The 72,089-nt window shown below is 32.9% G+C and overlaps 2 protein-coding genes and 3 long non-coding RNA genes across 5 annotated transcripts; 3 read left to right on the forward strand and 2 right to left on the reverse strand.

Annotated features, from left to right (window-relative positions):
• Positions 1 to 8,131: 8,131 nt before the first annotated feature.
• LOC120354945 lies at positions 8,132 to 10,399 on the reverse strand. Its single transcript, XR_005573325.1, has 3 exons — positions 10,241 to 10,399; positions 8,303 to 8,410; positions 8,132 to 8,201 (listed from the first exon to the last, which is right to left on the reverse strand). It is a non-coding gene; the product is annotated as an uncharacterized LOC120354945 (long non-coding RNA).
• On the forward strand, positions 8,482 to 10,879 carry LOC120354939. Its single transcript, XM_039443116.1, has 2 exons — positions 8,482 to 8,914; positions 10,358 to 10,879. The coding sequence occupies exons 1-2, from the start codon at positions 8,540 to 8,542 to the stop codon at positions 10,463 to 10,465; spliced, it is 483 nt and encodes a 160-aa protein (XP_039299050.1). The 5' UTR covers positions 8,482 to 8,539; the 3' UTR covers positions 10,466 to 10,879.
• A 27,635-nt stretch (positions 10,880 to 38,514) lies between these two features.
• Positions 38,515 to 40,401, forward strand: LOC111051750 (piggyBac transposable element-derived protein 3-like). Its single transcript, XM_022338305.2, has one exon. It carries the CDS (start codon positions 38,515 to 38,517, stop codon positions 40,399 to 40,401), a length of 1,887 nt encoding a protein of 628 aa, XP_022193997.2.
• Positions 40,402 to 40,822: 421 nt separating this feature from the next.
• LOC120354943 lies at positions 40,823 to 44,737 on the reverse strand. The gene is made up of 4 exons (XR_005573323.1): positions 44,604 to 44,737; positions 43,863 to 43,976; positions 41,809 to 41,942; positions 40,823 to 41,023 (listed from the first exon to the last, which is right to left on the reverse strand). It is a non-coding gene; the product is annotated as an uncharacterized LOC120354943 (long non-coding RNA).
• Positions 44,738 to 47,809: 3,072 nt separating this feature from the next.
• Positions 47,810 to 50,768, forward strand: LOC120354940. Its single transcript, XR_005573320.1, has 3 exons — positions 47,810 to 47,906; positions 48,534 to 48,647; positions 50,555 to 50,768. It is a non-coding gene; the product is annotated as an uncharacterized LOC120354940 (long non-coding RNA).
• Positions 50,769 to 72,089: the final 21,321 nt, after the last annotated feature.

Here is a 72,089-nt window from a genome sequence, read left to right on the forward strand (position 1 = left end):
TATTAAGATAGTTTCTGTCCAAGACCTCCAAATTCTTAATTTTATCTGATATGGCTTTCAATTTATCGTCTAAATAAGCTTTATCAACTTTATTCTTGTTAATACTAAGCAACTGGGTTGAAAAGCTATCTGATAAATTTTTCACTTCTCCTAGTGCGGTCTCTAAAGTTTGAGTTCTCTGTGAGATAACTTTATCAATATTCGCACTAAAATTTTGTAATGAACTAAGAATATGTTCTCTTTCAATTATGCTCACACTGATATTCTTTGTATTTTCTGAAACAAGTTTGGTTATTTGTGAATCTAAATAAATTTTCACAGCTTTGCTGATTCCCTGTTGATTTATCGAATCAATTATTTTCCGTGTTATCGAGTCAATATTGCACGAAAGATTACCACTACCGCTAGTAGTAGTAGCTGTATCAATCCGACCGAATCGATGCAAGGTCATCGTGACACTAAATAATTAGTTTTGCTTCTTTTAGCTCTTCAATTATAGATGCAATCTCAACATCATGACCAGTGTTGCCAGAAGCTTTTGAGGAATAGAGTAAATTTAATCTTTCCACTAATTCATCAAAATTATCAAAGTATTGGTAATTTCTATCATGAGAAATATTTTTTGCAAAATTCAACAAACCTCGTCCCTTCTTTTTACTAAATTTTTTACTGGGAAATAATTTCTGAATCAATTGCGATTTAATTCCCTGATTACGTTTAACATAGCCTCTTTGATCTAAATGTATGCCTGTAAGTGTTAAGATTCTTTTGTACTTACCCAGGTCTTTCTCATTATAAAGATTCGAGTTTGGTCTCGCACTGAATAATAACTCCAGTAAACCGTGAGTTATTCGAAATCTGTCTTTACCAATATCTATATATCCATTATCAAATATTACCTGTTGATCACCGATTTGATACACATCACCTTCATAAGTGTATGAAATTCCATAACTGATTGAATTATTCAATTTTTCGTCATGAAACGCTTTTAGGTATTGGTTCAACAACTCATCGTTCCTGCTAGTACCAAGTAAACTGTTTTCAAATTTAGTTGGGCTTTAAAAATTCTCTGATGAACTCTCATAACTCTGCTCATCATCTTCTTCATCCTTCTCCTCTTCCTCATCTTCCTCATCATCCTCCTCATTATCATCAATTTCCATACTCTCTTGTTCCTCTTTTACTTCTTCCTTTTTAGGTGTAAAATCATGATTAGAGTGCAAACTAGATTTGGTTTTTCCCAATTCAATTATAGGTTCTATTAATGGCGATAGAGTTTTCCTATTGTATTCCTCCGATCGTTTTTCAAAATTAAGCAGGCTTCTATGCTTGTCACTGATTACTTTTCTCAATTTCTTAATCTTTTCGATTAAACTCTCCTTCTTGTTATTTACTATGTTCCTTCCTCTGCTCCTCCTCCTATGTGTTTTAGACAACATGACTGTACAAAGAATTAATCTCTACTGAACGGAAAGAATCGTGTTCAGTGAATCCCGATATTTTCCTTCATTCATATCACATTCTTTCAAAATTGTAACAAAATTATGCGGTTTATGATTCCAAACTGTATGACAAAGTTTACTGAAATCTTTATAAGAAATATCTCCTCCAACATGATCTCTGTGAATTAATTTGAGACTCAATAAATCCATCTTGAAAATTATAATCATATTTGCATTGTCTCTAGTGAAATGTTTCTGTGTAGCTCCATAACTCTGAATTAAATATGCTGTGTCAATATTTCGATGACGTCCCATAGTAAAATATTCTCTTATCTGTGGCACATTGCTCAGTTGTAAGTCATCAAAAATTACTAAGCTATATTTGGGGATACAGTTTGGATGTGGAATTTGGCTCACATCCTCTTTCATGTGAAATCCGATATTTTTCAAACCTGCAAATACCTTCTTGAGAAAAACATATTTTGGTTGATATAAGCTCTTGCTAAATAAGTGAATGTGCTTAAATCTTAAGCCATTTTCAGCAAATACTAAATTAAATAAGAGATTTGTTTTTCCTCCAGCACTGGGAGAAATAATTAACATTCTTGCATTATGAGGAAGTAAGTCTCCATTTTTACAAAATGCAGGCTTTTCTTTATCTGTAATTAATTTATCAAAGTTAACAATTGGTATTTGACTCATGATTACAAACATACAGAACGTGATCTGATAAGCTACTGAAAATTTTTACAAAAGTTAGATCAGTGCCGCTATGAATGAGAGCAATGACCGAGCACATATGCATTAGCATAGAGGGGTGTATCAGTCGACAGATTGGAATGTAGACACCACTCCCCACCTCCTGTCATCATCATCAGACAGAGGATGGATGTATCTACCTTCTCTGTTCCTCACCCTCTTTTCTGCTTATCAGCTATTGAGTGTGCAAAGATTCTTATATTACGAAATGAAACTATGGATTGAAATGAGAACCAATGTTTGATAATAATACTTCTATTATATTTTCAACGAATGTACATCTTGATATTTACAATAGATTATTTACAATAAATGTACATGATATTTACAATAGATTACAAAAGATTATTTTTCATCTAATAATTGATCTTTACTAATATAACTAGGTGTTGAAAATCCAATCCATTTCACTAACAATCCTTTTTTATCACGTTTTAATATTTTTTCAATCAAATACACTTGTCTCTCCGATTCGTTTAATTGTGTTTTTTTAATTTCTTTTGCATAAAACCGACCACTAATTACTTCACCGTTTAGATCTCTCAGTGAGTAGGTTATAGGTTTAGAAGGAAATATAGAGTGAATCACAAAATACTCTGCGCTCCAGTTTATGTAATAAGATTTATCGAAAAATAATCGTTTCTTCGAGATCCGCACAATATCACCTAGCTTAAATTTTGGTTTTGAATTTTTCAATTCATATTGTCTATTGAATGCAGAATTCAATGACATTAAAACATGAGTACGATTTTTCTTACCAACATCCTTAGGTTTCATTCTAATGGATAAATGCGTTGTTGCATTATAATTTCGAACTAAACTGTCTAGATTGCTTATCCAGTTTTTGGTTCCATGTTCAGTTAAATATCTATAAATTTTTGCTTTAAGTGTTCTATTCAGCCTTTCAACTATAGATGCTTTTTTATCACTAAAAACATGGTAATGTTTAATACTATATCTATCTAATAACGCTTTAACTTTTGAATTAAAGAATTCTGTTCCCTGATCTGTTTGGAACAGCTTAACTCCCTTATTTTTAGAAAAAATTGGTTCGAGAGCGTTAAATACAGATTGGCTTGTCTTGTCTTTTAATAGTACACAATATGCAAATTTTGAAAAACAATTAATAACAACTAAGATATATTTATAACCCTTATTAAAACGCGATAAACTTGTCATCTCAATAAGGTCGGCTTGAAGCAGGTCTTTTTCACTTTTCAGTTCATATTTGCAAGTGACATAGTTCACACGCAGCATGCTATGAAGCTCTAAAGCTAGCTTAGATCTAATAATATTCATGATATTTACAACAGACAAATCAAAATTAGTGGTGTTGGATGATTGTCACGGAACATACTGAGCAATCAGTTAGAGTGTTGTGGGCACTCTATAATGTCCAAAAGGGAGAGTGTCTATCCCATTCTCCGCAATGTATCTCTTATTGTCATAAGGACTCAAACAGATTTTTGCACATTCAACCTGATACATACTATGATTATAGGATCTTAACATACTAAATTTTTCTACATGTTCACTATGTTCAAACAATGATTTCCTATACAAATTAAAATTAAGTTTTCTACATTTAACCGCGGTCTTTACTCCTTTTGCTACACACTTATTTACAGGTTCGTCATCATTCTCATTACATACTAAAAAGGAGTAAAGTTTCGATCTTAGGCCTATAAATTTACTGATAGGTTGTGAGGATGTCTCGTCCTTGAACTTTCCTACAACTTTATTTCTCTCCATGGAAAAGCAAGGGTGGCAAGGTAGATAGTTAGAAGTATCGAATAGGTTCAAATTATCTTTAATCAACTGATACACATCCTCTACTTTTACATTTAAAAAAAAAAAAGTCGGTATCGGTCATACAGAGTTCTACGCGGTGCCAGGGTACGATTTTTTGCAACTTGCAATAAAAAAAATTGTACGGAAAGTAACTCCAGTACGGAAAACCCGGAATAGACAGGCTTGTTCATTTTAAGTTCCAATTTACGAGAGAAAACAGCAATCATGTTTGGACTAATTATTTGCCAGCGTTTGCATAACGGATTTGAAATGTACTTGTCTAATCGTTTTTCGTCTGTAATAATTTTAACATTGATTTGTTTCCAGACTGATTGAATAGTCTTGCCAAAAATAAGATTACAACACGCCTTGAAAAAAGATACTTCGAATTTATTTTTCGCGGCCTGTCTATTTCTGATATTGAAGTTGATGTAGCTTTTCAGCCAGGGAGATTGGGAAAAGCTTATTACGCGATGTACTTCCATTAATTTCAAACTGAGCTGAAGGTAGAGTTATAAATTGAGGTAGTGTACAATGTACTTTTCATGGTGAAAAAGTGTGTTCATGAGTTTTCTGGTTCCAGTTTGACCGTTCTCATTTGTTTGATACTTGGACAGCAATTCCCGTGGCGGTGTTAAGTGGTGAGGGGCGAGGGGGAAGCTGGCATGCTTATCGTGTAAATCTTTCGGGTACTCGAGATCACATTCAATTACGTAACCAGTTCCTGAATTGCTGTCCAAATTTGTGAAATCAAGCTTGGAAATTTCTTCCTCTGTGAGGAATTTGAAATTCCCAAGAGGCAAAGATCTGCTCATCGCATCCGAATAAAGACTGTTCGCGTCAATATGAAGGAGATAATTAGACGGTTTTGAGGGATCGTATGTCTCGGGCAGATGTTTGTTATTCGCCTCACAATAACGTTTACCGATAAATGAGACCCCGCCTCTCATTCCCGCTTCAAACATGAGATGCATGTCCGGGTCTGTAATTAATTCCAGTTCGACTTTGGTGTATTTCAACATGCAATTCCAGGTGAAGTGCGCGAGAGGAACAAAATGAGTCACATCAAGGCCGTATGAGCTAAAAAGCGTTGACCTCATTGACTCAAAAACTACTGCTAATAGTATTACATCCAAACATAAATAAAAATCATGATATTCACCCAGATTTTTCAGTTTGAATGTTGAGAACACTCTTTGTGCATGTTGATATTCTTCGCGAGTCAGAGGTGTGTCTGTTAAATCATTATGAAAACATTCGATGGGGGGAAGTGACGTTTCCGCAAATTTTTCGGGACAGCTCATGTACGAGTAAGGATATACTCCTTTTTTCAACAAGAGCTGTCTGTGTTCGCGAGGTGGATCATGAAACACCGAAAATAATTGCTCGAACTTCTTTTCCATGTCTGTACTTTCTACCAAATTATGCACCAATACTTCCAAGGATTCGTTCATAAACTTGTAGGAATCTAGAAATTTAATTTTGTCTACCGAAAGTGTCAAAAATCTCTCTGACGTATTCACGATGCAGGAAATTTCTTTTTTACATTTACTTTTTTATATGAGCGATTTCAGAATGAAATGCGAATCAAAACCGGAGAAATTATGAAAATAACACGAAATGTACTCCGGAGTACGAGCTGTTAATTTGCAAGAAATGTGTGCCGCACACAAGTAATTACCGGTTTCATGCACGTGGTGACGACATTTAATATCGGTATCTGAGAACGGTTCAGCACAAAGCCCGCAGTTTACTGAATTTTGAAATTCGCGCTCTTCACTTTCGGACAAATGTTGCATCGGAATTTCACGTTTCATATCCTCATACAAAATTTCGCCAACATCTGTAATTTCCTGAAGAAATTTCTCCATGATTTTTTCGTCTAAACTACTCGATCTATGGAGTACAGGTCCATATGCGATTTCTCCGTTAACATCTATAACAACGAAACAATACCCGCAAGGAATATGCCGCGCCATTTTCTTTGTGTAACTACGAGTAATATCATCAGAATTGGAATCGGATTCGTCATCATCAAGCTTCACAACGTAAGTTTCTAAATCCGCGTAAATTGTATACTTTTTCTTCAACGTCGCGCCTAGTTTCTTAAATTTAATTGTGTCTCCGCGTTTAGGATATGAAATGCGCTGAGATTCAAACTCGGAACAAAGTTCCACATGTTTCAACAAATTTGCTTCACGTCGGTATTCTTAGTTTTGTTTGATGTGAACCGGTGAAAACAGAAATTACATACATGCACTTGACCGTTGCGTTTTGAAAGGTGAGAGAAAAGACGCGATAATCCGTTTTTTCCGTTAGCGGTGTTGATTAAACAAAAATGTGTTTTTCCTGCATCGGCTTTCAACATTAAAAGATTAATTTGGTGTTTACGCGTGCGGAAAATGCTTGTACGGAAGGGGAAAAACTTTTTGTTCTCGTACGCGATCACGTGAATTGCAATATCCGGATTGAGTATATCAAATTTCTTAATATCGCGTGTCATCACCGGGAAATTTACACCTCGCATATTGAGTGTGTGAGCAAACTTGCTCAAATACTTTACAGTCAACTCCGAGTTATTTGATTTCTGATGGAAATATGCGAGGACCGACCACAAAAAACATTTTTCGTCAGAGAGATTTTTGACATTTATAATACATTTTTTGTTTTTCAAAAACTGGGGTGTTTGAATGAAACTGGATGTGTATATAGGATTAAATTTAATCACGTTCACATCCAGTGATTCAATTTTCTTTAGCACCCATCCACTCCCATGTCTTACGAAATTTTTGAAAGATGAGAGGATTTTTTTCACAGCCAAGAAAAAATGCTCATTAAAGTCATCATAGTTCTCAAGGACACTTAGCCCTATGTTGGAGTAACTATGTAGATTTATGAGAGTCGAGACAGTCTCACCAACCTGCTTGTCATCCAATACCACTAATTTATACAATAAAACATTTAATACTATGAACCACTTTACATTCCCATCATACCGTGCCACATGTTCCCTAATTATGTCGAAAACTCGACGTTTCGACCTCTCAAGCACGTTGGTGATGTCGATATCCTCAGGCTTGTCATCGAGGGTGATGCGATGGCAGACTGCGCTTGAATTCACGCCATGTGGTCTGCGTTCCCTCAGCATGATTCTGAAAAACAAAAGAATAATAATCAGGATGGCATAGGCGATAGTGTGTGAAGGAGTACAACTACAAGTTTTTAAATCAGTTGTGAATTAGCATTGGTAGGAAAATGTTATCTCAAGGTCAGATAATGTTGCATGAAAGATTGAGATTATTAACTTTTGATAAAAGATGGACAAAATCTTCTCAGCATTTGTCAGCAGAAAATATGGCGAAAGAAGGCTTTATATTCGTGTGTGCACCGGACATTGTCCGATGTGTATTTTGTTCAATTTATTTAGGTGATTGGGAAGAAGACGACATAGTGGCAATAGAACATGCAAAGTTCAGTCCGAATTGTGCATTGAGAAGGAAAGGAAATATAACAATTGAAGAGGAGAATTTCGATAATAATATTCTACGAGAAAGATATTCATCATTTAGCAATATAGAAGAAGATTTATCTGTTCAAGGAGAGTATTTTCAAAAACTTCCTCATCATCTACATTGTTACATTTGCAAATCATTAACTGATAGAGCAGACTATTTTGTGAGAAATGGTTATTTCTTACATAAATATCACTATCTGCAATGTGTATTTTGTAAATATATTATCGTTGAACCATTTGAAAAAGTAATGCATTTACCGTTTTGTTTATATGATGAGTGTAAGAAAGAAGGAGGAGAAGAAGCTCATCATACGGATGAGGTAAAAAAAATCACAAGTATGCAGTATGTTGTAGAAGGTCAATTTTGTCCTTGGAGGACAATTTTGTCCTCAGATGACAATTTTTTTGTCCTCGGAGGAGAAAAATTGTCCTCTGAGGACAAAAAAATTGTCCTCGAAGGATAAAATTAAAGTAAAAATGAACTTACATGCGTTGATTTGACGAAATGACAGCTATCTCCTCGGCTATGCTTCTCTCAGCTCAGGTAGCTCCTCGACTGTGGTTGTCTCAGCTCAGGTATCGTCTCAGCTTAGCTAGCTCCTCGGCTATGCTTCTCTCGATACAGGTATGTTTCCCTCACAAGAGCACAACTGCTTATGAGACCGGAAACCGAGTTGTGAGGTGAGAAAATGCTGTGAAAAACAATGAAATATTTAATAACTGCAACCAAATATTAGAAATCAATAAGTAAGTGTTATTTCAAAAATATCAGAATGTAACGGATTATACTTACTTACAATCAAATGTCAGCGTTGTGCTGCTGGTAAACCTCTGGGGAGTTGAGTACAGCACGCTCCAATTGCACACGCCCCCTTGTATGCTCTCTCTCACTCGTACAAGCCTGCAACAGACAGAGAAACGACTTGGTATAAAATCAGCTGCCTCAGAGGAAAATCACCATTTATGTTAGAGAAGAGTTAAGTGAACTTATATACCCTACGTGAACTTCTCCCTAATCATCATCTACACAATGGATTCATCATCATCTTCAAGCTTCATCATACCAGACAGCCCACCAACAGAGCAGCAGCTCAACTACTGGCAGCAGCAGCAGCAGCAGAAGCAGCAGCAGAAAGCTCCTCGCAGCTCGGCTGCCACCTCCGCTGCCACGACTGCCGCCCCCGCTGTCTCCGCCACCTCCTCCTCCGCCTCACCCCTGAAGAGACAGGGAATCTTCGTTCAACGAGAGAGGGGTGAGGAGATCGTGATTCCGGACAGTCCTCTGCCACAATCTACACCGGCTACCTGGGCGCCGCGACGAGCGGTGCTGTCAACTCAACCCAGCAAGCAGCCGGTGAAGAGGAGGATAGTTTTCGAGGACGAGGTCGTGCTCACTCAATCAAAGGTTAGCTTGGAGAAATATTATTATTGTATTAACATGTAATGTGCACAAAATCTTTATAAAATGTGAATTAGTTTTTTTAAAACTAATTTCCAATGGATAAAATCTTTTGTGCACATTACAAGTCTATGTTTATTTGAATAAATTGAACTATGAGATTACTGATTCTTATACTGTGAGCGAAGTCAAGACTGAGCTTGACTTCTAATTGTGCTATCAAAACAATCCGAACACAGATAAATTTTCATGATGGTTGCATTGAAATTTGGATAAAAATTCAAAATAAACATGTTTTAGTAATTTCGATAACAAATTCGAATATTTTGCATGAAAGATTATACTGAAACAATTCAATTATCTAGCAATTTGAATTGAGTTATGTTAAAGTAATTGGAGAATTTCCGAGTTATTACTTATATATCATTATTACTTATATATTACTTACTATATCAAATTACTGATTCGAATAATACATTGTTATTTGAATTATGAAAAATCTGATCACATGCATAAACTGTTTATAATATTTCGTGTGAAACAAAATTATTGTTGATAAAAATGAGCATGTAATGAACTGAAATATTGATTCGAATAATACATTGTTATTCGAATTATGAAAAATCTGATCACATGCATAAACTGTTTATAATATTTCGTGTGAAACAAAATTATTGTTGATAAAAATGTGCATGTACTGAACTGAAATATTGATTCGAATAATACATTGTTATTTGAATTATGAAAAATCTGATCACATGCATAAACTGTTTATAATATTTTGTGTAAAACAAAATTATTGTTGATAAAAATGTGCATATAATGAACTGAAATATTGATTCGAATAATACATGTTATTTGAATTATGAAAAATCTGATCACATGCATAAACTGTTTATAATATTTTGTGTAAAACAAAATTATTGTTGATAAAAATGTGCATATAATGAACTGAAATATTGATTCGAATAATACATTGTTATTTGAATTATGAAAAATCCGATCACATGCATAAACTGTTTATAATATTTCGTGTGAAACAAAATTATTGTTGATAAAAATGTGCATGTAATGAACTGAAATATTGATTCAAATAATACATTGTTATTTGAATTATGAAAAATCCGATCACATGCATAGTTGATTGTAATGAACTAAAATATTGATGTTTTCTGCAATAACTTTAATATCAAATTACTGATTCGAATAATGAAAAATCTGATCACATGCATAGTTGATTGTAATGAACTGAAAAATTTTTCGAGTCAATTATCTAGCAATTTGAATTGAGTTATGTTAAAGTAATAGGAGAATTTCTGAGTTATTACTTACTTTCAGTTTTGAGTAGTGAATCTGTTGAGCAAGTTCTCTCTCTCTCTCTCTCTCTCGTATGATTTGATGATGAAAAACCTGAAACAAATAAGAGTCTAATGAAATATTTTTCAACAGAAACGTGTGCCGGAAGAGGAGGAGGACAGCTCAATCGTGCCTCTCTTGAGGAGGAGGGGGAAGTGGAGACAGAGGACGAGGACGAGATGCAATCGGAGAACTTCCTGAGATTGTTGAATAGCCTCGCCGAGAAGCCATGGCCGCCTCTCCGCGAGTTGGAAGAGGGCATGCCATATCCAATATGTGACGTGAGAGAGGCGTCCAACCAGCACGGGCGGCGAATTATGCTCAAAATCTGGGTACCCGGACTACGTACAACAGATGTTTATCTTCCAGAAAGATTTACCCGGATTTTGAGCACAAAAGACATTGAAAATTTTAAATTGAAGTGCAAAACCTTATCTCTGTTTGTAAAGCATGTTAATGCTTTTATGACTGACTTAAAAATTGTTAAATGCTAAATTAGCATTTAGCATTTTTTATGTCACTGACCATCTAGCATTAACATGCTTTACATGTTAATATGTATATATGTATGTGTCAGTAGTGTAGTGTTCAATAAATAGTTTTTTTGTTATTCTATGAAAATTGTTCTCAATTCTCACCTGTTATACACAGTTCACTAGAAGTAGTAGTAAAACACGTACACAACCAGATGTTCAGTCACCACTATGCAGCTTGCACTTTTATTATGAGTGCTGTGAAATCAATGTCTTTTTATAGCTTGTTGTACGCACGCACAAGGGCGAGCGTCAGACACAGCAGGCAGTCGCTCACTCAGTCAAGGCCGACTTCCTTGTTGTGAAAGGTCGGGCATTGCTTCCTCACATCTGTTTTGACACGCGCCCATATCTGTATGGGCGGAACACTTCCTCCTTTCAAATTGTGTTTGCCTTTTCAGATTTGCTATTTGAAAAGAATAATTCTTTTAATGAAAGAAAATTCTTTTCAAATAGCAAATCTGAAAAGGTGAATTCAATTTGAAAGGTGAATTCATTTCTAAATTAATAGAAAATTCAATTTTCTTTCAGATTAAGTTAGTGTAATGATTAATTAATTAACTTTAGTTAATGTTCAACCATTGAGTTGAAAGGTAATGAAAAATGGTATGTAGGAGAAAGCAAACTCCAAGGAAACGAGGCAGAGTTATCTTAAGCTCTGCTGCCAGAGTACTTAAGGAGGCGGCGGGTGCTGCTACAGGTATTACTTCAACTATTTTAAATAAATTGATCGATATTACACCTGTGGAGATCCCAATAGCCCCTGGCTACCAGTATTGTGGCCCTGGCACCAAACTTGAAAAGCGATTAGCAAGAGGTGACCCGGGAATTAACAAACTTGACCAGGCTTGTAAGGCACACGATATAGCATATTCACAAAATAGTGATAATGCAAATCGATCGAAAGCTGACAGAGCACTAGCGAACGCGGCGTGGGAGATTTTTAAAAATCTGAAAACTCCCCTTGCTGAGAGAGGACTCAGCTACCTAGTTACAAATGTGATGAAAGCTAAAAATTACTTTGGTGGTTCTTTGAGAAAGAAGATGAAGAAGAAGAATGTGAAAAGGAAAAGTTATAGTAATGATATTAGGCGCAAAGCTATAGCTCAGTTGAAACAACATATTGCAGGAAAAGGGTATTTTTTGAAACCTTATCCACCAATTAGTGGGGGCAGAATTTTAATTCCACCCCCACCCCCACCATCATATGGTGTGAGTTTATTTCCTCAAAAACAAGTTAAGAAACGTAGAACAACAACAAAGAAGAGTAGGAAGAAGACAAAGAAGAGTAGGAAGAAGTAAAAGACATGAATATTGAAGGAGAATTGAGTAATTATGATTTGATTGATTGGTCGAAATTATTACAGATTTGTTTAAGAGGAATATATATGCTAGATGCATTACCCAAAAAAATTCTAAAAAACGAAAATGGGATCGTGAATTTGGACAGAGAAAGCGAACCGGGGACACATTGGGTAGCATATAAGAAAGTTGGCTCTAATGTTTGGTATTTTGATCCAATTGGAAATTCACAACCGCCATACGAATTGGACAAATATTGGGAAAAAGAAAATGGAGTAAATATATTTTATAATGTTGAGCACATGCAACCATTAAATAGTGATATTTGTGGTCATCTCACATTATTGTTTCTTGCAAATCAGTTGTAATTAAGTGTTTGTGCTGAACACACATTTCAAGATGGTTGTTATTACATTAAGATCAAACACAAGTAACCTCTATGAACATTTACAAGAAATTATAGAATTGGACAAAAATTGTGAATGGGAAATTGGTTTGATTAATTTTTGTAGTTACAATAGCATTGCAAACGTAAACAAAGGAACAAATTCTAGCTTCAAATATGGCGATAGATTAATCGAGTTGGATACCAGTGCATATGAACTTGAAGATATTATAAAATCTCTAAAGAATAAATTGAATATTGATGAGAAGAAGAATAAACTTATTATACGTGCAAATGCAAATACTATGAAGATTGAAATTCATTCTGATAAGCCCATTGATTTAACACGTTCTGATTCGTTTGCTAAGATACTCGGTTTTGATAATGTTGTTTTGCAAGCAAATAAATGGCATTATTCCAAACATTTGGTTAACATAACAAGCGTTGACAGTATTGTAGTTGAGTGTAATTTAGCATGTGGCAGTTACTCTAACGGAAAAGAAAAACATATAATCTACGAATTTTTGCCAAAGGTTCCTAGCGGCTATTTAATAAATGAAGTACCCTCTCCAATTATTTATGTACCTTTGAATACTCATCGAATTCAAACTATTAATGTAAAGATAACAGACAAGAATGGATCGTTTATTGATTTCCGCGGAGATACAATTACAATTAGACTGCACATACGTGAAAAACAAAAGTAAATGTAATGGGTTATCTTATTTTCAACCCGCGCACAAGTAATAATACGTGCATGCACAATCAAGTCATTAGAGAAAGGAACGCGATAGCGTCAATACCTAAAATCAATCGGGCATTATCGCCTAAAAGCGCAAGAATATTGGAAAAGTTGGGTTTTATAGTTGATTGGCGAAATGTCAGGAGGGGGAGGAGCCGCAATTAGTGATATTCTGAACGTACAGACAGAGCTTCAGTTTTATAATGATATAACCAAATTCCAATTTCACACTCATACAGTTTATTCGGGACAAGAAATAAAAAACTCTGATGAAGCTCGGAGAGGAATAAATTCATTGGATGTGTACACTTTACCTTGTTAATCATTTATATTGATTGAGGGAACGGTTAGCTGCACAAAACCGGCAGCGCCTGTAGCTGCAGTAGCGGGGGCAGCGGCTGAGCCGCCTGGCCCGCCCGTTCCAGCAGAGTATAAATTGAGCAGTAACGTAGTGGGTAACCTTTTTGATGAAATACAATACAAATTAGCGGGACAACAAATTTCCAAATCAAGATTGATTGGATTAACATCTACAATTAAAGCTATACTCATGAAGAATGCTTCTGATAAAAACACATATCATTTGGCTGGTTTTGACAGGGCAGGATATGTGCTAACAGATAATAAATTCACTTTCTGTGTACCGTTGAAATTAATCCTTCCATTTTTTTGAAGATTTTCAAAAAATAATTTTAAACTTGAAACAAGAACTTGTATTATTGAGGTCACCATCAGACCTCAATTGCATCGAGTCTGCTACCGGTACGGAGGTTAGTGTGAAAATTACTAAGCTGCAATGGAGAATGCCCTACATTACTTTAGAAGATCATGTGAGATTGAAATTTTTGAGACTGCTTGATGCCGACACTCCACTGAAATTAAGTTTCCGCCATTGGGAAATTTGTGAATTACCAAATTTGCAAAATTCACTTGTTCATTCTTGGTCAGTACGCACGACATCAAATTTTGATACTCCAAAATATATTATAATTGCATTTCAAACTGATCGTAAGAATAAAATTAAAAAATCAATATCTGATTTTGATAGCTGCGATATTTACAATGTAAAAGTATATTTGAATAGTGAGTATTATCCATACGAAAATCTGCTAGGTAAAAAGGAACTAATGTACAGAATGTTTTTAGATTTCGTGCCTTTATATTATAATCATACGATAAATAGCGAACTTGGAACAGAAATCGATTTTAAGACGTTTTGTGATTCGACACCGCTAATTGTCGTGGATTGCTCACACCAAACAAGTCATATGAAATCTTCGACAGATGTTCGTATTGAAATGGAATTTAATAGAGCAGTACCTGCAAATACTTCCGCTTATTGCGTTTTAATTAGCGATCGTGTGATGGAGTACACACCTCTGATGAGCATGGTGAAAGAAGTTCAGTAATTTTGTTGATAGAGTGTATCACTGCATGCAATATTATATATAAGGTGTGTACTGTGCCAAATTTGAGCCATTATCAGTTTCACCTTTGATCAGGCATCATCTAAACAATGTCCTATTCTTTGTGTTCTGATATTTTGGAGAGTAAGAACAAAGCAACTCAAACTCAGTCTGTACTTTGTGATATCGAATCTGATAGTTTCTATTATGAACCAAGGAGAAGCAGCACACCAATCCAGAAGTCGGGAGAGGAGGAGGGGGAGGTGGAGGAGGAGGAACAGAAACGCGAAGAGGAGTTCGGCGGACAGAAAGAAGTGGACAAGCAGGTGCCTACGAAAATTGCTACGGTTGATCTTCACTGGTTTAAACAAGATTGTAATCAAATTATTGTGAAAGAACTTGCCATAATTGATGAGTGTAATAATTATGTCATATTCCATTTCAAATCACCATTTGCAAAGACGGAATTGAGTGCAAAATTGTATAACGATGTAACATGGCTGGAACGTAACTATCATAAAATAAAATGGACTGATGGAGATATGGAATACAATGAGTCAATGATTCGTGATTACCTCGCAGGTTATGAAAAGATTTTTACAAAAGGAACTGAGAAAGCAAAGTTTTTAAGAAGATTGCATACTAACGTACATTGCATACCGGAGGATTTTGTCAAGCCCAATTTCAGCTTTTTCACCACTTTGTGGTGTTATGATGCATGTAACATACATAAATATAGACCCGATGGAAGATGTGCTTTGTGCAGTGCACAACATTATAATTCTTTGCTGTTTAAAAATATGTATCAAACAAATAATTTCTTGTGCGAAAATAATCGTATGAGAAGTATGAAATTGGCACCAATGTACACAAATTCACAGAAAAGAAACTTTGCTCGTTATGGATTCTTCTACAATGGAAAGGATTTACAGTGTGTTTATTGCTTGCATGCACTGAGATTGCATAAAGCACGCATGTGTTGTCTGTCTACAATTATTAATGAAGAAAGACCACTTAATTACTCTATAATAGTACCCGCCTACACATAGTTTTCTTCATTCGCTCAACAACATGGATCCGACAAAGTGGTTAGCTGCCGACAACGAGTTGGAAGTGAGGTTAAAAAACTGTATCGACTGGTATGATGAATGCGAAATTGCTATTAAGAAATCATCTCGTGAAAATTATAGTTTGGCGAAACAATTAAAAGCTATTTTTCTAAGCATGGTTAATTTGAACGATATAAGAGACTATTTGTGTTATTACCATCCTCATAATTTGTCTATAGATAAGTTGATTAAAATTGAAGATGAAGTTATGTATTGTTGTAGTGAAATGTGTAAATAAACTTTTTCTATGTTGAAAACAAATTTTTCATTCAGATATTTCCTTGTGCATTTTGGTTTAGTTTCAGTCTAGACTTGATTGAGCAAGCACGTATCGAAAAAGTTACGCCCATCTCATTTTGCTGTTAGCACGCAAGCTGCAATTAATTTTTTTAGAAGCGAGATACGCCCCCCTCACAGACATCTGTTACAGCTAAGTGCACCTCGTGCCTTATCAATTATAGTTCATAGCAATCAAGGACATGCAGTGTTTTAGCTTTGCAAAATTCAAAAAATTAACTCGGCTCTTGATGTCAATTTCATTTAATGAATTTTATTCAATTGCAAAGAATATTAAATTTTCAACAGGATTCCAAGGCAATGATGTTGATTTAGCGTTAACAAAAACAGAAAATGTACACTTTCCAATTTTATCTGGGATTTTCGAATTACTTGACATACTAGATACAGGACATCTACATTATTGTAGTGCAAATGATTTGTCAACTATTGTTACAAATTCCGACAAACTTTGGAAATGCTTGTATGACATTGCAGATAAAAAATGTAAAAGAACAACTTAGATCATTGACCTCTCTCTGTTGAGATATGTCAGACATCAATAGAGCTTGAGTATGACCCCCAAGTGAAATAGGTCTGAGGATATCTATACCTATTTTTGGATATGCTAGCTCATTCTAAATTTACTATAGATATTCTCGGAGAAACACTTTAACAATAACGCCTGTGGTTTGTACAGCACATGAAAATTCAATATAAATTGATTGAGTTTTCTTAACTGTCAGGTGGAAAGCAAACCATTATTATTATTAAGCATTAGATGTAGAAATATGCATTCACTTTAATTTGACAGTATAAGTTATTAGATGTGGAAATATGGATTCACTTTAATTTGACAGCATTAGATTATTAGATGTAGTAATATGGATTCACTTTAATTTGACAGTAGAGAATTTGAGAATGGATTCACTTTAATCTGTCAGTAGAGAATTTTTCCCTCACTCCCCTCACAGGGAAATTATTTTCTCCCTTGGGGAAGTTTGCGCAAAAAACACATCAAACCTCTCTTACTATGCCTACTAGTAGTTATACTCTATAATCTATTCATTTTGTATGAAAGTATCATAGCACATTTCTATTGATGTCATCTTTCTTGTTTTAAAGAGGTCTTTAAAATGATGTATCACACAATGGGTGTTTACATTTAAAATATTCGAGATACAATCCCTAAGTCATCCCCTTACGAGGGGTTGGGATTCGGTTATATGTCAAAAGGTAGAATAACATTGTAAATCCTGAAATTTACAAAAAAAGGTGTTCACTGGGAACCGCATGGTTTTAAAAAGCCACAAATTTTCAAATTTTGAACAAAAAATTTATTTTTTCACACAATAATAATAATAATAATAATAATAATAATAATAATAATAATGCTTTATTTTTTCACTTATTCATAACAATACAATATTATACAGTATTATTCTAGCATACAAAGCTTGGCTTTTGCCGTCAGCTTGAGTTGAGTTATTTTTCAACAAAATTATTGTAGATAAATTGAACATTCAAACTTAGATTACCATTATGGACAAAATACATGAATACATAATAGGTCATTATACATGAGTAAATAATTTTTTTTTTCATTTTAATAGGATCAAAATTTGAACCGTTTTTTCTTAACCATAATTTTGTAAATAAACGTTTAGGTGAGTTGTACAATGTGAAGCAAACATTATCAAGGATGAGCTTTCATTTTATAATTTTGTCAAGATCCACAGATATATATATATATATATTTTTTTTTTTTTTATATAAGACTAGAACCAAAGTATTGACTGAAACTATGAACGCTGAACATTATTACACACATTAATTACAGCTACAGATTACAGCTACAAAATATGCGCGAATTTTTATCATATACCAAATACTAACAATCTTCAAAACAATATATTTTATTTTATTTCAATTTCAATAGTTAAAATTCTCTATCAAGAACCATCGATACTTCCAAGCTCTTTTACAAAACTCGACTAGCCCTTTCCAATTTCCTCCATTAACAACTTCTAAATACTCATTCTCAGATAGAGTTGAACTACCCAGCCACTCTTGTCTCCACTCTCCTAAGACTAGACACCTTGCTACAAAATGAAACGTATCTTCTCTTTCGCCCGAGTTACACAGTGAGCATATTCGACTTCTTCCTTCGGTCCATGGTCTGTCATTCAGGTAGAGCATTTCCCCTCTCACTTTCATCATCCAACTGATGTCTGGCAGTGTATATTCCTCCTTCAGATAACCGTTATCTAGCAAATTCACACTTACAAGCTTTTTATAAATTGTGTGGAATCTGGCTGTGTTTGCTGCACTTCTGAACTCTTCCATATTTTTTAACTTACTCAACTTCCAAAGCTTATTAAGTTCATCTTTCCAGTTGAGCAAATTGTTCAGACTCAGATCAACATCAGCACTCAGTCCTTGCGCCATATCAAGCCAGCTCTTGTACCAAAATACTTTACTTTCAACAACTTCCATTGCCAGTAATTTTGGCAAGCACCAATCTTGCATTGTCATGACCTTATTTATATAGTTAAAGTGCAATCGGAGTGTGTAATCAAAGAGTGGCGGCTCTCCAGTTTCCAAAAAAAAAATATAACTTGGTGTATTGTAGGGCAGATTAAACATTCTCTTAATGAAAAAACGCCATAATTTCTCCACCTGCTCATACCTTCTGTATCCCCACACCTGAGCACCGTATACCATTATTGCCCTTGACACAGTCCTATATAAAATCCATTTGGCTGATAATGGAACCCTCTTATTGTTTATCAACTGCTCCCAGCCAGCATTTAGACCTGCTTTAGCACTACTAAGTTTTTCTTCAAGATGTGGGGTCATAATAAGCGATGGTGTGATTAATACTCCCAAGTACCTATATTCATTCACCTTCTCTATCCTATTTCCCTCGAAATACCACTTTTCCTGTCTTCCTTCTCTTCCACCTTTTTTAAAAACCATAACTTTTGACTTATTCAAGTTCACTCTCAGATTCCACCGCTTGCAGTAAACTTCTAAACTGGAAATCATATCTTGGAGTTCTCTTTCCGATTCAGCAAGTAACACAATATCGTCCGCGTACATGAGGAGTTTTATTCGAATATTACCTATTCGTGCTCCTCCTCCCAATTCTTCCTCCAAATCATTCAAAAAAAGAGAGAATAGAAGCGGGCTCATTTGACAGCCCTGTTTTAAGCCTACTCCTGCACTGAACTCTTCCGTAAGCCCATTCTTACTCCATACTCGTGCAAAGGTTCCATTATTTCCGCAATAAATATTTCTAATAGCATTTATGAGCTTCGATGATATCCCCATGCATGAGAGCTTGTAGAAAAGTGCTTGCCTGTCTACCGTGTCGAACGTGGCTGAAAAGTCGACGTAGAAACAGAAGAGTTTACCTCGCTTTCGACTAATTTTCAAGTTGGCTATCGATAGTAGATTGAATATGTTGTCTACTGTAGAGTATCCCTTTCTGAAGCCGGCCTGATATTCGTTCAATATTTTATTCGTGTGTACCCACTTCTCTAGTCTCATCAATAAGTTTCCTGCAAAAGTTTAGCTATGGCGTCTATGAAAGCTATCCCTCTAAAATTTATAGCTTGATTCACATCTCCTTTTTTATGTAGAGGGAAGACTATCGATCTTTGAAATGAATCAGGAATGTTTGCTGTTCTGAAGATGTTATTAAAAATTTTTGTTATTCTCCTCAACCGTTCATCAGTACCATTCTTAAAAAATTCATAGGGTATTCCATCTTGACCCGCTGCTTTATTATTTTTCACTTTTCGCAAGACAACTTTCAACTCTTCCAGCTCAAATTCATGGTCCAGGATATCATTGAGAATCAATGGCTCTGCGTACAGCACAGGCTCAGCATTAATTGGTGGATTCAATAAATTTTCAAAATGTTTCACCCAATCATCCGAGCTTATACTATTAGTCATTCGCCTAGCTGGTTTTTTAAAGGATCTTATCGCTTTCCAGAATCTTTTCGTATCATTGGCATTGTTTAACTCTTCATAAATATTCGCATGATATGTTTCTCGTTTGGTTTTGCATAATTTCCTGTAAATGTTTCTCTCTTCAATATACAAATTCTTCACTGTAGCGGTATTAGATTTCCTGAATAAATTTAAAAGTCCAAACATCTTATCTCGTGCTCTTTTACATTCATTATCGAACCAACGTTGTTTAAAGTTAGCATGACCTTGACCGTGGACGAATGATGAGCTAGCTGCCTTTTCTATACAATTACAAACTTCTCTTATTGCCATCTGATTATTATCATTATCATTGCCAGTCATTGATTCTCTCAGACTAACCGTTAATCTAGCTTTATAATACTTTTCGTCATTTTTCCCCCATATCAGTTTCTTCAGTATAGTCGTACAGTTGTTATTCTCGTTGTCTAATGTTACACCTCTGAGCTGTAAACCGAGTGGCATATGATCTGAGTAGGGTTCTTTCATTACTCTAAAATCATTTACAAAACTCAATACATTCCCTGTAACCGCAGCTAAATCATTTACTGCAACTCCCATACCTCCAATAAATGTTAATTCACCCATCCCATCACTTGGCGTTCTCCCATTCAGTATAATCAAATTGTAATCATCACAGAGCTCTAGAAACCTTCGCCCCCTATTGTTAAGCTCCTTATCCTTCGAAACTCTCTTATATGAAAACCTTGTATTATCATCCGTAAGTAAACTTTCATCATTTATAACCTGCTCCTCTCCAATACGTACATTCATATCGCCTATCAATATAAAATTAGACACTACATTAGAGTACATAAAATTCATCAATTTTACAAATTCATTATTCCAATTATTACAGTTCAAGTACAGCGGTAACAGGTTAATTTCTCTCTGAATCTGAAAATTAATATTTACAACTGAGATATTATTAATTGTTCTAAAAGAAAGTCCCTCATGATACAATGACAATCTATTAATTCCCATTAGTATTCCCCCACTGGCTCTACCAAACTGAGATTGCCTGACTGCGCCTTGCCACCTTACTTCAAAGTTATGGAAAACATTTTCATAATCACTAACATCTTTATCTTCAATAAAAGTCTCAGATAGAAAAATCACATCAAATTTACTCAAAAAGTTCAAAAAACCTAATTCATTAATTTTTGATTTAAGTCCACAGATATTATAATATAAAATTTCCATCACCTGTGTGTTAGTGCGGCTCTCCCTTCCACATGGCACGTCTTTGCTCGAACGCTGACGGCGGGCCTCCTGCTACACCTTTTCTATACCAGCTTCGTAAATCTGCTTAATGATTGGCTTGAAATCGCTCTTCACTAGTTCGCTCAGCTCCTCGGTACCATCCTCTTTTCCGCGATGGAGTCCTTCTTCCAACAACCACCAGAATGAACGTCCTTCCACCCACAGCTGATCACCTTTCAAGACGCACTTCAGTTCATTGTTATACTTTAGCAGTTCCTTTCTCAATGCGAGAAGCTTGCTTCTTTTCTTTCTGGTTGCAAATGAAAAGTCCTTTTGTACACTAAACCTGGCACCTTTCAGCTTATTCACATGTTTGAAAATATTTTCCAAATCCTGATCTGATGGAATATGAGCGATTATTGGCGCATTGTCCTTTTTTGGGCCAAGAGTATGAGCTCTATTCACTCGTATTTGCCTGTCACATTTCAACACATTTGAACAAAAGTTCATTACTTCAACGCAACAGTCTGTATCACTATTAAATTTGAGACCCCTAAATATCAAATTATTACGGCGAGAGCGGTCTTCATAACTGTCCAGTCGACTATTGATTTGACTATTCACTTCCTTCAAACGTTGAACTTCTTCTTTGAGCTGATTATTTTCCTTTTCAAGCCCCGTAATTAGTGAATTTAGCCCTAAAATATCGTCCTTGATTGCTAACACATTAAATTTGTCATCGAACAGTTTTTTAATTGTAGACTCGATAATTGACACTAATTCGTATTTTTTCACACAATGTGTTCTACAAACATGAAACTTGTAATTTTCTCAAAGTTTGTAGAACACATTGTGTGAAAAATAAAGTTTTTGATCTAAATTTAAAATTTGTGGCTTTTTTAAAACCATGCGGTTCCAGTAAACACCCTTTTTATATCTAAAACTACAACATTATTGAAGGGCTCCCATACATAGGACTCACTCTGTATAATAAATATACGGTACCTACTCATGCTAAAAACTTGATCTGTGTAAAAAAGTTGGGGAAGATTGTGGGAACAAGTCAACTCATTGAAGATTCTAGTGAAGAAAAATAAATCAATTTTAAATGACATAGAATAACACTGATATAGCCTACTACTAAGGCCCGTTTACACAGTATAAGTTTAAGCTAAAGTTCAAACCTTTTTTTTTAGTTTAAAATAAATTTATGTTTTTAGAGTATCATTTTGAACTGCCTACCCAACCTAGTCTATAAATCAAGAATTCACAGATCTTTGAATTAGGTACTAAACTCAGTGATGTGAGTAACTCAAGATGGATTTTAGTTATTCTTTTCTAATTAGCAATAAAAGTGTGTACTGCATTATAATTTTAGAATTTTCTTGTCAGAAATTGAATAAGAATACAGTAACATATGTGCCCACTTTGAAAACAACCAACAACCACCTAGGCAGGTTTTTGGTAACTTAGTCCAAGTTAGGCTGGTTTGGTAAAGTTTAGCTTGAAAGTTTGTAGATGATGACTACTAATCAAAGCATAGTCTATTTTTGAGAATGAAATATAGGCCTATTAAATTTATTTATTTATTCATAGATGGCTTTCATTGGCAGAGATCCTTTTGGATGTTCTGCCTTGCCTATTAGCCTACCCATTGTCATTGCCTATCAACACTCAAGTTTATAGGTTATATATTAGGTTCTTCTTGTTTTCAATATATTAAATAAGATGATATATTATGAAAGATGGTAATATGATACAGCTTATTTTTTCAACTTTTTAAATAAATAATAGAGACTATACCACAAGGTAACGTTTTCAGCATAGGTTAATTTTATGCTTGCCTAACACAATCACAGAAAACTATAAAGGTAACAATCTGAATTTCATGTATCATATACATGAATAGATAATATAATAAATAATTTGTAAATGTTTAACTTACCTTTCAATCATTCAATGGATAGAGATAACAAAAATTGCAAGACGATCACATCACATCCACGATTCCACTCACAGCTTTAAAAATGCGAGGAGGTTACCGTTGGTCGTTGGTATTTTCTTTGAGTTGAGCAGTTTCATTGCGCATGCTTGAATACAATTTTGCGCGATATTTGAATATTGGAGAATTCATAGATTCCGTGTTTTTAGGATAATTGACATAATATAAGCATAATTAAGTGAAGCCACATGAGTGGCTTGTGATTGACACTTGAAATATTGTTGGAATCAATATAATAAAAGTGGTTATCATATTTCGAATTGAAAACTTGAAAATGATTTCAAAGTCTTGGTGTGTTATTTTATAAATGGCATTCTTTCAAGCATAAACTGGAATCCAATTTGAAAAAATGATATAACTTATTTAATTTTGGTTAGAATTATTTGAGATTCTAGGACAATGTTGATAATATAAACAGAAATGTTTTTTGACTTTTTTCAAAATTTGTTATCATTAATTACAAATTATTTAAAATTTTAAACGTCAGTAGCCCGTCAACGGCATGTTTGACGGGATTTTTGCATACCAAAAAAGTGCTGGAAATTCACTTCTACAGCTGAATTAGTCATAAAAGACTGCTTTTTCGAACATTTTTGGGAAACTTGAAAATCAGTCAAATTTATTTCCAAGTCCCTAATCTGGATTAAAATTAGCGCAAAAGGTCTATTATATAATCAACAGTGCGTTGTAGACGATTTTCGCAAGAGACAAAAAGTGTTTGAAATTCAATTCTGGTTCCGAATTATTGATCAGAAATACAATTTTTTGACTTTTTTGGGAAACTTAAACATTTGGCAAATTTATTCTAAGTCCTTCTGGATTTAGCGCAAAAGGTCAATTATATCGCAAACAGTGCATTGTAGACGATTTTCGAAAAAGACAAAAAGTGTTTGAATTGCAATTCTGAACCCGAATTGATCAACAAAAAGCCTGAAGTGAACTTTTTTGGAAAACTTACAACAATTTCAGTCTTAATTGGTGCAAAACATTATTTTTATCACGATAACGGTGTGTTGGAGACGATTTTTGAAGAAGATAGAAAGGGGTTGAAATTCAATTCCACTTGAGAATTGTTGGTTAGAAAGCCTAAATTGAGACATTTTTAGGGATTAAGTTACAATGGTGAGGGGGTGAGGAGACACCTTCTGAAAAAAATGTTTGATTTTCACTTAGTGTGTTGACTGGGTAGGTACTGTAAAAATTCCATACTGTACCAACCTTTCTAATGTTTCTTTTAGTAAACATTTCTAACGTTTATCAAACGTTGTTTTCATAACATTTATCAGCATTATACATTCTAGACGTTTATTAAACGTTTATAGAGTAAACGTTTATTTTAGTAAACTTCTCTAACGTTTATTAAATGTTGTTTTCATAACGTTTATCGGATTTATACATTTTAAACATTTATTAAACATTTTTTAAACTTTTTGTGCTGTGTGGGAAATGTTACACTCCTAGTTCTTCAAAGGCTTTCCTAAAATGGCTGCTACGATATAAATAAATCTTCCATCAAAGATATTCTGTTCAAGTATGTTGACATCATTATGGATATCACTGGAGATTGTGAAGAAAGTCATCTAATGAAGTAAAACAAGAATAATGAGAGATGAGAATGATTTCCAGAAGCATAATCTTCTCAAGAGAACATAACATTTTTCTTCAAGACTCTGATGGACAACAGAATCTGCATAATGTTATCAATGGTCTGGAAGCAAGTGAAGAAGTGTGTGATTCTCTTTTGAACGTATAGAAAGAAATAGTTATTCAGTCTCCAACGATTTTTATCTGAACATAGTTGTGGCAAATTGTAAAAGTGTATTCTCACTTATAAAATGAAACAGAGTTCTTTCATTCTCCACGATACAATCAAACAAAAATCCTAGTCTTAGTTAATTCTAGAACAAAAAGATCTGATCTCTGTATTTTTACTAGGTAGCTGTTTAAAGATAATTCAGCATTGAAGTTTTAGTGCAGCATGCATTTCTACAATAACCGCAACCTGTGTCAACATCTGATGGATATTTGAAAAAAATTAATATCACTTGGCCCATGAAATTGTGAGTGAAACTAGTTGTGGATTTGACTAAATCCCTAAATATCATTGACAAATTCGCATAATGATGACATGGCTCTCCTGAATTCAACTCCTACTTCACTTTTCAAAACTTCAATACGCTGCAAGATTATGGAAACTTTGTGATGAGAAGAGTTATGAAAATTCTCAATAAAGATGGAGTGATACAGGTGGACATAGCTTTTCATGTCTATGGTCTAAAATCAAACAAAGGTATAGTGAACATATTAGAAGCAACAGAGTAAAAGAATCACTCCAATAATATGCTCTCCAAACCATTGAGACTTGATTTCTAAATCTGTGGCAGAGATTTATTAATGTGACATGCAAGATTCTATAAAGGATTAATCCATACGTTAGCTACGTGCAGGAATACATACATTCATTCATTCATTTGTGGATAAAATAACAAATCATATAAATATGTTTGGGAAAGAATAACAGGCATGCCCCAAAACTATTCGTGTCCCAAATTTTGATACTGAATAACTTATTACCATTTCAAAACAGTCTGAACGGGAATACCATAATGGATGAATCAATCAAAAGTTAGTGAAATATCATTATAATAATACTGTTAGAAATAATATGAATGAATATTTAAATTTTCATTTCATTTTGATTTGACACATATCTATTATTATATTGGATATAATTTCTCAAAAGTTCACGACAAACTGAAGATTCACGAAAGATTAACATTTTCATACTAAACATAATCATTATGATAATGAATGAATGATGAATTCCATTTCCACCATGAAGAACTAAGAAATTCCACAAATATTTCTTGGAAATTAACTGACCACAATATCAAGTAAGCGTGGCCAGTGTGCAATTAATAATATAATTTAGCCTGCAGCGCATCACAATAAATTAATTTAAGATAAAAAAATAATACATAAACATATATAGATATTATCTTTATTCTATCCTAATATATTTCTTGAAACCCAAGTTTCGTTTATTTCAAACAGTCATTTCTTAGTTTCCTTGCAGAATGAGATGAAGTTTGTAATTTTGACCATAATTGGTATATTATGATGAGAATTATCAATTATTAAGGCTTGAGAGTTGAAAAATCGTGTTCAGCGACCGAAAATACATAAGATAGCGTTCCTGAAATACATAATTTGAATGCATAGACTAGTAGGAGCGATGCGATAGACAGGCCATTACGCGCATTAATCATGGGGGAGGACTGCGCCACAGTGTAACAGTGCTACTTATCCCCCTCCCACCGCCGCATCTATAATCGTAACCCCCCAACTATTTATATATCATTGAATTCAGGAGGAGACGGCCTACAACGTTTATTGGGAACTTTTCCTCTAAGTCGGCTAATTACTTGAATATTCGAGAAATAACAAAAAGTCTATAATAAAAAAATACATTTTTCGAGATATTTTATTTTTTTACAGAAAAACTATGCGGTTTATCGCAAAAATGTATAGGCCCACATTGAAAGCCAGTTATGTGTACATAATATTGAGAAGAAATTAAAAGCTGTACTATGAATAGTAACTGCAGGACAGGCAATTTTATAAACGCACGTTTTTACAACTTACTCCCCTCCCCCCAAGCTGTCGACCACCCTGGGATGTGACGACATCGAGTTTCATATACACTAAAGACCCCCTAACAATAATCCGAAGTCAAATTCTCGGGATGATGACAAACTGGGCTGATGACAAAGTGGGCTACCGACAAAGTTGCACGCTGTCAAACTGGGCTGCATTCCTTGGCAGTGCATGCAATGACAAACTGGCACTCCTCAGATTTTGTCACGAGACGACAAAGTTGCACACCGTCAAACTGGGCTGCATTCCTTAGAGTTCCTGGACAAACTGGCAATCTATATCTTACCGTTTCTGTAAAAATACAGATATAGTCAGCTGATTAAAAGTGAATTGCTCATGTTCGTGGCATGTATATCTGTATGCACCTTAATAGCCTACTAGCTCTCACACTGGAATGTGTTTCGAACTTACAATAGTGGAGCACTTACAGTATGGTAGAACAATAGAACTTACAATATGGTATATTCATACTCATACTTATCGATGCTCATACTCAGTACTTATTGATCAATCTCCATTTGTCATCTGTGAATACTGCCTCTTTCTCACCCAATTATAAATGCACCTCTCCACTAGGAAATACTGAAATGCATCTAACGGGTGATTCACATAGATCATAATATCATGAACATATGTCATAGTGCAAAATATTAATGTGAGGACAATGTAGTTGGTGTAATATTACATTTTTTCTTGATTGAAATCGAATCTTCAATTTGAGATCTATAAAACTTGATAGTAAATATCAGAGTAATCGATATGCGGACAACTTTTTAACTGAGAATTTATTGTGAATAATTATGTTGCATTCCATGGTATCACCAAAACCGAGAAACAGAATTAATAGATTATTTAAATATAGATGATATATAAATTTGAAATAACAGTTTCGAAATAAAGTTTTATTGAGAAAAAATGTAAAATGTAAATTCTAAACTTGTAATTTATAATTTTTTGGAATTTAATATCAATGACGTGTCCATAACGTTGACACTGATTTTGAGGTGTGGTCTTTGCTCTGTACTTTGTGCTCAGTCTTCTCTAAAAAAAATGGTGGCTGGCTATGGAAAGTGTTTTGTGCTCTCTGAATATTTTCTGTTTAATTGAAATTTATAATGTTTTAAATTGAGTTTTATGGTGTTCTAATTTTGTATAAAATTGTTTTGTGTGTATACAAGCCTATAGCCATTGTTTTCAACTATATAAACTGGATAAGTATTTTAGCTTGTAATGATGCTAGGATGTTTAAGTGTGTAATGTATTGTATTGTGGATTTGTGTTGTATATTGCCAAAATTCTTCTGAAGATTATAAGTTGGTTTGCTCTGAAAACTGGATTTCTCATTCATAGGCGATAGATCCATTCATAGTTTATCAAGAATCTACCACTTTGGAGCCGATAACTTCCTGTAGGTTAATAGGTGTGAAATGCTATCCAACCTATTTAGGAGAAATTGGTAGCACAGCATTGGTGATGATGGTTGAAGCAGAAAATTAGGTGTTTTTCACAATACAAGGAGCATTGTTGTCAGGTGTACCTGGAAATATATACTGAGACATTTCCAACCTAAAGTGGTGCCTTTCTCATAAAACCTGCAAGGTCTTATATAACAGAGATATTTGATTTTACTGCCTAGGAGCAGTTGTGAATCTTATTATAAGATGAAACTTAATACTTTCATGAATGAATTTTATTGGCGATTCTTGTGTATTGTAAGACTTTTGAATTGTATGGAACAGGCCCTTGATAACACTTAGACTATGCATATTTCATTGTACATGTGATAAATCAATAAGATGTATAGTTAGGAAAATAGATAAATAATTGTAATAAAAAATTATCCAGCCTTACTCTATGAAATAGTTATCTCAAATGTCAGAAAAAAAAATCATAAACTCAAGTCTTCTAATTCCAATTCTCAAGAAGTATGAAATTCCAGCAACTCTAGAGAATAAGGAGACCTATCTAATGGGGAATATTGACTAGTTTCAAGATTAGATGAGTTCCATCTCATATGGATCAACGTGGGTGCTCTCTAGCTGACCTTGAAAACTACACGAGTCGGACTCTGGAAGCTCATACACGTTAGTGGTGATTTCATTACTAAATGTGGGTGAAGAGGATTTGAGGAATAAAAATCAGCAATTCATTGCTACTTTTATTGAACATATGCTATTTTATTGAAGATCAAAATGGCGGCAGTGTGTCCTAGGATACTCTTTCACAAAGAGAAGTGTGTGGCTGTGCTGCAATGTGCTGAAACACTGAGTTCTAGAACTGAACAGGGGGAGTTGTCTCTTCTATAGCTCTTGACTGAACACTGATGGTCCTCCCACTGTTGTGAACACTATATATACACTCCAGAGTGGGTGGGAGGCCTCCTGATTTATTTTTGATTTTTTGTTATTAATTTTTTTTCCAAGTTTTTTTTTTTTTATTTTTTTTCCAAGTTTTTTTTTCTTTCTAAGTTTTGAAGTTTTGAAGTTGTGTCCTCGACCTTGACCTTGACTTTGACCTTGACCTTGACCTTGACTTTGACCTTGAGGTTGGGTTAGGTTTGCCAGGTTAGGTTAGGTTAGTTTGAAAACTTTTCCCTAAGTTAGGTTAGGTTAGGTGGAGAATTCTGGTGCATGTTGTGCCAGGACCGGCAATGTTATACTACTAATACCTCAGTGTCAAAAGGGCCAAAGAATAAGTCTAAAAATATTGAAAGTGACAAACTCATCTGATAAGCAATCGTTGCAAGTCAGGCCATCTAACTTGTTCCTGGGAGGGCACGTGAGACACACACCAGTGACTCGGACCTGGACAGGTGGCAGGGCACCTTGGATGCAATCAGTGAGAGAAAAGGAGACCAATGTAGGGACGTTCCGATACCGCCATTCTTTCGATACATGGTATCGAATCGGTATCGTAAGGAGGTTATCGATATTAGTAAAGTATCGAAAGAAAAGTATCGATACCACGAGTATCGAAAGAAAAGTATCGATACCACGAGTATCGAAAGAAAAGTATCGATACCACGAGTATCGAGAGAAAAGTATCGATACCGATACCACAAGCATCGAGTGAGCATTAAGTATCAGAATTACCAACTAAAATACTTACCTACTAACTGCAAAACTGCAATCTATCAAGTATAGCTCAATAGTCTGTCGAAACAAAGAAGACCCTCTGGCAAGATGGGAAAATGACTCCAGCTTGGTCAATAAGGGTATCAATACGTTTCTCTCGATACTTTACTAATATCGATACCCTCCTTTCCATACCAAGTATGGAATGGTGGTACCAAGAAAGAATGGTGGTATCGTAACTGGAACGTCCCTGAAGATGAGTAAATGACTCAAGCTCGGTCAATATTGGTTCAAAAATTATTAATTTGATTTCAAATGTTAGGAATATTTGTTCAAGAATTATAAATGTGGTCTTAATAGTAGATCAAATTGATAATTTTTGAACCAATATTGACTGAGCTTGAGTCAGTTATGTACTGTTTGTTATTAGTGATGTCATAATGTCTGGTAACTGCTACACTGGGCTATAATTCAGTACTATAATTATTTTCATCTATATTAATCCTTATAATCTTCTAAAATTTATATAAAAATGTATTTATGATTATGTCATTAATTGAAGTGAACTACTTTTTTACCCATTTCACCATTTCGATACTCCAACTCGCGTATCGATACCAGTAAAGTATCGAATCATTCGATACCGATACCGATACCACCGGTATCGAAAGCAAAGTATCGATACCAGTAAGTATTGAAAGTATCGGAACGTCCCTAGACCAATGAGGAGGGCACCAGAGACCAATGAAGCAGGACTCTGACGACCGATGAGACGAGACCGATGAGACGAGCTCCTTTGACCAAAGAGAAGAGCCCCGAAGACCGATGAATGACCTCAGAGTGGATAGACAGGATCCAGGGTGGACTGACACACAAAATTTGTAATTGTTGGCTGGGATGGCAGGGTGCCAGAGTTCATAATATATGCAAAATATGAGATAATGGTTGCAGGTGGCACAGACTAGAATTGTCCATAATGACGGTGAAAACAATTTGAATTGATTTGATACAGTTCATTTGACACAGTTGAAACAATTTAATACAGAAAGTTCTGAGCAGTGAGCACACTTGAGAAACCAGATCACTGGATGCACACAGAGATTGCACATGGGCAAGAATCGCACACGGGTGAGAACAGATTTCATGAAACTTGAAATTGGCAGCAAGGCTACTTTTCTGATTGGTTGAGAATTGGACTGGGTTAGTACACCCACAAGATCTAGAATCTTGGAAATAGTCAAACGATAAGAGTGGCGGATCTTCAATCCTGATGCTGAGAGCGGCAGACACGGTGTCCTAATGCAGAGAGGTAGTCAAACAACAAACAATATTTCGGCTTACAAGTAGTGACTTGTAACCGAACCAATCAGACAAAGTGCCTAAAGAGAAAAAATTGAACTTACATTTAAATACTCACAATTACAATTTTTGAGTGTTCATAATAATTTATTATGGCATAAAACATTTGAATTTCGATGATAGAAATCAAGGATAATCAGTATTGCAATTTTGAAGTTGAACACAAGGTGATGCAGAGCTATTAGGTTAGCTTTTGGAATGATGAAGATATTTTGATGAGAAAAAATCCCACGTAGAAACTTATTTGCACAGAATGACAAGGAGAGCTTAAAAAACACTTTAAAACATTAATTTTAGGTGAAAAGATAAAATTGCTACATATTTGAAGAAATAAAAGGGGAAGCCTTGAAAGGGCAACTTGACTTGTAGAAGAGAACAAGCGGAAGCAAGCATCAATCATAGCCAAGGATGGGAGATCAAAGTATTGGAAATAAAAATGACACAGAACCAATGCAAAATGGCTTGAATAATTGCAGAATATGACGAAAACTGCAATATAAATTACTAGAACAATGAAATGAATAAAATACATTGGAAAATCACATCTAAAAAATACAAAATTAGAAGTAGGCAAAGTGATGCCAGAATACAAAGACCCAAGTCTGTATGACTGAGTTTTTACACTAACCGTAACAATTTTTGTGTCATATTTGCATGTTTTTTTCAAATGTGGGCACCCACAGGATGTTTGAGTAGGTTTTATGTTTAGTATATTAATAATACCCAATCAGCAAAATCAACTTGAATCGAAATCAAAACAAGCTCGTTTTGTCAAACGTGAGGGCTTGATTCAAGATTTCATCCACATGTGTTTTGCTCGAAATGAGTTAAATTCAAGAGTCCGTTTATACATCGTTCAAGCCAGTTTCGAGCTCGAAATGCAGGCTCTAATCAGGCTGGTGCTGCGAGCTAAAATCAAGGTCACGTTGCGAGCTCGATTCAGGCCTGAGATGCACGGTCGAATCAGGATTGAGATGCAGTCTTGACTCAGGCTTGAAACGCATGCTGCATGCAATCCCCCCATTCAAGGCCACCTGGCACACCTTTCACAAAATGCAAACTCGATTCTATTGTGATTCTAGATCAATCAGAGTCTGATTCAAGCTGGATGTTTAGAGTGAATCAATCCTGATTCAAGGCCAGTGCAATCCAATATCAATGCTTAATCATAATTCAAATTTCATCCAGAATTTGAAATAAATCTGTAATTCTTATTATTCATGATCCAATTATTTTTCCAAACTAATGCTCCAATCTTACTATTGCCTTAATACTCTATTTCTATACTCAGTGGACATCCATACATTCTATATATAGATGAAATCTATATAATATAATAGATTTTATAATATATATATATATAGACTATATAATATATATATGTTATAAAGATTTCATCTATATATAATACATACTGTAACTTTCAGGATAAGTTATTGGTCGTATACTCTACCTTTTGACATGCATAAATGAATTTCAACCCCTCATAAGTGGTTGACTTATACCTTCATAAGGACATCTAATTTACATTTATGACAGTTTGGCACACTGTCAAACAAGAGAATAAGGGGAGCATTTCGGGAGCATCTATTGAAATGAAATGTAAAAAGTACCAAACAGATTACTAAATAAATAATCAGTTTTTCAATGAGTTCCGTTATTCATCAAAAAAGTGTTGTTTTAAGTTTTATTACTTTTATCAATCATTTCTATAAAAACTAAAACTTCAATTAGCCGCCATTTTTGATAAAAGTATCATAGAACACTTTTATTGATGTCGTCATTCTTGTTTTAAAAAGGCTTTTAAAATTATGTACCACACAATGGGTGTTTACATTTTAAATATTTGAGTTACAACCCCTCATTTCTTCAAAAACTAAAACTTCAATCAGCCGCCATTTTGGATACAAGTATCATACATCATTATTATTGATGTCATCTTTTTTGTTTTAAAAAGACCTTTAAAATGATTAACCACACAATGAGTGTTTACATTTTAAATATCCCAGTTACAACCCCCAAGTAAACCCCTTATGTGGGGTTGGAACTCAGTTGTACATTAAAAGGTAGAGTATTCTATCAATAACTTATCCTGAAAGTTACAGTATTATATCTACAACAGTCTCCAAATTATTGAAGGGTTCCCATACATATGACTCACTCTGTATATGTGCATTTGTATTGTTGAATTTCAAAGGTTGTTGAAAAACTGTGTTTGAAGGAGGTTCCGTCTTTGGGTAGCAGTGATTGGACATTGGTTGCAAAAAGGCAAACATGTAGAAGAAATTTGAAAAGAGTATTGGGAGCAAGCGGTGAAGTGTACGAAACGATGAGTTCTTCTTTGATTCAAATAACTGATTTGCAATTTCTCCACATGTATTGGGACTAATAATTTATTATTCCATACTTTCATAAAAGAAAGCCTTTTTGACATGATTGTTTTATTCACAAATAAGTTTATTGAATGGACTATTTTCATTTCACAACATATTGGACAATTCAATTTTCTATCTGTAAGTCAAATATTTTCTTGGATTTTTATTTTTATACTTTGAAAACATGATCAATAATCATAATTTACTAATGATGAATTTTGTGTACGTATTAATGTATGTCATTGGCCTTTGATGATACTGCTATTTCCTTATAATTGAAAAAAATGGGTTGGTTCAGGTGGTTTACACTCATGAATAGTATAATAGTAGGTTGCCTTGATCACATAAGACGCGTGGAGAATGCAGCCTGCTATGGTGTGACGTCATGCTGCGACCTCTCGCCCTGGCTTAACATGCATTCAAATGTAAAAATGCCAAACTTTGAGCCCTCATAGCAAATCAACCATCAACTTTACATAGAAGTGATTGACATCAAAATATTCAGCATTTTATCCCCTTTGAAACAATATCAAACTAATTTTCAGTAGAAATCCTATAAATGTTACCGGCGAGTCTAAAACAAATCGTTTGAACACACAATTTGATTTGATAATACCATTTCAAATACGTTTTTGTACTTTCTATTATTTTTTTCTGCATCATTTTAGTTCTTTCTCTTAAACAGATTCTATTCTCATTTAGAAATTTTATCCTTATGAAGTCTGTGGAGAGAACTAACAGCTTCTTTAGGAATTTCAGGATATTAATGTTATTTTAATATACAGCTGATTGGCCACATCATCAGACATGACACTCTACTGACAAGGATAATGGAGGGAATGGTTGAGGGAAGGAATATGAGAGGAAGACCTAGGCTGGAGTATATGAAACAATTGCTACGGGATATGAGATGTGGATCATACTACGAGCTGAAGCGGAAAGCGGACGACAGAAAAGCATGGAGAGCTGCTGCCAACCAGCCCTATGGCTGTTAACCCAAGAGAGAGAGAATGTTATTTTATCAACAACTCCTGAAACATAGCAATGCGAACCCATCAACGGTTGCCTAGCTTTATCACAAAAATAAACAGTCTAGATAAGCCCTAAGAATATATGAACATCATTCAAACATTATAAAGATTTTTATTTATCCTAATTTTGATAAAAAATAGATAATCATGACTTTTAATGACTTTAATGATGTTATTTTATAAAAAAAGCGCATTACACTACTGTACTGTAAGGTAGTTGAATAATTTCATGAATAATTAATGTTATATTATTTGAAGTTATAATTTGTTGAACTATTTAAATTATAATTAAGATCTATTCTTGCTTTACACGAGTGTTTTTGCATTCATAAGTATCCCATGGACACATTGAAATAAAAAATATCATACTACCATGAATAATATATGGTATTTCCTTTGTAAATTTGTGTCCCATGAAAATTATCAATAAAATATACTAATAATCATCAATAATAATAATAATACTGCACTGAGCAGAAACAAAAACACAATACAAGAGCAACGTGTTGGCACTATGCTTTCCAGTAGACAACTGAAATAATTATTAGTAACCAGACAGTTCAACGTTCTAAAAATAACTTGTAACCATGGTGAACACTTCCATGATTTCGCTAAATTGGTTCTAGGTATATGTCAATTAATAAAGTCTTAAACAAATATCAATTATACAAATGCTTGCAACTAACATTCCAGGCGACGATACAACTATCAATTTTCACAAACAATTGTCAAATAAGAAACAATCATTTTTAAATATTATTGGACGACCAGCATAAATTTAAATAAGTTCGCTTCATTTTGTCATATTATTGTTTAAAATAAGTCCAAAACAAATAAGTTACCAGCCTTTTCACAAATATGAATAAGTTTTACCGATTGAATATTGTGATAAGATTCAAGGACTTTCTACACTTTTCGAAATGAATTAATGTTTTCAAAATACACATATTGATGTGGAGCTTGTTTCTTTCTGAATTGAATAGCATATTCATATTTTTTTATCAATACAGCGGTTTTTATGTGAGGAAGTGATATTTGACGCGGTGTTTTGTATGTAATTCTTATGGGAAGCCGGCGTTTGCCAGCCGAGAGGTCGGAGTTTGACGTAGGCTCATGCCATCTCATCTGCGTATGTAAACGCGATTGAGGCAACCTGCTATACACTATCCTTGGTTTACACTCACCATTCTATATAAAGACCGAGTGGCACATATATGTGTCATGAGTGAAAAAACCCTGAAATTTGAGAAACTTGAGGAATTTAACAATCTTCCAGAGTAATTCAAATTACTGTTAAGGAAATATTAATTTCAACAGGTGATATGATTTGGAATGTGTGGAGTATCCTGTATTAATTGACTGGTATATATGAAGTAAACCTAATTTTTATTGGAAGGAGTTGATTAGTCATGTGGCACATATATGTGCCACCCAGGAGCGAATGTGCTATTCCTTTATAGTCGAATATATGACATTTTTGGTTATGTAAATATGGATGATACTTATTTTTATTGTATGTTAATTTTTATATGTTAGCAAGGTTAGCATTTTAGGCCATATATACACTGCACTGTAGTAGATAGCCGTATTTGTTTTTCAAACCATACCTGTAGGTATGTAAATAAAAACAGAAATATTCAAGTACCCATTTTAAAATTGGCATATTTCTTTTTAGAAATAAAAATATTGGAATAATATTTTTTTCATTTTTCTTTGATTTCTATTTTCAAGTATTATTCAAAAGTAGCCCTAAAGAAAAAAGACTATAGGTATGTTTTTTCCCCAGTAATGCATTCACACTAACTCGCTCAAAGTTGCAACCATATTAGTCCAGTCAATATAGACATGAAAAAGAGGGCCTGCTAGCAATTTATATTTTATTTCTGATTTTTATACCTATATTTTTTTAAACATCATTGAAAATTAAACTTGAACTTTCAGCAGTAAAATTTGAAAAACATTTTGGGACAAGTTATTCATTATCAAAATTTGGGAATAAAATAGTTTTGGGCAAAGCCTGCTATTCTCTCCAAATTATATTTATATGATTTGTGATTGTATCCACAAAAGGATGAATAAATTCAGAACCAACCAATATTTTCATGATAAATAGGCTAATTGTCTTGTTCTATATAGATACAGAGTGGCCCAAAAACCTTGTATTTTCGATTAAATGGATATTTTCAGAATTTTTTTTTTTAAATAGTTCAACAATACTATGAAGAATCTATCCTCTAAATCTCAAGGATTTATCTTTTACCGAATTTTAAATGTTCTGTCCCAAAAATTTAAACTTTAGGCTCTCATATCTCAAAAAGTAATGATCGGAAAAAATGTTTTCCTGAGAATACCTTTTCATTTTGATAGCTTGATGATATACAAACCGAAAAACTTTAAAAAATATCACCAGTATAAATTTTATTTTTAGCCTTTGCACAACCTTAAACCGACTCTAGCCACGGTTCACACTTCTGCCAGTTCACTCATTCGTCAAACTTCTTGTAACATATCCAACATTAAAACTGTACCTTAGAACAAGAATCAATAATTCTAAAATTTGAAATTTTGAGACAAGAGCATTTAAAAAATTGAATAATTGTTTCTTGTTCTAAGGAATTCCTTCCTTCTTCTAGAGTGCAAATCTTTAAAGAAACAACAAATTTTGACTCACAACCTCAATATTTGGACTAATTTTCAATCAATAACTCTAATTTTGTAATTTACTGTTAAGGGCAAATGCCTGTTTGTGATAGGTTAATTTAAATAGATGACTAAATATTATTTGTTACTTGGGGCATAAGATACATTTAATCTTTACAAGCATTCACATTCACTTAATACTAACATATAAATCATTGATAGAACTATGTAACTTAGTTCTGCAGCTGCACTTCTGACCCAATTTTTCTCGTGACTCAAGTCTCCAAAATGGTTCTTTGGAAATTACTATACTAATTTGCAGCTAGTTCTACAAAAAATTTTTGCTTCATATGAAATTAAAAATCTGAGCCTATTCAATTATAGAGTTATCATTTCAAAATCTTAAAACTGCTTCAGTAATTCTTAACCCTTTAATGCATGGTGATGCAGATCTGCATCATACCATATCTTTCCATTCAGATACTACAGAAAGCAGCGTATATCTATAGATTCATTCTTCTAGCACTCTTCTATATATACTCTATCAATGTAGTTCCTTCCTTTGCCACAAGATAGCATACAAACCTCGAAATTGAATGAACCAGATGCCTCTTTCACCATTCAGAGCTCTACGTAAAATTGTCATTTTGAACAATTTTTAAAAAATACTTGGAATTAAAATTATTGGCCAGTAAATTATTTTTCAATTTTCAAATATCATCAAATATTATTTTTAATTTTAATTTGAGATTTAGAATGAACCTCACAGCTGTTTCAGTAAAAAACATGTGTGATGCAGATATGCATCACCATGCAGTTGGGAGCTAGGTTAGGAGTTTGTTTACAAATGTCTACAGGATTGTTGTGATTTCAGTTTCCCAGTGATTTCAGTTTTATTGTGAGTTTGGTGCTGATATTCCGTTATTTGTGAGTTTCAATTCAACTTGACTGTGTTATTCATGAACAATAAATAATATGAATGAAATAATTAGGATAGATACCGAGAACTATGATGATGATAGACTTGTACAGCTAGACTTATTGTGATTTCAGTTTCTCAATGCTTTGAACTGTTTTATTGTGAATTTGGTGCTGATATTCAGTTATTTTATGAGTTTCAATTCAACTTGACTGTGTTATTCATGAAAAATAAATAATATGGATGAAATAATTAGGATAGATACCGAGAACTATGATGATGATAGACTTGTGCAGCTGATTTTAGACACCGAGTTTGAGATTCCGATTGACAGTGAATTAGATACAGATGAAGAGGATAACTATGCCACAGACGATAGACAAGTTATCTCTGTGACTAAGTGTCGTGAATTAGCAGAGAACAGTTTAGTTTTTTGTGAACCCACATCTTCTCAGAGCTCAACAACTAAACCCACAAGTGATGCCTCAAATGAACCTCAACCTGGGCCTTCAGGAGTGGTAAGCAGCAACACAGGTAAGAGAAATGTCTCTACAAATAGTAAAAGTGGTCCAGTGAAAACTCTGTGGAAGTGCAAGAAGTTTCAAGCTCCAAAAGACATTGATTTTTCGGGAAGTACAGATCTGCCTTCAAGTATTGCAGAACTACAAACACCCACACAATTTTTCTCTTATTTTGTAAATGATGAATTCCTAGAGTTAGTTGTAGCAGAGACAATAAAATATAGTGTACAAAAAGATCCCAACCGGCCCTTTCATGTTACTGTCCCAATGATAAGAAAGTACATTGGAATTCTCATCATGATGTCAATTGTGAAACTCAACAACATCAGAGACTACTGGAATGGTAATATAGGGAATCCTGTCATTTCTAATACCATGTCAGTGAATGACTTCGAAAATATAAGAAGATATCTTCATTTTAATGACCAGACCTTATGTAAACCCAGAAATCATCCTGAGCATGACCGGCTGTTCAAACTTAGGCCTGTAATAGACCATCTTTGTAAAAAATTTCAATCTGTCCCTTTGGAAGCCCAACTTTCCGTCGATGAACAAGTGTGTGCTACAAAAGCACATCACTATATGAAACAGTACAACCCAATGAAGCCCCATAAATGGGGCTACAAGCTTTTTGTATTGAGTGGCATAACAGGATTCGCTTACAATTTCGAAATTTATTCTGGCCAGGAAAATTCAAAAATGCTGCCCAATGAGCCTGATCTTGGGGCTTCAGCAAATGTTGTTCTGCGGCTGTCTCGGATTGTTCCAGAAAACCAACATTATCAAATTTATTTCGATAATTACTATACAACCCTTCCTCTACTGCTTCATTTGGAAACTAAGAAAATTCATTCTCTGGGGACCATAAGAAGAAATCGCTTTCCTGGCCTCAAACTTCCAGAAGACAAGCTGCTGAAAAAGAAACCACGGGGGACATCTTATGAAAATACAGCTACGATTGATGGGACTGAAGTTTCAGTTGTGACCTGGATAGATAACAAGGTTGTCAATTTAGCCTCCACATTCACTGGGGAAAATCCAATTGGAAGATGCTCTCGATATGATAGGAAGCTGAAACAGAGAATTGAGGTGAGACGCCCACAGGCAGTGGAAGATTACATCAAATTCATGGGAGGCGTAGATCTTTTGGATATGATGATGGCCACACACAAAATTAGTATGAAGTCAAAAAAATGGTATTTTCGAATATTCCACCATTTGATCGATCTGACATGTGTGAATGCATGGCTGCTGTACCGAAGAGTTCATGGCAACACCATGATCCAAACAAAGTTCAGAGAAGAAGTGGCAGTGACCCTGTGCAAAATTGGCCACAAGGATATTCCTAAGAGAGGCAGACCCTCCTCATCAGATGTACAGGCAGGCATGGATAAGAAGAGGAAGAAAGGACCAGCAGCTCCTCAACCAACTATAGATGTCCGCAAAGATGGGGTGGATCATCGGATTGCCTACAACAATGAAAGTCGACTTCGATGCAAACTTCCAGGTTGTCCAGGCTTCTCCTACTTCAAATGCAGAAAGTGCAATGTAAACTTGTGCATCAATCAAGAGAGAAACTGTTTTGACCAATACCACTATGGCTAAAACAGCACATTGCCATCATAAATCATTCATAAATTTAGTTTTTTTATTATCTGTAAATAATTTTTATTTCACATAATATAGGAAATATTTGAAATTTATTGTTTTTTTTAATCACACATCATACAGTATTGAATATCTGAATCTTGTATATGAATGACAAAGTAAAAATTAGGTTTCATAAGTGGAAAAACTAGTGAATGAAACTATAGATCTTCACTCCATGATGATGCAGATGTGCATCATACCAAAAAATGATCTATAAAATATGTTAATGGTAAGTGGGATTTTTTTTAATATTTTTCCCTTGATATAACTGATATACTAGAGATGAAAATAATTATTTCAGATGAAAGTGGAAAATCATGCATTTAAGGGTTAAATATATATTGTAGGGAAGTTTGGTTGTAAAGGTTGTTTATGAAGTTGTTTTTGATGTTGTAAAGTAAGTTGTTTAGGAATGGTGAAAGAATTGATTCTTGAAGGAAATAGTAGAGTGCAACTTACTAAAAATGGTTTCCATCAGATGTAGAAAGGAGTTTTAAATCCAATCCAACTGTAGTTTGGCAGCATATTCGTCTGTCATGGTGGATTTTAGTATATGCGTCTGCAGTTCTATTCCCACCTTTGCCGGAAACCAAATGAAACATTAAACATTAAATGTATGAGTGCGATTTTCTAATTGAAAGGAATTTAATAAGTGATATTAAATAATATAACAATAAACCAATACAAGAGAGTATTCAAGGACCTCACATAGTACTGAACTAATTATCAAATTGTAGCCTATCAATGAGAATGATTGCTTCTATTTACAATTTATTTAAAGTAAAGTATTTCTCAAGGGGGTGATTTTATACTGGTCATATTGGAATAAATATGTTTTAATCTAATCAAAATATTAAAAAAAAATTTAGTTCAAATGTAACTCTAGTCCCTAATAAATATATAATACAACTAATAATTAGTGTGAGTAGGCCTATTATGGTGTTATGAATAGTTCTATTATTGTAACATTTTACAATAGCTTCTTTTATATCATAACCATCTATGATATTAAATCAATCTTTTATTACTGAATCATATAATCACTAGCTTAAAAGGTATTGAATCATGAAAGTAAAACCACTAAATAGTTTTTTTACAAGTTTGAGGTTAACCAACAATTCTAACAGTTTAATCACCTGTTAGTGTTTGGAATTGATAAACATTATTCAACTTATACACACTAAAAATTGCAATTACTGTTATATTAGGGTTATTAATAGGGCCTGACATCAAATCTTAAAACTGCTCCAGTAATTCTTGAATATATTGTAGGTAGCCTAAGTTTGTTTGTAAAGGTTACAAGTAAGTTTGTTTATGTATGTTGAAAAAGTTGATTATTGAAGGAAATAGAGTGCAACTTACTGAAAATGGCTTTCATCAGATGTAGAAAGGAGAAGAACTTTTTTTCAAATCTAATCCAACTAGTTGGCATCATATTCGTCTTTCATGGTGGATTTTAGTATAATATGTATCTGCAGTTCTATTCCCACTTTGGTCTGAAATCAAATGAAACATTACATGTAAGAAAGCAATTATCTAATTAAAAGAAATTTTGAAGTACCTAATAATTCAGTATGGCTTTAATATATTGATAGTATTCAAACAATAAACCAATACAAGGGAGTATTCAAGGACAAAAAGGAATAAGGTATAAGGACCATACATAGTACTGAACTAATAATTAAATTGTAGCCTATCAATAAGAATGATTGCTGCTATTTACAGTTTATTTAGAGTTGACTTGTTCCCACAATCTTCCCCAACTTTTTTACACAGATCAAGTTCTTAGCATGAGCAGGTATATTATACAGAGTGAGTCATATGTATGGGAGCCCTTCAATAAGTTGGAGAATGTTGTAGTTTTAGATATAAAAAGGGTGTTTACTGGAACCGCATGGTTTTAAAAAAGCCACAAATTTTAAATTCTGATCAAAAACTTTATTTTTCACACAATGTGTTCTACAAACTTTGAGAAAATTACAAGTTTCATGTTTGAAAGAACACATTGTGTGAAAAAATAAAGTTTTTGTTCAAAATTTGAAAATTTGTGGCTTTTTAAAACCATGCGGTTCCCAGTGAACACCCTTTTTTTGTAAATTTCAGGATTTACAATGTTATTCTACCTTTTGACATATATAACTGAGTCCCAACCCCTCGTAAGGGGATGACTTAGGGATTGTATCTCGAATATTTTAAATGTAAACACCCATTGTGTGATACATCATTTTAAAGACCTCTTTAAAACAAGAAAGATGACATCAATAGAAATGCTCTATGATACTTTCATACAAAATGAATAGAGTATAGAGTATAACTACTAAATGAGTACTACTAAATGATACTAAATGAGTATAGAGTATCCTGAAAGTTACAGTAATATCCACAATAGTCTCCAAGTTATTGAAGGGTTCCCAATACATATGACTCAAACTGTATATATATTCATATATAATATGCCATCTCAAACTCATCTAAATCACATCTCTACTAACTTCAATCCCACTAAATTTTTCTTCTGGAAAAATATATATAAATTACATGGCAGTTTTCAATTTAAATATTATTGTTTTCACAGTGGGTTATGAATTTTCGTTTTCAGGTGCAGTGTGGAACATCAAGTCTACTTCCAGTGCCCCAAATGAAGAAATCCATATAATAATCCAAAATTGGTTTTGATTCTCCAAAGACCATAATGGAGGTCGAGAAAAACGGAGAAATGATCCAGCACCCAATCACATGTAACTAGGCCAAGTGCCAATAAGTAAATTTTTAGAGAATCTCAAACATCCATAATCTTTTTTGTAATAATATTACAATATACAGACTTTTCATGCATTTAATATTCACTTTCTTTATTTCACACTACAGAGAGACTGTATAATAACACTGTGGCCATTTGTTCTCTCAGCATTTTGATTGCTGGCTAGCTTTTTCAAATCCACCAAACTTTTACCATAATTTAGCCTTCTCAAACAAATGGCCAACTTCAATCAGCCACCGTTTTGGATTCAAGTTTCATAGTACATTTTAATTGATTTTATGTTTCTTGTTTTGAAAAGCCCTTTAAAATAATGTACCACACAATAGGCGTTTACATTAAAAATGTTCCAGTTAAAACTCTTGAGTCACAATATTATACATTCTGAACCTAGTCAACCCCTTATGAAGGGGGTTGAAATTCAGTTGTACCATACGTCAAGAATTAGAGTATTTGACCAGTAACATATCCTAAAAGCTACAGTATTATATCTACAACAGTCTCTAATTTATTGAAAGGTTCCCATACATATGACTCACCCGGTATGATTACTATCTTATAATGATTAGCACAAGCCTAGAGCTCATGTGGACATCACTCATAGAAAAAATTGATTGACTTTATATTCTGTTTTAAATTAATCAAAATTGAGTCTTACTTAGATTTCTCTTTGCTGGTAAACCAAGTTTTTGGAGACTTCAGCCAGTATTTGATTACCATACTGCTTCTATGTCTTTTTCTTTTGTGTTTGAAAATTTCATCACCAAAGCTCCTATCAGAGATGAAACAAAAGTTTACTTATAATTAAACATATTTCAAATAATATTTTTTGACTGGAAAATTGGAAAAACACACAGTCTCACTCTCTCTTATTATATAAAATATATATTGCTAAAATGAGAGGACTACACCAATAGTTTTTCCAAATTGGAATAAGATATAAAGCTGTCAATATAAATAAATGAATCAATTGCTTGCTGGAAGAAGTTTAAATAAAGCCTGCCGGTCCAGAAAACAACTGAATAAATTTTAATCTATCAATCCACAGTCATATATTATTGATATTAAGTTCATTATAATAACATGAGTGTAGATTAGTTTGTAGTGACTTCAATTAGGCCTACTCAGGTTAGGCTAAAAAAAATGTTTTGCTACACATTTAAATTTATATGTACCAGCATATAACCCTGGAATGTGTCTGCCTAGAATAATAATCATCTTATTTCCAGCAATGATAAATTCAAGAGGCTTTTCTATTATTATTATTAGGTTATGTAATGCGTGGCCTATAATAGTCTTTCGAAAAGATTATCATTTAAATATATAAGTATTTAGACCTATAATAAATTTATTCTTTCATTTTACAGTACATCAATAAAAACAAAATCACTCAACTTACCTATATTTCCTGGATAAAATCACAAAAATTACAAACTACAAAACACAAACAACCTCAAAAAACCGTTGGCCCATTGCAAATGCAAAATGTATTGACCAAACGTCATGCAGCACTCTGGTGTAAAGCCAAAATCGATAAACCCAAAATGTTGATATAATATTATCAATACATCGATGAATGATAATTATCAACTACTAATAATTATTATACAGTATTCTCAAACATCATTCACATCTTTGTTTGGAAATGCATTATTCAAATTACATAGTTTAAATAAGTAAAAGTAGAATACAATCCTGATTTCTACATTTTTGAATGCAATAAAATCAATTTCCCCAGGAAAAAAGTTAGAATTAGTTTGATATATCGATTGATAAGACTTTGATATTTCCATTTCACAGTATCAATATTATTGATAATATATCGATATTTTCATTCGATACCATAGTAATGGTGGCAATTTCAAAATTATTGACAATGTTACTGTTATTAAAACATTTGATATTAATTTCAGGTGGAGATTATTGATTTTTTACAGGGGGACATTTGTGCTTGACACTGAAATAATGTTGGAAACAATAAAATAGTAGGTTGTTATTATTTGAATTGAAACCCCAAAAATCATTTCAAAGTCTGTGTGAGTAATTCCAGATACTGCATGATTTTCCTCATAAACTGTGATCTAATTTGAAAAAGTGTTACAACTCTTCCAATTTTGAATGGAACCATTTTAAATTATAGGACAAGGTTGATAATATGAACAGAAACGTTCATGAATTTTTCTAGAATTTTTCAAGATGAACCAAATTTTTTTTTAAATTTTAAACGTCAGTAGCACGTTATCGGCACATCTGAGGGGATTTTCACATGGGACAAAAAGTGCTGGAAATTCCATTCTACATCCGAATCAGTCATCAAAAAAACTATTTTCACTCGCAATTCTGTTTTCAAATCATGTATCACATGTCAACCTTCCCATTTGAAATAATGAATTCGAATCTGGTGGATCCAAGATGGCAGAACCAATTTTGTCCTTACAGGAGAGGGGTTTTATTAAGTGCAATGAGATCATATCCCTAGTGGAAGAGATCCATAGGAATCGATAGAAAAACTCTATTGATATCAATATATGCTCATGGATATCAATACGTGCTCATGGATATCGATAGAAATCCATGGATACCAATAGAAATCACGGTAAATACGGTCAATGAACTTATATTGATATCACTGCAAGTTAAGTGATATCAATAGAAGCTCATAGATATCAATAGAAATCCATGGATACCAATAGAAATCACGGTAAATACAGTCAATGAACTTATATTGATATCACTGCAAGTTCAGTGATATCAATAGGTGCTCATGGATATCAATAGAAATCCATGGATACCAATAGAAATCACAGTAAATACAGTCAATGAACTTATATTGATATCACTACAAGTTTAGTGATATCAATAGGAGTTCATGGATATCAATACACATCATGGTAAATACAGTCAATGAACTTTTATTGATATCACTGTATGTTCAGTGATATCATAGGTGCTCATGGATATCAATAGACATAATGGTAAATACAGTCAATGAAAATATATTATTATCACTGAACTTTTAGTGATATCAATAAAAGTAAATGGGTATCATTAGAAGTAAATACAAACAAATAGAAATCATGGTAAATACAGTCAATGAGCTTCTATTGATTATATAAAATCTTCATTGATATCAATAAGGACAGGTTTCTGAGCTCTCAGGATGATATTACCCATGTTAACACACAATGTGAAAATCACGTTTCTTCACGTGAATAAAAAGTGAAAATGTTAAAAGTGAAAATCAAACATTTTTTCAACTCTCAATTTAGGCTTTCTGATCAACATTTCAGATGAAAAATCAAATTCCAACCCCTTTCTATCTGTTGCAAAATCGTTTACAACACACCGTTATCGAGATAAAAAAAATTTCATGCCAATTAAATTTTTGATGGAAATTTTTTGAATTTTCCAAAAAAGTCTCACATTAAGCTTTCTGTTGATCAATTCGGGTATAGAAATGAATTTCCAGCACTTTTTGTCCTAGCAAAATTCGTCTACAGGGCACTGTTAACAATATATAGACCTTTTGAGGTAATTTTAAATGCAGTTAAAAACTTGGTAGGGTAATTTAATAATTTTGGCAGATTTTTAATTTTCCTGGAACAATGTATTTTTGATGACTGATTCGGGTGTAGAAGTGAATTTCCAGCACTTTTTGTCTCCTGCAAAAATCGTCTACAATGCACCATTAACGATTTATAGACCTTTTGCGGTAATTTTAAATGCAGTTAAAAACTTTGTAATAGTTTTGGCAGATTTTTAATTTTCCCGAAACAATGTTTTTTTGATGACTGATTCGGATGTAGAAGTGAATTTCCAGCACTTTTTGTCCCATGTGAAAATCCCCTCAGATGTGCCGATAACGTGCTACTGACGTTTAAAATTAAAAAAAAAATTTGGTTCATCTTGAAAAATTCTAGAAAAATTCATGTACGTTTCTGTTCATATTATCAACCTTGTCCTATAATTTAAAATGGTTCCATTCAAAATTGGAAGAGTTGTAACACTTTTTCAAATTAGATCACAGTTTATGAGGAAAATCATGCAGTATCTGGAATTACTCACACAGACTTTGAAATGATTTTTGGGGTTTCAATTCAAATAATAACAACCTACTATTTTATCGTTTCCAACATTATTTCAGTGTCAAGCACAAATGTCCCCCTGTAAAAAATCAATAATCTCCACCTGAAATTAATATCAAATGTTTTAATAACAGTAACATTGTCAATAATTTTGAAATTGCCACCATTACTATGGTATCGAATGAAAATATCGATATATTATCAATAATATTGATACTGTGAAATGGAAATATCAAAGTCTTATCAATCGATATATCAAACTAATTCTAACTTTTTTCCTGGGGAAATTGATTTTATTGCATTCAAAAATGTAGAAATCAGGATTGTATTCTACTTTTACTTATTTAAACTATGTAATTTGAATAATGCATTTCCAAACAAAGATGTGAATGATGTTTGAGAATACTGTATAATAATTATTAGTAGTTGATAATTATCATTCATCGATGTATTGATAATATTATATCAACATTTTGGGTTTATCGATTTTGGCTTTACACCAGAGTGCTGCATGACGTTTGGTCAATACATTTTGCATTTGCAATGGGCCAACGGTTTTTTGAGGTTGTTTGTGTTTTGTAGTTTGTAATTTTTGTGATTTTATCCAGGAAATATAGGTAAGTTGAGTGATTTTGTTTTTATTGATGTACTGTAAAATGAAAGAATAAATTTATTATAGGTCTAAATACTTATATATTTAAATGATAATCTTTTCGAAAGACTATTATAGGCCACGCATTACATAACCTAATAATAATAATAGAAAAGCCTCTTGAATTTATCATTGCTGGAAATAAGATGATTATTATTCTAGGCAGACACATTCCAGGGTTATATGCTGGTACATATAAATTTAAATGTGTAGCAAAACATTTTTTTTAGCCTAACCTGAGTAGGCCTAATTGAAGTCACTACAAACTAATCTACACTCATGTTATTATAATGAACTTAATATCAATAATATATGACTGTGGATTGATAGATTAAAATTTATTCAGTTGTTTTCTGGACCGGCAGGCTTTATTTAAACTTCTTCCAGCAAGCAATTGATTCATTTATTTATATTGACAGCTTTATATCTTATTCCAATTTGGAAAAACTATTGGTGTAGTCCTCTCATTTTAGCAATATATATTTTATATAATAAGAGAGAGTGAGACTGTGTGTTTTTCCAATTTTCCAGTCAAAAAATATTATTTGAAATATGTTTAATTATAAGTAAACTTTTGTTTCATCTCTGATAGGAGCTTTGGTGATGAAATTTTCAAACACAAAAGAAAAAGACATAGAAGCAGTATGGTAATCAAATACTGGCTGAAGTCTCCAAAAACTTGGTTTACCAGCAAAGAGAAATCTAAGTAAGACTCAATTTTGATTAATTTAAAACAGAATATAAAGTCAATCAATTTTTTCTATGAGTGATGTCCACATGAGCTCTAGGCTTGTGCTAATCATTATAAGATAGTAATCATACCGGGTGAGTCATATGTATGGGAACCTTTCAATAAATTAGAGACTGTTGTAGATATAATACTGTAGCTTTTAGGATATGTTACTGGTCAAATACTCTAATTCTTGACGTATGGTACAACTGAATTTCAACCCCCTTCATAAGGGGTTGACTAGGTTCAGAATGTATAATATTGTGACTCAAGAGTTTTAACTGGAACATTTTTAATGTAAACGCCTATTGTGTGGTACATTATTTTAAAGGGCTTTTCAAAACAAGAAACATAAAATCAATTAAAATGTACTATGAAACTTGAATCCAAAACGGTGGCTGATTGAAGTTACAGTTTGTAAAGAAATGAGGGGTTATAGCTCAAATATTTTTTATGTAAACACCCATTGTGTGATACATCATTATAAATGCCTTTTTAAAACTAGAAAGATGATATCAATGAAAATCTATGATACTTTTATCCAAAATGGCGGCTGATTGAATTTTATCAATTATTTCTTTAAAAACCAAAACTTCAATCAGCCGCCATTTTGGATAAAAGTATCATAGAAGATTTTTATTGATTTCATCTTTCTCGTTTTGAGAAGGCTTTTAAGATAATACACAATGGGTATTTACATTCAAAATCTTTGATTTACAACCCCCAAGTCACCCCCTTATGAGGAGTTGAAATTCAGTTGTATGTCAAAAGGTGGAGTATTCGACCAATAACTTATCCTGAAAGTTACAGTATTATTACAACAGTCTCCAACTTATTGAAGGGTTGAAGACTGTGATGTTTTGAAAATAAATTCTATTTTAATATAAATTATTGTTGTTTCACCATTTTATTAAAGCAAAAATCTCCATATTGGCCATCCAGACATTTATGGTTTTTTCCCATTGGTGATGCAAAGCTAATACAAGCAAATAGCTGATACAAAGTCCAACGGCTGAAAAATAAGCTTACATGAAAAATTTTTGAAATTTGTCAGCTGTTGAATGATTACAAATGAAAATGAGCTTTCTTTTTGTAATTATAGTGTCCAGCTGTTAGATTGCATAATAATATATCACTACTTACTAGGAAAAATCCATTTGTCTAAATAGGACTTTATAGTTGAATTTAATTTTTATTCAGTTTTGTGTAAAATTATTGTAGAGTTAGGGTAGAGAATTTACTTCACATTTTATTGTGGTTATTCAAAAGTTTTATAAGATTTCTAGTTTTTTAATGTAAAAATAAAGAATTGAAAAGGTTATTCATTCAGAATAATTAAGGTAGCCTAATCCTTCTCCATCTTTCCACGATAAAATATTGTAAAAATGTATTTTAAAAACTTTATTTTCATGTGAATTTTTGGAAATTTTCATGCGAAAGAAATGACCAAATGTGGGACAAGAAATGTAGAAAGAACCGTTTTATTCATGTTCTTTTCTGAGAGTTCAGTATACATGTTCAGTATAACGTGAAAATGTAGAAACAAAAAAAAACGTTATTTTCAAGTTTCAGTTTCACATAATTTTCACGTGAAAAGTTGGAACATTTCCACCTTTTTTCACGTGAAAAAATGTGATTTACTCAACTTTTTCACCAGAATATGATGTTATAATGTAAAACTGTGAGGACATAATTTCATATTTTCATGTGAAAAAAACGCTCTTGTGTTATCTTGGACTTTCCTTTCAGAAGAGGGAGAGTCATACATATTTAAATACATTTTTAGGTTATTAAATAAATTTGCTAGCAGATTAATTCAGGAAATAAAATCCTCATTTTCTAATTTGTAAAGATTGTATACTTTGAACTGTTATTTGTTCTAGAAATGTTCAAACACCGGATCCTGGAGGAAAATCTGAATGCTACAAAAATTGAGATTGAATTGAGGTACAGTAACATAAACCAGTATGTAGCTCAAAAAATTGCTACTTCAAACAGGAAGAGATTGAAGTATTCTGGAGCACCACAATAAGGACCTTTCTTAATAGATAAATGACATGCATATGAGTTATTTTAATAAACAAACTTCTCACATTATTCAAGTCTTAACTATTTACACCCCTTAATTTCTCATCAATATGTCAATAGACATCTATTCACTGAATCCAATTCACTTAATATATTAATTATAGATAATTAAACAGGTATACTCTTTTGTCTAATGCAATAACATCATTACAACTGCTATCACAAGTAAAATTATTATTATCAATCACGCGAATGTTACCAGAGACTAATCAAAACAGTTGGATCTGTGATGTTAAATCCAATGTGAGTTGTATATTAATCAGCTGTAATCATGGTGTTGGCGCATAAAGGCATGGTGTCGGCTTCAGATGTTATAATTCTGTAGAAATTATATTCAATTAATAAACCAGCGCTGACTGAATGATGTATCACTACAAGTTTTTTTCTTATTTTCTTTCAATATATTTTTGAGTTTATTTCGTTTTCCAATGAACTTGATCTGTAGAAAGGATCTCGCTAACGCTCGTTCCAAAATAAGTTATAAAAATTGTAATGCTCAAGTATAATCTTCTCCTGAGGTTTCCAATCCAGATATAGAATTACGTTGAGTTTTAAATATCCGAACTGAAAAAGTCTATATTGGCCTAATCGGTCCACATTAGATTCTCTCAGATAAGCAATGCTTCCAACATTTACCTATTACGAAGAACAGATAATTTGCCCTGATTCAAAGAGTATTCATATGATTCTATTTAAGTCTATTCAAAACACGTCTATTTATACAATTCATATCAAGAATGCATTGTTAACAGTGCCCGAAACTGCCTTTTGTGTAGGAGTAACTTTCTCCAAATGTTTCAATACAACCCTTATGGTGGAATTTCCAGGTAGGATATCTGAATTTTCAGTACAGCTGTGGTTTGCATTACAGTAACAACTGTAGATCCACAGTATGGCCATATTGGAACGTTTTTGCCATGAAGGCTCCAAATATTTTAATTCTATAATGGAGCTTATAAGTGAAATCACTCGCCTTCACTCATATTAAAGCATATATTCGCGATTATTAACTTCAATTCGATATAATCTCTTTCAAGGTTTTTTATATTCCCAATATAGTGTTGGAACTTGAAATACCAGTAGTGGATGACATATAATACAAATAATGCTGAGATCTTGGTCTAGTGTTTCATAAATCATATTTATCGGTCTATTAAAGTATAATCTTATACTTTAGTTTAATAAACTGTTTAGTTTTATAGTTTTATAACTATAAAAGTTCAAAATATGTTTCCAATCGGTACCCAAGTAGCAAAACAATATTGTCTTAATATTGGAAGGAATGTTTTCCCAATATTGTTTAATATATTGTAAATGTTGGTCAATGTTGTCAAAATACTCTGACAATATCTTTATGAAACCTTTAATATTTTTTTGAAAATATTATAGCAATGTTGGTACATATTGCTAAGACATTTTCACAAAATATTGGAAAATATTGTCACAATATTGCAAAACATTTTTTTTTAAATATTGCAACAAAAATTATCACAACATTGTTCAATGTGTTGGAAATGTTGGTCAATGTTGTCAGAATACTCTGACAATATCTTCATGAAACCTTTAATATTTTTTTGAAAATATTACAGCAATGTTGGTACATATTGCTAAGATACTTTGACAAAATATTGGAAAATATTGTCACAATATTGCAAAACATTTTTTAAAAAATATTGTCTCAATATTGTGACAAAAATTATCACAACATTGTTCAATGTGTTGGAAATGTTGGTCAATGTTGTCAGAATACTCTGACAATATCTTCATGAGACCTTTAATATTTTTCCTATGATATTTGAAAATATTGGTTGATGTTGGGAAGATATTTTCCTGAAATATTGAAATATATTAACACAATATTGATATTGAACCGAATATTTCCACAAAAAATTGTGGAAAAATTATCTCATAATATTGTGAGAAAATTATTCCACAGTATTGTGAGAACATTATTCCACAATTTTGTACAATAATTTTTGACACTATTTTACAATATTGTGAGAACATAAGGGTACAGTTATACTATGTGCAAGCTTGCTCAAATAAGCACTTTCAAGCTGCTGGTACCTAGTGCCAACTTACAGGTGAAAAACATTTTTTTTTCAAATGGATGAAACACGTTATGATGTGCTCGGAGAGAATGGAACTAACTCTGCATTATTCATGGATCAGTTCTATTCTCTCTGTGCATGTCATGAGGTGTTTCTATGCATGTTACCAAATTCTGTTTTTACCTGTAAGTTTTCACTACCAGCTTGAAAGCGCTTATATGAGCAAAATGGCTTTGTTGAAACAAATGAACCCATGAACAAAATCATGAACCTAAACAAACCAAGTGGGCACAAAGTCACAATTGATGTGTTGATATTCAAAAGTTGTTTCAAGTTGTTTACTAAGATGATGAGAGTGAATCACATTATGAAAGGGTATTCCCCAGCACTATGTTATGATTAGGAATCCTGTGTCATGCCGGGATTCAGAATAGCAATGACCGTCAATACTACATATGGTAGAAGTCCATAAATGTATCTTTTTTCTTTCCTGTAGCCTATTTTCTTGGCCCTAAATGTTTTCAAATTTTGATTCTTTCCTGTCTTTGTGTAGTATTCAGTGAATTTCCTCTATTATGCTTATCTTAACCAATCTTGTCCATAGTCATTTAAATTTGTATTCTTCTGAAATAATTTCAGAAGTTGAAATTGTAGCTTATTTTCCCAATCTTTAATTGTTGATAAAACTTAAATTTTATAAAATCTATCTACTTTAGTGTAAATAATTGTGTGCTTGCGATATATTTTTTCATCATGTATTACTTATTTTAATTAGGCTATGTCTATTTTGTCAGGTATCATATTAGGTAACTAGGTTTTTCAGAGCAAATTATGTCCACATTCCTTATCTTTCATTGCATATCGTGCCATAAGCCATATGTAATTAGGTTATAGTTTTCTTCTGGGTTTTTAACCCATTTTGCATTTTTTATTTATTCATTTTTTTGCTGTCCAATACTTTGGATTTTTGGTATACAAGGAGGTGTGATTTTTTTTGAGGTGTGGGCGTGAACCACATATGGCTGGACTCAATTATATGACCTACTTGTTTGTAATATAAAAACCTTAAGACTGCAACATCAAATGTTTGTAATAGTATATTTCGCACCTAGGGCCGAAAATGAGACTTTTCCGGCTCGAAATCGGTTTTCAAGTCCGAGGCCGTAGGCTGAAGACTAGAAAAAATTGAGAGCTGGAAAAACATTTTTGCCCGTGGTTGGAATGCTATTTTTCGCCACACACAAAAATATACAATATATATATGAGAATAATTGTTCATTAAGCACTTCCAAAAGCAAAAGTGGAAGGTCATAGCTCTAGCAAATCTGAGGTAATCTGAATATCAGGAAATTGTCCAAGTATTCTTATTTTTTATTCTGATTTGTCTAAATAACCTAAAAGATTATGTTCAATTGTGTGGGAGGTTGAGTTTATACTTTTTTATTCTTTCATATGACAATAAGATGATATTATTATAGATGTTTTAATTATTGAATAATAAACACAAATAATGAAAAGTTTTCTGATCAGCTGTTTTAGCACACTTGAAATTTGGCCAATCTGAATGTCAACGTCAACAATGCTTGTTGTCATCGACTTGGGAAGTTTAGGTTAGAAGTTCTATCCTACTCTGGAAATCAAATTTGGATAGTTCATAATATATATCTTATCTGTATTTCATTCATCCAAATAAAATGAAAGTATATTATTGCAGAATACTTTATTCAATTCTAGAAGCATAAACTGATTCCGTTTCATAAATTATTTGTAAAAACGTTCAGCACCATGGATATTGCCCAAGTAGTTCCAAAATTATTCACCATGTTTTGTGATAAACGAAGTACTATGAGGTTTGAGGTTAGATTCTATTATACTCTGAAAATTGAATTTGAATAGTTTATAATATCTTATTTGTATTTCATTCATCCAAATAAAATGATAGTATCTTATTGCAAAATACTTTATTCAATTCTAGAAGCATAAACTGATTCCGTTTCATAAACTATTTTGTAAACACGTTCACATCAAATCAGAATCAGCTGACTTCAAGGTTATTTTACAGCCCTAGGGCCATAAAAATTTTACTGGCCTGGTCAGAAAACAATCATTTTTGGCCTCCATATGACGCACGTAAACCAGCTCATTACATCCAAGTGGGGCGAAAAAACTTTTGCATACTTTTGATTTTGTGGTCCGATACTAGAGTCTGCTATCACATTACCTCACAGACATCTAGGAGCTCTCCACCCAGTCACAATAGTAAAAATGGTTTTTCCTTCACCAGTTGTTTCTGTGGGAGTGATAGCTCACAGCTATAACAAATTAGAGTCATACTTGGAATCTACAAAATTCCATAGCTGTATATTTTATCAAATATACTTCCTTATGAAAGTTTTCAACTGACATGTAGGATAGGCTCTAATTAATCTTTCTCTTCCTTGTATTACTTAGGGAATTTATTTACTCATTTTTTCTTTTTCTCTTATTTGTATTACTTAGGGAACTTATTTACCCATTATCCATCTTGATTTTCTTTGTATTGTTGAAATGGTTTGTAATATTATTATACAGTCTTCAAATTCAGAAATTATTTGAAAAATAAATGGTTCAATTTAGAAAATGTTGAAATTTAATCTGATGTATAAATTCTTTTGTTATAATAATAAAAACTTCAAAATTTGAAAGTATCAATGAATTGTGTTGTCATATATATGAAATGTTCAAGATAAATAAAAGTTAATTTGAATAATAATGATTTCATTGAAAAAAGAATTTTTGTCATATTATAAATTGAAATGAGTTGAAGTTTGAATTTCTTCTAAATTTGAATATTAAATTGATGTTTTTTTTCTAAATTTAGAAACTTTTTTTCTATGAACTTTGATATGATCAATTATTGTTTGAAATGGATGCTGGAGTGTATGTAGAATTTTAAGTTGAGCTTGTTGATTAGAGTTTTGCTGGTATATGATTGTTTTTAGATGATGGAGAACCATTATTGCCTAAAGAAGGAATAACAAGGTCTGACTTAGAGAGGCAGTAATGAGATGATATTTTTTGTGTTGATTACTTATGTTGATTGCCATAGATGCAAAATAATGATTAATTGTGTTGATTGCCATAGATGCAAGATAATTACTTATGAATATTGATTGCCATTGAAGCAAAATATTATTGATGTTTTGAATGATTTCTTGTTTAATGATTAGTAGTAAAGTTTTGTCATGAAATGTAGATTGTGTTTAGAACATTGGAAAGTTGAAATAGACTATAGTATTCTGCAAACCATGATTAAAATATTAAATAATTTGCTTTTTATAAATTATTTGAATGAAAATTTTATAAATCTGTCTACATAAATAACTTTGTTAGATTTCATCTGCTGTCCATTCTTCACTTAAGTTTCTTTGTAGTAGTTGTGCTGGCAGTGTTTGAATCTTGGTGCGCTTCCGCTGCAAACTTTACTTTAATCAGCTGATTTGTCGGTCGTTCTTGTTTTTCGTCATTCTTTCCTCATTTATAGCTTTAGAATACATTGCATATTTTTTAAAGATTTCCGTCGATTGTCCTATTTAGGTTGTTTTCAGGTCTAAACTTTTTAAGCTTGTTTTTTTTTGGTTCTGCATCGTACAACACAGCGTTACCCCCTGTTTCGTCTTTTGTAAACTACTTCGTTCGTTCGCTCCAACTCGCTTTGTTCAGAGATGATGTAGCTCTGCATTCTTCAAGTTTTGAAACCGTTCTTTTGCACTCAATCTCAATCTTCAGATCACTTTTCAAATGTTATAAAGTGTCTACAATCAAGTCATCAATCAATCATAAGTTTTTAACTTTGAAGTCTTAAATTTTCACAATCTTCAATTCAGTGCATCGCAACTACACATTTCATGTATACTCAAGTGTTTTTCCAAGTTACTTTGGACTCAGGTTTTAATGAATTTCAATCAAATTGCATCTCTCAAACATTCGTTCTGCAATTCTAACTCACTTTTTACAAATTTGAGTTGTGCTCCAAGTTCTTCACATAAGATTGTCTCGCTGTTGCATCACATTGCACTGTGACTTTACTGCATCGTAGCTGTTAACCACTAATAGCCACATTGTTGCCGCTTTTCTTCCCTTGGAATGACTCCATCATTTTGGATCCTTGCTCAACTCCATGTTTCTCTTGATTCGTGAGAATATTTGCTCCTTCAGTAGTCCTGCTTCTGCTGCAGCTTCCCATCGACATGTCCTGGCCTGGATATGTCCTATCTCTTGGCACTTTGAAGCTGCTAACCTTACATTGAGCTAAGTATTTTGTATTAATTTACCTTTTCTTTTACATATACATACTATCTACTGTTTTTGATTTTCAAAATAGTTAACCAAAAAATCAGATTTTATTGACCATTTATTCATTAGGCCATCTTCATTGTCATTTTGAAATTTAGCAACTTGTTTCACATTGCCATTCACTGGCTCAAGCCTGAATTAACATGTATTTTGTACACCAAATTTTTGTGAATCTTTTCAATTATCTTTCATTCTAGTCAAAGTTATTATAATTTGACTTTTGATTACAATTATCAGCTTCAATTATTTTGGTTCTTAGTTCCATTCCCTTGCTTGGATTTGTAAGAATCTTTTTTACAATTTTCAGCTTCAATTATTGTGATTCTTAGTTCCATTCCCTTGTTTGGTTTTGTAAGAATTTTTATCATGAATAATGTTAACGTTTGGCAATTCCAAGCCTTTTTTACAAACTCTAGTTAATCAATTCAATTTTAACAGCCTCAATCAATTTGTTCTTAAGTTTATTCTCCAATCTAGGGTCACAAGAATCTTTGTAACATTACATGTTATCTTTAGTATCTTAGTATTCAAATATCACATCTAATTTTGAAGATTAATTCATGTTTTACAATTAAATTTGATTTAATTATACTTTCATTAACTGCATTGTAAGTCATAACTGCATTATAAGTCACTTTCAAGATTGTATTATCAGTATTGTATTTCTCGTTGAAATTGCATTCTAGTAACATCACTTATATCAATTTTTTTAGAATGTTTTCACACTCAATCTTTTTTAATATTTTCTAATACTATGGTTTTCATCTATTTTATTTGAAATTTTGCTTACCGTACCTGTAACTACAACTCAGAAGTATTAAGAAACTTTAGCATCACATTGATTGTTGATTGCTCACATGTAAAAAACATCACATTTTAAAGTGTAGTTATTAATTTTTTGGAATTTCATCAATTGAATTATTATTGTCATTCATTCTTGACTCAATATATGTTTACTTGCACTTCTAGAACTTTTGTATGTTCAAGTTTTATCTTGCACCAATCTTTGATTTATCAAAATATAATCTTGTATGATTATAAACCTATTGTTCTCATTTGGCATTGACCTTTCCTAGTATTCATTAATTAATTTTCCCTAAGCTATCTAGCTACCAGTAACTTTAATGATCGTTTTGAATTCAATTTCTGATCAATTTTGAATGTACAACAATCATTTGAAACTTTATGTATGATTGGGTTAGATTCAGAAATAACACTCTTAGTTGTTTCATTTATTTATTACCAAAGTCCACTGCTCTTTTCATCCAGATCATACAAACTTTGAAATCTTAAATGAAAAATAAATCAAATTTTAAATGCTATACTGAACTATAAATCATAAATGTGAAATACTATCTATATTTGAAATGTTATATTGAATGATAATGAAATGCAGATATATTGTATTATGAAATGATTTTCAGTGGAAGACCAATTGTCTGAATATGTTGAAGTATGTATTGAAATTATTTTGTTGTGATGATCTGATGTTTTTTGAAATTTTGATAATGATACAGGGTGTTATAACATTTATGTAATATGTATTTGATTATGTTCTAAATTTTTAGAATGGATTAAATTTTATTATTTGAACAGTGAATAAATGAACATGAAATTATTACTTTATTAACATTTTTGTAATTGATGTCTCTATTGAGTTTGAGGAAACTTCAAAATTTATAAGTTGCTGACTGTATAATAAGATGTTAACAATAAATTTCATTTTTATACTGATTACATACTTGTAAATAACGTTGATGTGCATTAGATTGTATTGGAATCCTAATCAAATTTTTCTTTTTAGTTTATAAGCATATTAAAATAACAGGTACAGTGTGGACCTTAACTTCAAAATAATTATTGCATGAATCTCGAAATCTACAATACAAGTGAATGCCATGAAGAGTGTTAAGAACATTTGGGTGATTTTCGAACTGGTGTGACTCATTAATTGATTGCCGATGCCAATCCTTACGCCAATGCCTATACCAATGTTGACGCCAATGACTACGCCTATTGCTGACTACGCAACTCAAGCTTCTGCACTACTACATTACCTGGAGGTAATTGCCATCCATGTCCAAGTTCGCAACTTTAAACTCAAATAACAGTCACTGTATCATGAAAGAAACTGATTCAAAAAAAAAATCCTCACCTAAACTAATCCTGTATGGTGAACTCTAAACCTTGAAAGCTGAAAATATCAAAGAACCAAACCCTACCTAAGTTAATCCTCACCTAAATTAATCCTGTATGCAGCATTTATCTCTTTTCCAAAAAAACAAGTTACATTGTCATTTCAAGCCTGAAATGTACACTGTATGTATGATACACGATATACGTGACTTTGAGTGAGCTTGGCATGCACCCGTCTACTACAAGCATGAGGCAATGCTAACTGATGTCACAAGTATGGAGCTTGGTATGCATCAGTCGACTACAAGCATGAGGCCATGCTAATAGATGTCTCATGTATCCAGATCAGCCCAACACTACGTGTATCCAAATCAGCCCAACACTGTGTGTATTCAGATCAGCCCAACACTGGAGTCACACTTGACTGAAATTCATACTGAGTGCCTTAACAGACTGTTTTCGAAATTCGCATTGATAAGAAATCAACCGCGTCAACAGTGAAAGAAATGGACATTTTCAATTTACTGCAATTTTATGTGAAAATTAAATGCAACAATTCATCAATTCATTTAAAAAAATCTGTTCAACATACTAAATTTTTATGCAATAACATTAAAATTTTCTATCTACTAAACTTATGTAAAATTTCAATAACTATCCTTTAAATATATTAAATTTTCTGTTGAGATGATTTCCTTGAATCATAAAGTTAAATAAAAAAAAAATAATTTTGATATTCTATACTTTCAAATATTGTTTGGAAATATATAACAAATGCTATTGATGAGTTTTTATAAAATTTTTCAATTATAGATGACATGTAATGTTTTTGTAGAAAAAATTGTTCCTGTTCTCAAATCTAAAAAAAAAACTCAAATTTAAAATATTACAATGTAATGTAAACTTTTTTTAAATTTCTCAAACAGTAAAATTTTTTATGTCGAGAGGGGGGTAATTTATAATATTACATTTTCTCGATTAAAATCGAATCTTCAATTCAATATTTCAAAATATTGAAAACTTGATAGCGAATATCGGTGTAATCGATATGCAGACTTAACTTTTAACCGGGAATTTATCAGATACATTTGTGTTGACTACTGTAACAAAGTTCTATTTTTGAATTAACAAATTAATAGGTACTGTCAACTATTCAGCCTGGATAAGAGAGATAGGTCGAGATGAAAATACTCTATTACTTTTATTGTTATTACTTGCATGCGACTTTGATAATCCACTCGACAGCTGAATTTATGATAAGGGAAAGAGTTGGCTTCATACACATATGGGATAGGAAATTCACGAATGATAAGAAATTCACCCATCATCGCATAAGAACTACAGGACTAATTAACTTAGAATTTCACATATTGACTCTTAACCAAGGATGGTTATAGGCCTATTCTAATATCTTCAAACTTTTTTATTGTGAATTGAATAATTCATGTAGTATATTAATCAGCTGCAATCATGTGTCAGCGCATAAAGGACAGTCAGTGTGATAACTCCCAAATAGCATCAGCTGTTTTAAACAAATTTGAAAATAATAATTGTAGAAATAGCAAGCAATTATTCCCAACTGTCAACTTCGATTTCCTTGTCCAACGAACTTGGGCTATGAAAAGGTTAGAAGAATATGTTAAATATTTGAACCTGATTGATCGAATTGTTCAAAATGTATTGTGGAACATACCCAGAGATGGACAACAACTTTGACTTGCTCACGCTCGTTCAAATAATTATTATGTTTTGAACAACAGCAATAGAACAGTATGCATCACCATAAACTATGGTAACTTACTACAAAAAGAAGGTTGAATAAATATAGCATTAAACAATATATTGAAAATACAGTGCAGAGCCACTGATTTGTTGTACTATTTTTATTCAATTATTTGCCTATATCTCAATTAGTCCTTGTGCTAGGAACAAGAAAATAGTGTTCAACCATGTCCTTTTTGAACACCTCGTGAGATATAGGGAAATTTTTCCTCCCTCGCATATTGGAGGAGTGTGCATGCAAGTGTGTGAGTTATTGTGTAGGTTTATGTTAGTAAGGAGGGTTTGAGGGCTTGTGCATGTGTGGGTAGCCATTAAACAATGAAATGTCAATGTGATGGTGGTGGGGCCAAAATATCTCAGTGACGTAGAGATGTTGTGCCATGGACTCAGTGACGTAGTACTACATCAAAGGTTAGGATGATTGTAAACAAAGTGAATGTTTACATGAGACAAGTTTCTGTAGAGGTTAAGAAAAATGTAAACAAAATGAATGCTGCTTTGAGTCAAGTTGATGACTTCAACTTTCAATTGAAAATTGAAAAGGTTTATGCAATGCAATCTCAAGTAAACTTGACTGACTTTTGTGAGCAAAATGGCTTTGTTGGAACAAATGAACCCATGAACAGAATCATGATTTTGAAAAAATCAAAGCACAAAGTCACCATTGATGTGTTGGTATTCAAAGGTTGTTTTAAGTTGCTTACTTACAAGATGATGACAGTGAATCACATGATGAAAGGGTATTCCCCAGCACTATGTTATGATTAGGAATCCTGTCCCAATCAGCAAAATCAACTTGAATCGAAATCAAAACAAGCTCTTTTTGTCAAACGTGAGGGCTTGATTCAAGATTTCGTTCGCATGCGTTTAGCTCAAAATGAGTTAATTTCAAGAGTCCGTTTATACATCGTTCAAGCCAGTTTCGAGCTCGAAATGCAGGCTCTAATCAGGCTGGTGTTGCGAGCTAAAATCAAGGTCGCGTTGCGAGCTCGATTCAGGCCCGAGATGCACGGTCGAATCAGGATTGAGATGCAGTCTCGACTCAGGCTTGAAACGCATGCTGGATGCAATCCCCCCATTCAAGGCCACCTGGCACACCTTTCACGAAATGCAAGCTCGATTCTATTGTGATTCTAGATCAATCAGAGTCTAATTCAAGCTGGATGTTTAGAGTGAATCAATCCTGATTCAAGGCATACAGCCCTCTTGAAGTAAGCTTGTTTCAGCTTCGAATCATGAATCTGATTCAAGGCCAGTGCAATCCAATATCAATGCTTAATCATAATTCAAATTTCATCCAGAATTCGAAATGAATCTGTAATTCTTATTATTCATGATTCAATTATTCTTCCAAACTAATGCTCCAATCTTACTATTGCCTTAATACTCTATTTCTATACTCAGTGGACATCCATACATTCTATATATAGATGAAATCTTTATATTCAAATTGAAATATTCCTTAAAATTCTCCTGTGAATGGCAAATTACTTATTTATTCACTCCTGTCAGGGCAGTCTATAAACTGTCTCTGTAGCTGTATTGATTGAGTCGAGATCGACCTCTGCTAACCAATAACAGCTTGCAGACTGTCCTGAAAGGGAGCAGTGCATGAGTCACTCGCCATTCGATGAATTAAATGAAATCTGCTCTAGTTCAAACAACCCTCTATGCTTGCAACACCTCAAGTGGAATACAGTTCATATACATCTGAGTAACACATCAATTATTACTTTGAATATCTATTAAAATATTAAATATTAAATATTAAATATTAATATCTATATTAGTTTATTTTCTTTAAAGCTTAACTTCAAAGCTTAACTTCTATATGAGCGAAAAATGTAAATAAGAGAACATTATTTTCAATGAAATGCAATAATTTTTGTTAAATATTACAAAAATTGAACTTTCAAATTATAACTAATTATATAGTTTTACTTTGAACTGCTATTGTCATCGATTTGAGCTCCATGAGGCGTAGTCTCTCTGCTCTTGGTCCTGTGAAATATGAAATGTACAGTTTAGTGGGATAACTTGATATGTTATTATGAGTAAAATATAAAATTTCTCGGTAATCAATTCTCAGAATGCTGATTATGTAGCTTAAAAACTTTTATAAGTTGGAGACTGATATACATACTGTAACTTTCAGGATAAGTTATTGGTCGAATATACACATACATAAATGACATACATAAATGAATTTCAACCCCTCATAAGTGGTTGACTTAGACCTTCATAAGGACATCTCATTTACATTTATGACAGTTTGGCACACTGTCAAACGAGAGAATAAGGGGAGCATTTCGAGCATCTTTTGAAATGAAATGTAAAAAGTACCGAACAGATTACTAAATAAGTAATCAGTTTTTCAATGTGTTCCGTTATTCATTAAAAAAAGTGTTGTTTTAAGCTCTATTACTTTTATCAATCATTAAAAACTGAAACTTCAATCAGCCGCCATTTTTGATGAAAGTATCATAGAACATTCTTATTGATGTCGTCATTCTTGTTTTAAAAAGGCCTTTGAAATTATGTAGGCCTACCACACAATGGGTGTTTACATTTTAAATATTTGAGTTACAACCTCTCATTTCTCCAAAAACTAAAACTTTAATCAGCCACCATTTTGGATACAAGTATCATAGAATTTTATTATTGATGCCATCTTTCTTGTTTTAAAAAGACCTTTAAAATGATTAACCACACAATGGGTGTTAAATTTTAAATATCCCAGTTACAACCCCCAAGTAAACCCCTTATGAGGGGTTGGAACTCAGTTGTACATTAAAAGGTAGAGTATTCTATCAATAACTTATCCTGAAAGTTACAGTATTATATCTACAACAGTCTCCAAATTATTGAAGGGTTCCCATACATATGACTCACTCTGTATATGTGCATATGTATCGTTGAATTTCAAAGGTTGTTGAAAAACTGTGTTTGAAGGAGGTTCCGTCTTTGGGTAGCAGTGATTGGACATTGGTTGCAAAAAGGCAAACATGTAGAAGAAATTTGAAAAGATTATTGGGAGCAAGCGGTGAAGTGTACGAAACGATGAGTTCTTCTTTGATTCAAGTAACTGATTTGCAATTTCTCCACATGTATTGGGACTAATAATTTATTATTCCATACTTTCATAAAAGAAAGCCTTTTTGACATGATTGTTTTATTCACAAATAAGTTTATTGAATGGACTATTTTCATTTCACAACATATTGGACAATTCAATTTTCTATCTGTAAGTCAAATATTTTCTTGGATTTTTATTTTTATACAGTAGAAGCTCTCTTAACCGACCTCGGATCAACCGCCCGTCGGATTAACCGACCGTTTCCAGGAATATACAAACTTCCGCTGCTGCTGTGATAACGATCCAAAAATAACTTTCATGTTTCAACAGGTCGAACATATGATTCCGTAGCAAGTCAAAATTCAGTCAGTTGCTCTCAATATCATGTGCGGGCAGTTTCTAGTGTGCTAACTGTGTTTGCAAACTTTGATATTTAACAGTTTTTGATACCGTAATTGTTTATGTAATTGATTTTGTTAGTGTAAAGTACAGTAGTGTAAAATGAGTGGTGTTAAACGTAAGAGACTGGTTGTGACGATGGAACAAAAACTAAAAGCAATAGAACGGCTTGATAAAGGGGAATCTGTCAAAAGCATTAGTAATGAACTCGGTGTCGGTGTTCATCAAGGAACATGGAAGATCATAAGGACTATTGGGTGAGTAATGGCTACAGTAGTTTTAAAAGTTTAGGAACAGTTTTTAAAAGCTTTTTTTTACGTGTTTGAATGATTTTAACAACTATTACGACTATTTACAATATTATTTGGTTTAACCGACCTTTTTCGTTATCCGACCATGGTCCGGTCCCGTAGGGGTCGGTTAAGAGAGCTTCTACCGTACTGTAGCCTACTTTGAAAACATGATCAATAATAATAATTTACTAATGATGAATTTTGTGTAAGTATTTATATGTATGTCATTGGCCTTTGATGTTACTGCTATTTCCTTATAATTGAAAAAAATGGGTTGGTTCAGGTGGATTACACTCAAGAATAGTATAATAGTAGGTTGCCTTGATCACATAAGACGCGTGGAGAACGCAGCCTGCTATGGTGTGATGTCATGCTGCGACCTCTCGCCCTGGCTTAACATGCATTCAAATGTAAAAATGCCAAACTTTGAGCTCTCATAGCAAATCAACCATCAACTTTACATAGAAATGATTGACATCAAAATGTTCTAACTAATTTTCAGTAAAAATCCTATAAATGTTACCGGCGAGTTCAAAACAAATCGTTTGAACACACAATTTGATTTGATAATACCATTTCAAATAAGTTTTTGTACTTTCTATTAGATTTTTCTGCATCGTTTTAGTTCTTTCTCTTAAACAGATTCTATTCTCATTTAGAAATTTTATCCTTATGAAGTCTGTGGAAAGAACTAACAGCTTCTTTAGTAATTTCAGGATATTAATGTTATTTTATCAACAACTCCTGAAACATAGTGTGAACGGAGGGGGTTGTTTCTTCTCTTCTATAATATTTAGCAAAATTATGCTATCAAATCTCTATTTTAATCCTTGAATGGTTGGGAGCTTCTAGTGGATTCGTTCATTCAAATGCACAGATTATCATCATAATCGAATTGTCACCTATTTTAGCAACTAGCAACTACGAGCCAGGAACTTCATTGAAAATACTTTTAAAATTTAACCTCAGGTTTATTGAACTCATCAACAAATCAATAGAAATCATGTCAAATTTTAAAACAGAATAACTCAGTAACTGATTTAGAAAAACAAGGTATATTCAATTTCAATGTATACATTCTGGGAACCTGCTAACTTGCTGCAACTAAATTCGGGCCTCGGTCATTCTATGTACTAAACTTCGAGCTAAATAAAAACAACAGTTTGGCACTCACCATTTCAACAATTTAAAATTTTACTTTTGAGAATGCTTAATCCAAAACTCAATAAAATCAGACCTGATGAAACTCACTACACTCTACTTAAATTCAGCACACCATTAACCTCTTAACTTTACATCTACTGATTCTATCAATTTTAGATCACTATACAAACTACAACAAAAGTACTGATAATGAAAAACTTTTCAATCTGTCCCTCTGGATGGGCAACAGACCCATTCAGAGGACCGAGGCTCGCACACCGTTACATGATCTTCTGTTCACGTCTCAATACCAACCGTGGCCTTTTCACTGAAAATTATTCCCCCTCCATGAGCATTGAGCATAACTTCCAGTGGAAAAGCCAAAGCTGCAAAAAGGTCAATGGTCATACAATTCCCAAATACAGTAGCTTTTTCGACAAGAAATTGAAACTGCATTTGAAAAATGCACAAAAATTGCTTTTATTTCGACAACTAAGCAACAAGTTAGCAAATTCAAACAAGACAGAGTCAAATCTCACACTTAAAATGCAGGGTTCAACATACAGTTAGAATCAAAGTTCATTTCAGTTCAAAAACCTGAAAAACAATATAAGATACACAAAAACAACTACAATAATACCCACTCAATATTCACACTATTACAATAGCAATTCGAACCCATCAACGGTTGCCTAGCTTTATCACAAAAATAAACAGTCTAGATAAGCCCTAAGAATATATGAACAACATTTAAACATTATAAAGATTTTTATTTATCCTAACTTTGATAAAAAAATAGATAATCATGACTTTTAATGACTTTAATGTGATGTTATTTTATCAAGAAATAAAGCACATTACACTACTGTACTGTAAGGTAGTTGAATAATTTCATGAATAATTAATGTTATATTATTTGAAGTTATAATTTGTTGAACTATTTAAATCATAATTAAGATCTATTCTTGCTTTACCCAAGTGTTTTTTGCATTCATAAGTATCCCAAGGACACATTGAAATAAAAAAATATCATACTACCGTGAATAATATATGGTATTTCCTTTGTAAATTTGTGTCCCATGAAAATAATCAATAAAATATACTTAAAATCGTCAATAATAATAATAATAATAATTATAATAATAATAATAATAATAATATAATAATAATAATAATAATAATAATAATAATAATAATAATAATAATAATAATAATACTGCACTGAGCAGAAACAAAAACACAATACAAGAGCAACGTGTTGGCACTACGCTTTCCAGTAGACAACTGAAATAATTATTAGTAACCAGACAGTTCAACGTTCTAAAAATAACTTGTAACCATGGTGAACAGTTCCATGATTTCGCTAAATTGGTTCTAGGTATATGTCAATTAATAAAGTCTTAAACAAATATCATTAATACAAATGTTTGCAACTAGCATTCCGGGCGCCGATACAACTATCAATTTTCACAAACAATTGTCAAATAAGAAACAATCATTTTTAAATATTATTGGACGATCAGCATGAAATTAAATAAGTTCGCTTCATTTTGTCATATTATTGTTTAAAATAAGTCCAAAAAAATAAGTTACCAGCCTCTTCACACATATGAATAGGTTTTACCAATTGAATATAGTGATAGATTCAAGGACTTTCTACACTTTTTGAAATGAATTAATGTTTTGAAAATACACATTGATGTTGAGCTTGTTTCTTTCTTAATTGAATAGCATATTCATATTTTTTATCAATACAGCGGTTTTTATGTGAGGAAGTGATATTTGAGGCGGTGTTTTGTAGGCTATGTAATTCTTATGGGAAGCCGGCGTTTGCCAGCCGAGAGGTCGGAGTTTGACATAGGCTCATGCCATCTCATCCACGTATGTAAACGCGATTGAGGGAACCTGCTATACACTATCCTTGGTTTACACTCACCATTCTATATAAAGACCGAGTGGCACATATATGTGTCACGAGTGAAAAAACCCTGAAATTTGAGAAACTTGAGGAATTTAACGATCTTCCAGAGAAATATTCAAATTACTGTTAAGGAAATATTAATTTCAACAGGTGATATGATTTGGAATGTGTGGAGTATCCTGTATAAATTGACTGGTATATATGAAGTAAACCTAATTTTTTATTGGGAGGAGTTGATTAGTCATGTGGCACATATATGTGCCACCCAGGAGCGAATGTGCTATTCCTTTATAGTCGAATATATGATATTTTTGGTTATGTAAATATGGATGTTACTTATTTTTATTGTATGTTAATTTTTATATGTTAGCGTTTTAGGCCATATTTACACTGCACTGTAGTAGATAGTCGTATTTGTTTTTCAAACCATACCTGTAGGTATGTAAATAAAAACAGAAATTCAAGTATCCATTTTAAAATTGGCAATTTTTTTTATTTCTTTTATTAATTTTATTTAAATTATTTCTTTTTAGAAATAAAAATATTAAAATAATATTATTTTTCTTTTTCTTTGATTTCTATTTTCAAGTATTATTCAAAAGTAGCCCTAAAGAAAAAAGACTATAGGTATGTTTTTTTCCCAGTAATGCGTTCACACTAACTCGCTCAAAGTTGCAACCATATTAGTCCAGTCAATATAGACATGAAAAAGAGGGCCTGCTAGCAATCTATATTTTATTTCTGATTTTTATACATATATTTTTTTAAACATAAATGAAAATTAAACATGAACTTTCAGCAGTAAAATTATAAAAACATTTTGGGACATGTTATTCATTATCAAAATTTGGGAATAAAATAGTTTTGGGCAAAGCCTGCTATTCTTTCCAAATTATATTTATATGATTTGTGATTGTATCCACAAAAGGATAAATAAATTCAGAAGGAACCAATATTTTCATGATAAATAATTGTCATGTTCTATATAGATACAGAGTGGCCCAAAAACATTGTATTTTCGATTAAATGGATATTTTCAGAATTTTTTTTTTTAAATAGTTCAACAATACTATGAAGAATCTATCCTCTAAATCTCAAGGATTTATCTTTTACCGAATTTTGAATGTTCTGTCCCAAAAAATTTAAACTTTAGGCTCTCATATCTCAAAAAGTAATGATTGGAAAAAAATGTTTTCCTGAGAATACCTTTTCATTTTGATAGCTTGATGATATACAAACTGAAGATTAATTATGAATTTATTAGTAAACTTTAAATTTAAGAGAATTTATAAAATTGATTTAAGTATAGTAATGATTCAAAATATACAAGATTATGGAGTTTTCGAAAGTACTACAGTTCAAGTTTAATTTTATACAACGAAATTTAACAAACAGTTCTTATTACTTTTATCAGGTCACTTGGAAAATAAGTTATTGAATCAAAATATTGAACAACTCTAGTTAAAAATATGATTATAGTCAAAAATAAGAGAATTGATAAATTTTAAAGAATGAATATGATTAGGGGAGCCTTGCTTTAACATGTACTCGTTTCATATTTATGGTTTTATGTGATCACCATTCAAATAATTGATCATCAAATAATTGCTTCAATAATATTCATATGCTGACCACGTGGTAAAATTGTAGCATATGCTAACCATGTGGTTACATTGTAAACTACATATCTATATTTACTTCTCTCCTAACTATATATCTATATTGCTATACACAATCTTCATTTGTCTGCCATCAACTTATGCTATAGATATATACAAGGGTTGACACAAAACACAGTGGGCCATGTGGTTTCTATTGTAAACGTGTCTGTGACTGACGTTACTGTTATCATATACTGTTAGCAAGTTTCTATGACAAAATGATTTTGTTTCAAACTATTTTGAAAAGAATAATGACCCCAGCGTCTGTCTAGGTAGGCTATTCAAATGCATTCTCAATAGTTTTGAGAAACGGTTCTTCTTATTATTCTAGCTCTTCAAGCGTTCATATTCCTAAATACAATATGTTCAGAGCACGTGTTACAACAAATAACAGAAATCTACAATTTTAAAATTTTATAGGAGAGCACGTGGTCGCCATTTGTGGCTCAAAACCCCCCTCTCAAGAGCAAATACTAAATGAAACATGAGTTCAGTCTTTGCGATATTAACACTAAAAGGATTGTTATTAAGAGTAAACTATGTGATGAAATTAATGTTCTCACACTTCAGACAACACAACATGAGTTCATAATATGGACAGTCTAGAATTTTGAAGATCACTGTAGTTCTCCATTGTGGTTCAACCTGATCATTGGATGCTGCATGTTACGTGGAATTTTGATTGGCCATTACCCTAGTGACTCTCTTAAACTGATAATGTCAACTTAGTCCGCTGCTGCATTTTCTTCTGTTTCTATCTTTCCTTATCATACTGTACTGTACAATCAATACTATAGGCTATAAATATTTACAGTTGAGTTTTTCAGCAAGGTGCATCCTTCACACAATAAGGCTACTCAATCCACCCCTTGTGTGAATTCCGCACAATGCTTACTGGCTTGTTTACTCTGTGAACAATACATTCTCCTTCTCACTCCTTCTCATGTGGCTCGCTCATCTCGCAAGTGTTGCCCACTTTCTCTTTCTACTCTAGCCCTTACACTTTCATTTTGTCCTTCTTGTGAGTCATTTGTTCTCCTTCTCCCTTCATTGTTTATTGATTGCTCACCAGCTACTGTCCATTTTCTATTATTATGATTTCTTCAATATTATCTATTTACACTATTCCGTATATTTACAGTTCCCCAGTCGAAAATCATTCCAGATAATAATTAGTTAACAATTTGATTATTATCTTCCATATTTTTCTTCACTCTCCTCCAATTATCATCTGGAGACAATCCTCTTTGTCCATAGTCATTCTGTCCTCCTCTATTCCAGTTTGTATTCCGTTCAAAGGTGTTTCCATTGTCATTAGCCTTACTTCTCTGCGAGTAGTTCTCATGATTGATTGCTCCCCTTGATCCAAAATTATCGTTTCCATATCGTCTTCTCTTCATTTGTGGATTCCTTTCTTCAAACTGTTGACTCTGTTTTCCTTCATCCTCTATTGCATTTTCGTGTTTATGATACCGTTTTTCTCCTTTCTCTCCTGTTGGACTCTGCTGGTAATCATTACGTCGATCATCTCCATGAAAATTTGAATCGTATCTTCTACCTCCTCTGCCACCATTGTTGAAATGATTGTTGTCCCGACGCTGCTGTCCGTTACCGATCTCCTGCTCTCTCCTTTGCATTTGCAGACTTTTTCTCTCTTCTCTTTTTACCCATACATTCTTCTCTTTTTGTTCTCGCTTCTCCCTTAATTCATTCTTCTCAACATCGATATTTTGCACACTCCATTCTTCCAATAGTTTTTCCATCTCGGGCACTGTCTTAACATTCCTATTGAATCTAGCTGTTTCTAATCCAGTTCCATAATGTTTGACTAGTTTCATTATAATTTCTTCATCTGAGAGTGCCGGTGTCAAATTCCTTGCAATGAGCATCTGCTTTATGAAGTACTCACTTGCGTTTAACTTCCTCCCTCTAATAAATTTTCCGGTTCTCAATCTCTCTCGCACTGAATCTTGAATGAGTTGGCTCCAGAATTTATTAGTGAAACGCTCCTCAAATTGTTCTAAAGAGTCAATGCTAGCCTGAATAATCATCCACCATGCTGAGTGTTGACTATCAAATGACTTTCCAATGATGCTTGATTACTCACTCCAGTTACTTTTCCCACTACGCCGCAAATATTCTTTCAACTTAATCAAAAATTGCATAGGATTCTCCAGATATTTCTCAAATTTTGGCACTTTATCCAATCCTCTACAGCTGGTGTTGACGATAATCGGTTGTGTCCTGGCCTTCTCGAATTCCATTTTCATCCTTTCCTTCTCTCTGTAAAATTCCGCGAGCTGCTCCTCAAATCTTTTAAAGGCTGCATTATCCATTCCACCTGATTTCTCTGATAGCTCCTTTCTCACCGATGCGATCTCTGTTGAAAGTCTCTTATCTATTCTCTCGACGTTTTTCTCAACTGCTGTTATTTTTATTGCTATCTCACCACAAATCTCTTTAGTTTTTTCCTCCATTTTCTTCTCAAATCTTCTCTCCAGCTGTTCTACATTGCTACTTAACTTTTCTAACT

The sequence above is a fragment of the Nilaparvata lugens genome, chromosome X (assembly GCF_014356525.2).
Source record: "Nilaparvata lugens isolate BPH chromosome X, ASM1435652v1, whole genome shotgun sequence".
Lineage (NCBI taxonomy): Eukaryota > Metazoa > Arthropoda > Insecta > Hemiptera > Delphacidae > Nilaparvata > Nilaparvata lugens.

What these genes read in the sequence shown, in the direction of transcription:
- LOC120354939 (XM_039443116.1), top strand. Translation starts at nt 8,540, where the DNA reads ATGGATTCATCATCATCTTCAAGCTTCATCATACCAGACAGCCCACCA. An exon ending in TCGTGCTCACTCAATCAAAG is followed by an intron (nt 8,915 to 10,357) that starts GTTAGCTTGGAG and finishes ATTTTTCAACAG; the next exon opens with AAACGTGTGCCGGAAGAGGA.
- LOC111051750 (XM_022338305.2), top strand. Translation starts at nt 38,515, where the DNA reads ATGGATGAAATAATTAGGATAGATACCGAGAACTATGATGATGATAGA.